The sequence below is a fragment of the Glycine max genome, chromosome 20 (genome assembly GCF_000004515.6).
Source record: "Glycine max cultivar Williams 82 chromosome 20, Glycine_max_v4.0, whole genome shotgun sequence".
In the NCBI taxonomy this organism is placed as follows: Eukaryota; Viridiplantae; Streptophyta; class Magnoliopsida; order Fabales; family Fabaceae; genus Glycine; species Glycine max.
The window spans coordinates 7,885,375-7,957,463 of NC_038256.2; the positions used below are offsets into that span (position 1 = coordinate 7,885,375).

General features: G+C 32.5%; 2 protein-coding genes across 6 annotated transcripts; one reads left to right on the plus strand and one right to left on the minus strand.

Annotated features, from left to right (window-relative positions):
• Positions 1-10,750: 10,750 nt before the first annotated feature.
• On the plus strand, positions 10,751-49,620 carry LOC100791997 (serine carboxypeptidase-like 17). 5 transcript variants are annotated; one of them, XR_005890205.1, is made up of 13 exons: positions 10,751-11,012; positions 11,988-12,133; positions 16,712-16,788; positions 20,704-20,826; positions 20,979-21,081; positions 23,465-23,502; positions 23,600-23,701; positions 23,811-23,897; positions 23,993-24,115; positions 24,215-24,286; positions 24,382-24,500; positions 25,194-25,407; positions 49,379-49,620. XR_005890205.1 is itself a non-coding variant. In XM_014772379.3 (12 exons), exons 1-12 carry the CDS (start codon positions 10,882-10,884, stop codon positions 25,315-25,317), a joined length of 1,245 nt encoding a protein of 414 aa, XP_014627865.1. In that variant the 5' UTR covers positions 10,751-10,881; the 3' UTR covers positions 25,318-30,297. The 5 variants fall into 5 exon arrangements, 1 of the variants encoding a protein (XP_014627865.1); XR_005890206.1 differs by lacking the exon at positions 49,379-49,620 and adding an exon at positions 30,314-31,692 and having other exon boundaries at positions 10,752-11,012; positions 25,353-25,407; XR_005890207.1 differs by lacking the exon at positions 49,379-49,620 and adding an exon at positions 30,344-31,692 and having other exon boundaries at positions 10,752-11,012; positions 25,353-25,407.
• Positions 49,621-66,238: 16,618 nt separating this feature from the next.
• Positions 66,239-67,813, minus strand: LOC102661695 (protein MAIN-LIKE 1-like). Its single transcript, XM_006606654.1, has 5 exons — positions 67,799-67,813; positions 67,155-67,472; positions 66,790-67,041; positions 66,393-66,704; positions 66,239-66,289 (listed from the first exon to the last, which is right to left on the minus strand). Exons 1-5 carry the CDS (start codon positions 67,811-67,813, stop codon positions 66,239-66,241), a joined length of 948 nt encoding a protein of 315 aa, XP_006606717.1.
• Positions 67,814-72,089: the final 4,276 nt, after the last annotated feature.

The following is a 72,089-nucleotide window of genomic DNA, read 5'->3' on the forward strand; positions in this document are numbered from 1 at the left end:
TTATCATTAGTATTTTTATTTGTGTTTAATACAAAATAATTTTTAATTTTATAAAATTATAATAAATATATACCCTTTATATTGTGAAAATATGTCATAATCAAATTTTTTGAAATTAAGAATTTTAAAATGCTAGAAAGTTGACCAACGTGTTCTTAACAAATAAGAACTTTAAAAAGTTTGAAGAAGGACTAGAACTATAGTCTTTGAAGGACGAAACACACTTATTTACACTACACCCAACGACTCATTTGAATGTTTCATACAAAATGTAGTATTAATATAAGTTTTTATACTACATCGAACTACTCATTTGAATGTTTGGTACAAAATATACTACTAATATAAGTTTTAGGCAAAAATAGTTCAAAATTCAAAGTTTATTTTTTAAAATTTATTATATTTTTAGTCTTATATATTATCATTTAAAATATAATATAAAATAAAGCTAATATATGTATACACATTCTATTTTATGTGAAAAATAAAATTTTATCTTGTATATTATATTTTAAAGATAATATATAAGAGTATAAAAATATAATAAATTAAAAAAAATAAAATTTGAATTTTAAACTATTTTGACATAAAACTTATATTAATACTATATTTTGCATCAAATATTCAAATGGCCACATGGTTGTAATGATTAAAGAATGTGTCATTCACTCCAAGGACCATGGTTCTAGTCCTTTCAAGCATTTTTTAAACTTCTTATTCTTTAAGAAAATATTGGTCAAATTTCTAGTGTAGTCAATGTTAAAAACGTGCAGCGTTTAGAAAGGTTATCAATTCTTCTTTTTCCTAGGGTTTCACCTTTTAAATTTCATCTACATTTCATTGCGCAGCGCACACTATACCTTCCTCTCTTCTGTTTTGGGGCTCTTACACAGTAAGTTATTTCATCTTTTTTTGCTTATTCTGTTTTGGGTTTTGAGTTCCCTACTTTTTCCAACACTTTTGCTCCGATTTGGTTATAATTAGAACAATTTCTGCTAACTGAAATATTGATGCTTTATGTTCAAATATATTTTTTTTTCTGATGGAATTTCTTTGCTTTGAATTTTGCGTTGCCAGACCTAGGTTTGTGGAACTTCAATTTTTTTTTTTGCTGGTTGTGTGTTTTGAGTGCTTTGTAGTAGGGATAAGTGATAGAAATTGCATAAAGTGTGTTTCTTTGGATTTGCTATTTTAGTTTTTGATCTCAGTAGAATTCAAACGAGTCTTGGTTCAATATATGCAGTGGCGTGGGAGTAAGAGTTAGTATTTATGAATATTCATTGTGAATTTTTAAATTTATATTCGTATTTTTTTTAGCAATTTGGAAGGAATATTGCTGCTTTATGTTCAAATATGTTTTTTTTTTTTCTGATGGAATTTCTTTGCTCTGAATTGTGATGTTGTTTTATTTAAATTATATAGCTAATTGTGATGCTATTTCAGGTTGTGTAATAAACTAAAACTCTTAATTTGATATGTCCAAGTTACACACGTCATCAAATTTCTAAAAAAATTAATAATCAAATTGGTCCACTAAAATTCTGTTTTTTACCACCTTAGTTATTAAAAAAATTGTTATTAAACTAGTCCTTTAAAATTTTAATTTGTTGTCAACACAAGAACTCTTGCATATATTGATCCACCTATATTTTTTAAATAACTTTTGTGACATTTTTCACCACTTAAGATATCCAATGTCAATGTATAGAGTGGGGAAGTCGGATAGGTGGTCTAAAGTGATGAAGTGTTTTATGAGCATTAGATATGTTAGTTAAATATTCAATGGTTAGGATTGTTTAATTGTTACTGGTTGTTTCAATTTTTAACATTTAATTTTGTTTTGCATATTATTTTTCATACTACTTTACTACCCCTCAAAAGTGATTTCTGGCAAGTACACTTTTTTCTCCTCCCTTCTTCCCCTCTCCTTCTCTTTTTCCCTATCTTTCTTTCCTTCATCATCAACCTTCCATGACCGCACAAGGCCTGGTGCGTTGGCGGCGCCGCCGCACACTGCCTTTTCTCCTCTCCCCACCTTTTGTCTTTCTTTCTCCGATAGCATGTGAATCACACCTTAGAAGACACTAAAGTTGTTGCCTGATGCTTCCTCTGTTTCGATCTTCAAATTTGCTTCACAATTAGATCTAATTTACACTCAAAAGTCAAAACAACAACTCCTAAACACTATTACACGTGCTGGTTCCTCAGGTTTTCAATTACTTTTTAATGAGGGGCTTTAATGTCATTGTCAAGTTTTAAAAAAATATGTATAAAGAGTAAATTGGTTTAACCTCTTATTACCTTATCCTACTTCCCCACCTTAGACATCGTCTCCAAAGATTTTGCTATCCTTAAGGTACTTGTTAGATGGTAGACCGAATCTTTCATAAATGAATTTGATGATAAAATCTTCATAGGATAAATATGATAATAATTTAAATATTTGAAAGACCAATTTCGTAACTATTTTTTTAAGGACTAACGTGTCTAAAGGGTTTTGGTTTTCTCAAAATTGTAATGTAAATGTGTAGTGTCATTTACTGACTTCTCAAATAAAAAGTAATACTAAAACTTTTGTACATGAAAAATGTACAGATGAAAATTGGATGGGCAATAGGGGGAGGGGGTTGCCTAAAAGTCACAACACGAATATCCATACGTTGCCCATTGCTTATTGGTGTGCTTTGAGTGGTGGTAGAAAAAGTGATAAAGAAGCAATACATGTGATGAGAACTATATTTGTGAAAAATGTTCACAAAAATATAATGAAAAGAAAAGTGCAAGAAAATTGTTTTGGACAAGGAAAAAAATGAAAGAAAAGAAAAGGGATCTGCACAAGGAAGATAACGAAAGGAAACCAAAGAAATTGTTGCTTTATGTTCAAATATGTTTTTTTTTTCTAATGGAATTTCTATGCTCTGAATTTTGCGTTGTCAGACCTAGGTTTGTGGAACTTCAATTTTTTTTTGCTGGTTGTGTGTTTTTAGTGCTTTGTAGTAGGGATAAGTGATAGAAATTGCATAAAGTGTGTTTCTTAGGATTTGTTATTTCAGTTTTTGATCTCACTAGAATTCAAACGAGTCTTGGTTCAATATATTCAGTGGCGTGGGAGTAAGAGTTAGTATTTATGAATATTCATTGTGAATTTTTAAATTTATATTTGTATTTTTTTAATCCTTATAATATTTAAATGGATGTATATCAAATATAACCAAATCTATATCCAATTAAATAGATTAGATGTTAAATCTAAATTGGTTTTTTTAAATATAAATATAAATTTAAGATGCAATCCACCGTATCTCTTAGGCTACATAAAAAAAAACATCATCATTCTTATAAATTCTATTCAATTGGCAAACTCACACTCCACCCATGACTTCACCTTCTTGTCACCCTTTCAACTTCATCTTATTCCAAATCCTAGAGTAAAAAATATCAAATCATGCCCACAATTCCCTTATAATGGCTTTAGTCACAGTATAATATAAAAAAAAACCCTGTTGTTTGGTCCATTCCATATGAGATACACACAATTCATTCTGTGACTGACTCTTATGTTATTTAGATGATTCACTTTGTAAATTTTCTGAGTGACAAGTTTTGTAATCTGATTTTTGCTTAACTAGTTTGTATAAAGATTTTTGTTTATAGAGGAAACAAGATACAATTTATTGTGCTTTCGATCTTTGGGTCATGTTCAAATTGATTACACCAAAATGGGCCTCGTAGTAATAATAGTTGTAAGAAAAAAAATGAAAGTTGTAAATAGAAAATCTACTTTTACTTTTATTTATTCCAGTGAGGGAATGGAAATAAGTAGAATAATTAATAATAATATTTGAGACGTAGGATTTCTCAGTATATAGTTGGGGCTCTTACACAGGGGTGCTAATTAATTAAGTATTGTGTTTTTGAAATTTGAACAATTTTAGTGCAAGATGGTTTGATGTGTACATGGGATTGCAAATAGCCGAGGAAATAGCACAGCAGAGGAACTAGCTATAGTGGCCGACACATCTCATTGGACCCCTCTCTTGGTTTGTCTTTTTTGTTCAGTTTAAATTACTGCAGTGTGTCTATTTTATATTTTTTTACGATCACAATTAAATGTAAGTAAATTTATAATTACTTTATTTGAACTAAGCTCTGAACAATAGTTTTATTTTTCTCCACTAGTATAGTACTACAATAATTCATTAATTCCACAGAATAGACACAATTTTATTTTTTTAAAATAAAAAAGACTTATCCAAGCTAGCCCTTAGATCACGGGACACAGATTGATTAAGGAACATGAATGATATTAGAAAAAAGAGCATTGCATGTGTAAGTTTGTACTATTTTTCCCTATTAATTATTAAAAATAAATATAATGTATTTTATTAATTTCGAGCAGGAGTTTTTTCTTCATTGTTTAATTATACCTACATTGAGGTACTTGTAATACACAATATCCATGTTCCATCATCAACCTTACTTTATCTAATGTTTCAAATCAATCATAGTAAATAAACATTAACGTGACTGTTTCAACTTCCATGCAAACACCATAATAGTATGTCTCTTATGTGTTTGCATGAACACACTCCATTGAATACTATGGAATCATTTCATTTGATGATTATATTTTCTTACTTCTTGATGTTTCTTAATGGAGATTTGTTGTTGGTAGTTTGTATCAATGGAGATTCCTGAGAATCGAAGGTGGATGTATCAGAGGTTGGATGGTAATAAATGTTGGACAAATGAGTTTAGAGAAGGAGTGTTTGAATTTGTAAAATTTGTTACTAGTCAGGACATGTTTCAAATGAAAGGAGAACAAACAAGGTGTCCCTGCAAGAAATGAAAATGTAAAGTTTTCAAGTTTGTGGATGATGTGATGAGGGATCTTTATGAGGAAGGGTTCATGCCAAATTATTATTGGTGGATAAACCACGGTGAAGAGTTACCACAATTTCCTCCCATAGTGTTGCAAGGTTCATACTACGAAAGTGGTAGGCAAAGGAAAGAATTGAATCCTTACGAGCAAATGATCATGGATCATGCTGGACCATCAATTGGCCAATACATAGAACAACAGGGTGTAATTGAGATAGAATGCATGGAGGAAAATCCTAATCCTGAAGCTAAAAAGTTCTTTGATATGCTTGTAACTGCTTAAGCACCATTGTGGGAAGGATGCAAGCATCATTCAGAATTGTCAGCTTCTTTGGCCTGTCTTAGCTTGAAATCTGATTATAATATGTCAGAAGGGTGTTTTAATCGTATGGTTCAACTTATGGGCGACACCATGCCAAAAAACAATACTATGGTTAGTAATTTTTATCAAGCTAAGAGGTCAGTGCATAAATTGGGTCTCAGTTGTTTGAAAATTGATTGTTGCACAAATTGATGCATGTTGTATTACAAAGAAAATTCATATAAGAGTATAACTAATTGCTTTTTTTGTAAAAGTGATATGTACTTGACGATTAATAGGAGAGAGATTGAAAAGAAGTCTCCTGTTAAAAAAATGTGGTACTTTCCACTCATTCCAAGACTAAAAAGATTGTACTCTTCAATGACCACTGCATCTCACATGAGATGGCATAATGAAAATCAGAGGGACCCGAATGTCATGTGTCATCCATCTGATGGTGAAGCGTGGAAGCATTTTGATAGCATGCATCCATAATTTAGTCAAGACCCTAGGAATGTCAGATTAGGATTATGTTCAGATGGATTTAGTCCTTTTGGTCAATTTGGGAAAACTTACTCTTGTTGGCCGATTATCTTAACTCCATATAATCTTCCTCCTGGCATGTGCATGAAGAGAGAATTTATGTTTTTAACTGTCTTAATTTTAGGTCCATCAGATCCAAGGCACAAGATTGATGTGTACTTGCAACCACTCATAGATGACTTTTGCACCTTATGGAATGATGGCATACCAACTTTTGATGTGTCATTGAAGCAAAATTTTTTGATGAAGACTGCTTTGATGTGGATAATCAATGACTTCCCAGCTTATGAGATGTTGTCAGGTTGGACAACTGTTGGCAGACTTGGTTGTCCCATATGTGTGGAACGATCAAAGGCATCCACAACTTTAATTTTTCACAAGGTCTGTTATTTTGATTGTCATCGCCAATTTCTTCCGCTTAATCATGCATATAGAAGGAATAAAAAGTCATTCAAGAAGGGTCGTGTTGAGACCTCACCCCCTCCTCCACGTTTGTCTAGTCTTGACGTTTGGAATAGAGTTGCACATTTATCGCTCTGCCTTGAGTCGTAAGAAGAAAAAGATTTTCCTTGTTATGGTGTTGAACATAATTGGAAGAAACAAAGTATATTTTGGTTGTTACCATATTGGAAAACCCAACTTCTGCGTCATAACATTGATGTCATGCACACAAAGCGAAATGTGTTTATGAATGTCTTTAACAATTTGATGGACATCAATGGCAAAAGTAAGGATACACCCAATGCTCGAATGGATTTAGCAGAAGTATGTAATCGAAAGGAGCTTGAGCTGATAGATGTTGGTCGTGGCAAGTTCTTTAAACCAAAGGCAGCTTATGCAATGACCAAATCCGAGAGACTCGTTGTTCTTAAATGGGTCAAAGAACTAAAGTTACCAGATGGCTATGCCTCCAATTTAGGTCGGTGTATGGATCTTAACAAGGAAAAAATTCATGGAATGAAAAGTCATGATTGTCATGTTTTCATGCAACGGTTGCTTCCAATTGCATTTGACTCATTACCAAAACCTATTTGGAAGCCACTTGTTGAACTTAGCCAATTTTTCAGAGAACTAACTTCGACAACTTTAAATGTTGAACAACTAAGAATTATGGAAAATAACATACTTGTGTTGTTGTGTAAGTTAGAACAAATATTCCCACCAAGCTTCTTTGATTCAATGGAGCATCTTCCAGTTTATTTACCTTATGAGGCAAGACTTGGTGGTCCAGTCCAATATCGTTGGATGTATCCTTTCGAGAGGTATAAAATGAGTAATCATTTATACACCATTGTATTATATACATATATTCATTTTTAAAAAATACGTATTCATATTAATTTTAGGTTTTAACACTCCCTCAAAAATAAAGCTAGAGTTGAGGGATCGATTTGTGAAGCGTACTTAGTGGAGGAGACATCTACATTTGCCTCATTTTACTATCCTGATCAAATTGCAACAAGAAGGACTAGGATGCCTCGAAATTTTGATGCAGATGAAGGTTCCTCATCTTCTCCTCCTATATCAATTTTCAATTACCCAGGAAGAGCGAGTGGTAAATCCAAAACATATTTTTTTGGACCAAGTTGATGTTCATGTTGCTCACTTGTACATTCTTCAAAATTGTCCAGAGGTTGAGCCATATTTAGAGTAAGATGATTTTAATACTTTTATAACTCTAATTAATATTTTAATGATGTTATGTTTTTAACGTTGACTAATTGGTTTTCTCTTTTCTAGTATTTATGAGAATTTTTTAAGGGAGTTGAATCCCACTACTTCGGATGCTCAACTTAACCAAGACATTTCTTCCAACTTTCCTACATGGTTCAAGCAATATGTAGGTTAACACCTTATATATTATTGAAATAACATTTCTTCCATAATGATACGATGTTATATATGGTGTTAATTGTTAAATTTTTTAGGTTCTAAATCTAGAAAATAATATTCAAGATTCAATATTGGTTAATTTGGCATGGGGACCTAAGAGAAAAGTTGAATCATGGCCTATCTACATTATAAATGGATACAAATTTCAAACAGTTAGTTGGAATGAAGGCATGAATTCTTCTAATTATGGTGTTCACGTACAGGGAACAGATGGCCAACTAGAATCTGATTTTTATGGAATGTTGTCTGATATTATTCAATTCGAGTATACTGGCATCCCATTGATGAAGTTAGTTCTATTCAAGTGTGATTGGTTTGATAATACTCCTTATATAGGGACACAAGCAGATAAAAAGTATGACATTGTTGAAGTAAGACAATCAAAAAGATATAGTAAGTAAAATTGAGCAAGAGGCTCCATACCAAGATGATGAGCTTGTAGGGCTTCAAGAAGTATTGGAACTTGACCCTGATGTCATTAATGAATCTCTTGCGGATGTTGATGGAGGTGGAGAAGAGATAGATGCAGATTTACTCAAACAACTAGACTTGGTTGAACTAGACGAGGATGAATGCATGTTAAGTGAGAATGATCATGACATTGAGAGTGATTTTGATGATACAGATACTTCTTAGGTAATTCATACATTAAAGTTGATTGCATGTCTTTTACACTTGTAACCCAACACATCTCCCCCTCAAGTGTGAGTCTCTTCCACATGGTAGTCTCCCCCTCGAGCGGAAGTCTTTTATCATCCACGAGTATAGCCATGATCACCTGCAGTACTTGCCTTGCTCGCTAGCCATTCTGGCCATCCCGCTCCACCTACGGGGTACGCTGTGCCGCTAGCCATTCTGGTCACCTGCAGTACTTGCATACTCGTCTTAGCCAGTCACCAACTTGAACCATTGGCTCTGATACCAATTGTTGGGGAGATTCGAGGGGTACACCTGTGGACCACGAGCCACCACATAAAGAGACTTGACACCACACTCTAACCCAAAACCTTAAGGCTCAGATTTATGGGTCTTCTCCTCACGGGTCTTCTCCTCACTTATATGGTGCTCAACCTTTCCACTTCTACCTGATGTGGAACTTCACCTCGTAACCCAACACATCTCCCCCTCAAGTGTGAGTCTCTTTCACATGGTAGTCTCCCCCTCAAGGGGAAGTCTTTTATCATCCACGAGTATAGCCATGGCCACCTGCGGTACTTGCCATGCACGCTAGCCATTCTGGCCACCCCGCTTCACCTGCGGGGCACGCTGTGCCGCTAGCTATTCTGGCCACCTGCGATACTTGCATACTCGTCTGAGCCGGTCACCAACTTGAACCATCGGCTCTGATACCAATTGTTGGAGAGATTCGAGGGATACACTTGTGGACCACGAGCCACCACATAGGGAGACCTGACACCACACTCTAACCCAAAATCTTAAGGCTCAGGTTTATGGGTCTTCTCCTTACTTATATGATGCTCAACCTTTCCACTTCTACCTGATGTAGGACTTCACCTCACACTTGTAACCCAACAAAAAGGTATAGTACAAAGTTCATCATAAGTTCTTATGCAAAGAATTACTTTTGATCCACATTATATGGTTCTCACGCAGAACCAAACACAGGGTAAATCAATTTAACCTAATTCATAAATAATTGAATATTGTTATTCAATTATTAATTTGCACAATTTTTTTCTATTTCAACTAACTGCAATGATTAGGTAATTTAGAAATTAAATCTACTCAATTAAAAACTACAACTTATCCATTGAACTCTTATAGTTTTGAATTGTAATTATTTTACGCAGCTTTCATTTGTTTTTTTTTAATATTAAATATAATGTATATAGTGGTAGAGTTTTCTTCTCTTATGCCTTGTAAGCTTTTATTTTTCCTAATTTAGTATAACATAACAACTTCAAATGAATTATATTTTCAATTACGTGCTTTTTAATATAGAACAATCTTATCATATCCAATATTAAGAGTGGATTAGCTGACGTAAGATAATATCAATTATATTATAATGCATAGTATAGTATTTTATACAATGCAACAGAAACATTGTCTAAATATTATTAAATTTTATACTATATCCTACTTCATCATATCATGTATGACTAAATATACTCTTAACTATTTTTTTGAATCATAATTCAACTCCCTTTCTTGATATTTACCCTTACACCTTTGCTTTAAAATTAAAGGATCTGTGACGGATATTGAAATAGCTTTTGAAAAAGGGTGTACAAACCTTTGGCTTGAAAGTGACTCTCCCCCTTGTACCTTGGAATCTTAGAAGTAGGTGGTTAAACTGTTTAGAGAAAACTCGTAAGATGAGGTTCAGATTCTCACATATTTTTAGAGAAGAGAAATATTATGCTGACAAATTAATTAGCATCTCATGGTTTTCATGTATGAATATGGTAGGACGTTCTTCCAAGTTTTGTTCGGGAGGACTTCTTCCGTAACAGACTTTCTTTAACTTTTTTTATAGGTTCAGATGGTGGTTCTTGGGTCAGGTCCTTGCCCCTCGGATTACAGGTTTTATGGTGCCTTAGCATGCCCTTTTTCTGCTTGAAAATAAAAGATTATCATTTTTAGTAAAAAAAGTAAACAATAATCATTCTGTAAAAAAGATAAATACTGCCTCTTTTTCACATAGTTAGATGTTTTAACCTTAATCTTTTTTAGTCTAAAACAATTGATGTTTTAAAATAATAAAGTCTAATTAATATTTTTTCCCTTATGTATGCATTTATTTAATATATTTATTACTATAGTGGTGTATGCATGACTGTATGTATCAATAATCAATATACTATTAAATAAGGACATTTTTAGTTCAAATATAATAATAATTTATTTTCATTATATTTTCTTTGTACATTAACTTTAAACATAAGATACGAGAAGGAGATAGTTAATTTGATGCATAACTCTTTCCCTTAAAATTAAAGAAATTCATCCAAGGCCTTCCTTTACGGACAAACAATCTAATAAAAATAATGCTGCATGTGCAACTCATTTTAAGGCGTTGACCTTCTTACTTTCTCCAATGGATCAATATAATGAACAGTTATATTAACTAATGGGACAATAATTGAATTCAGGAATATCAAACATTGTAATATATATGATCTGATGCAAACAAGAGGTTTGACTTTCGTGAAGTTCTTTCGTCATTGTTAGTTTAATAAGTATTCTCATTAAGCGTCTTCTTTGTTACTCATTTTTGGTGCCACAAGCATAGTGAGACAATGGTTAAGGTCTGGAAGCCATGGTGTGTTTTGATTTCTGTGCTGCATTTGTTCCTCCACACCACATCTTCTGATTTCATCGTCAAGAATCTACCAGGTTTTGGGGATCTTCCGTTCACATTGAATACTGGGTCAGTTATAGCCTCGTACTTTTGTTTTCTGAATTTGCTTTAAGGTCCCGTTAGCGATGCTTGCCGGTTTCCGATTTTCTTATTTTAAAATGTAATTTCAAATCGAAATCGAGTTCAAAAAAATGAGGTTGAATTGATTTTTTTTTCTTTTCAAAATAGTTTTTATCCCATTTCAAAAACAATAAAAATAGATTTTTGGGTTTCTGTTTTTGGTTTTACTCTTACCCTCTAGCACTTCTCCCTCGAGTTAATCTCTCTCACTTCATTGGTTGCGATCTTCAGTCATCGATCGTCAGTCATGGTTGTTGATAGCCGATCATCAATTGTCTATCGCCAATCGTCGGTGGTCGGAGATGTTAGTCGCACTCGTCAATCGCCAATCATCAATTATCGATCACCGGTCATCGATCGTCGATCACCAATGTAACGATCACAATCATCGTTCATCGGTTGTTGATCCTCAACAACTGTCACGGTCGCCGATTAATGGTTGTGATTGCTGATCAATGATACCGATCACAATCATCAATCGCAGTCGCTGATTGTGGGTGTTTGTCGTCGGCCAATGACCTTTTTTGGGATTACAAAATTTTGATGAAGATATATGGGAGAAATTTGAGAATAATTTTAAAATTGATTATGAAATTCCTTTTCTATTTTGCAACAATTTTCAAAATCAAAGTTAAAATTAAAAATTCAAAACGAAAACTGAATTTAATTTTTAAATATTTCAAAACTAAAAATGGAAAATCACTCCAAGCAGGAACTTATTTTGGACATGTTTGTTTTCATTAGTCTGTATGGAAAAAAAAAATAGAAGAAGAAGAGAAAACCTTGAAATTTATGCTAAAGAGAAAATAAAGAATTATCTTTCAAAAAAATCATCGCTGTAATTGTGTTTTTCTTCATCTGTTGTCCTTGCTTTTTTACAAACATATATCATTTTAAAATATTGTCAGCAACATATATATACAGATACATTGGTGTTGGACAAAGAGAAGAGGTGCAGTTATATTATTACTTTGTTGAATCTCAAAGGAGTCCTTTGAATGATCCTCTTCTACTTTGGCTTGTTGGAGGTCCTGGTTGCTCTGCCCATTCTGCTTTCTTCTATGAAAATGGTAATGTCTTAATATTTGCAGAATAGAGCATTTTAATTTCATTTTTATTTATACTGTTCCAATCTTAATCATTTTCCTATATTTTCTTTCTATTATTTTCTTCATTTTAAAAAATATTAGTTGAAATAAAAATATTAGTTTATCAATAAAATTAGTATGTCATTGTCTTTGAGATCTCATATTAACTCTAATACAATCAAAATAAAGTTTATAAAGAAGTGCAGTGACTACAATTTATTTTTTTTACATTTAACTTATATTTAATTAAAAGTTTTTTTTTAAAAAAATTAAACACTATAATTAACATAGTATTCTATATTAATTATCAACATGTCATTAATCTGAATGACATTGGGTTTGGATTCTTTAAATTAACAAAGTATCAATTAAGGTCTTGTGAATAAAAAAAATATACTTAGATGGAGAAATCTCACTAAAAATTATCACCTATAGGTTACACAACACAAATTACCCATCACAACAAACTAAGTATGTGTATACTTCCTACTAAGGTCATGGTGACAAAATAAATAGTATTCTCTACCAATTAAAATTGATTTTAAATCTTATATTTGTTAATATTATATTATATACAATCATTTAATTCTATAAATTAAAATAACTTAATATTACACTTTTTAATAAATTAAATTAGAGACCCTAAACTTTACTGCTTTGCAAATAGAGATCCTAAACTTTATATAATTTGGTCTCAATTAACCCATAAACTTTACCTCTTTGACACCATGAATTTTAGAATTATTATGATTGATACTTAAATTTTAACTTTTTTTAAATATATAGACACCTTGAACTTTAATTGCAGTTCATTGATATCTAAAATTTATCCTTTTTACAAATAGTTTTTTTTTCCAATCTATTTAAAGTATTAGTCATTAATTAATTTTTTTACAACTCATTTTTTCTTATTTAAAATATAATTAAGAATATGAATTTAGAAAATATATATAAAAAGGAGAGGTAATAGCATTAATAAAATAAACTTTTAATTTTTATTTTTAATTCTAAAATTTATTATGTTTTAATGTTAGGAAAAGTTAATTTTAAAAATAAAACTAATAAATAGTTGAGATTAAATAAATAAACATTTGATTTTTTTTAGTAATTTAACTGTAATTTAATATACGAGATTATTTATGAAAAGGGTAAATTTTAAGAATTAATTGACATGAAATTGAAATTTCGGTGTCTATATGTGCAAAACTGCAAAAGAAAGGTTAACGATTGATTTAAATGAAATTAAAGTTCATGATGCATATTTGCAAAAACAATAAAATTTAGGGATCAATTGAGACAAAATTAAAGTTTAAGGTGTCTATGTAAAAAAAGAGTAAAAGGGGGTTGTATACTTTTTTCCCTTAAAATTAAAGACCCATCCTTGCCCTTGAATTTGACAAGTGATATATTACTTTAGTCCTTAAATTTTAATGACTTAATTAAATTTTTCATAATTGGAATATATGTTATTTTCATATTATTACTTAACATTCATTTTTTTTTCACCCAAGTACCTGAAAAATAATATAATTTTATTTTACTATATGTTTGTCGTTAGTCGTCTTCTATTAAGTGATGACGTGACAGACGGAATACCACGCCTTGTGACTGACACATCATTGAAGGTGATGACATGACACTTTATCTGTCATGTTATCACTTAACGGAAGACAACTAACGACCTGTAGTAAAATGAAACTAAAAAATTTTGTAGATAGTAATATGAAAATGGTCTATTTTTTCCAAGTATGAAAAATTTAATTAAACCAATCTAAAAAATAATTTTTTAGTTAACAAATGATAAGGAGGAGTTTTATCAAAATAAAAAATTTAATTTTAGAAAAAATGATAAATGATATATTTTATTGAAAATAAAAATAAAAATGATAATTTTAAATTTAAGTTATGTTTAAAAACAAATCTTATAAGTCAGTAAGAAAAAATCGTTTCTCAAACACTTTTATTTATTCAAATATTTGTAAACTTGTCAATAAATTAAAAATTAATTAAAATAACTTGATGAACATATATGTAATTTACTTTATCCTATTTATTTTTTAAGATAATTCATCATTCAAAATAAGAAATACATTAAATTAATAAGATATTTTTTTATTGGTAGGAATAAAAAATACTATTTGAAATTTACAATAACTCACCTATCAATTTATTATGTTTGATCAACCAAACTAGCTAGATTAATAAGATAATATTAAAGGTGAAATTAGTTAAGATGCGTATATTTAATATCTAGATAAAGTTAAAAGAGAATCTAGAGAATAATGAAGAAAGAATGAGGGAAAACATAATATGTTATATGTGTACATTAGTTATAGACTGCAAAACACCAATTGTATATGATTTAAATAAGTTTTTCATACCTAAAAAATAGTTTGTTTTCATATTACTACTTAAAAATTCATTTCTTTTCAACCAAGTACCTAAAAAAAATTTCAATTTTATTTTACTGTCTGTGGTTAGTCGCCTTCTATTAAGTAATAACGTGTCAGACGGAGTGTTAAGTCATCATGCTATGAAACTAACACGTCATTGAAGTTAATGACATGACAATGAGGTGTCTGTGACAAGGCGTGATGACGTAGTACTCTGTCTGCCATATCATCACTTAACGGAAGACAACTAACGCAAGTAGTAAAATGAAAAACTTAATAAAACGGACTATATTCCTGGTATGAAAAACTTAATTAAGCAAATTCTGATTATTCAAGTTAGTCTTTTGGTTAAGTCTTTCCTGTTAACTTTAATAAAAACATCTTACATATGGTAGGTTAAGTGGTTGTGTGACCACTACTATAAGAAACACATTCAACATTGTCCCATGTCAATGACAATTTTCAATATATATATATATATATATATATATATATATAACATTGTTAACAAAAAAATACAGTGGTAATTTTGAAATTAAATTAAAGTTGATGACATTGGTTCTTTCAAAACCAATATTGAAATAGTTGTTCAACATTGGTTCTTCATAATACCGTTCTTGTTATTAGATTTTGAAAGACATTTTTATATAACAAATGTTGTTATGAGACTTTCAAAGATGGTTTTTTATAACTAATGTTGTTAAGTATTACTAAACCCCTTAAATGCCCACACTCCCTCTCTCTGCGAACTCCTATCCATCTCGAGCCCTAGAGCTCTGTCACGATCCTTCTACCATGCGATGACATTGTCAACTCTAGTCAGGAAGGTAAATTCTCATGCTCTCTCTTCTGTCTCTCTATGCCTCTCCACCTTTTTGTTCCTTCTCTCACGTCTCTATGTGCCTTCCAAGTCGCATCTCTTTGTTCTACAATACACACAAAAAAAGATTGATGAGACTTCTCAATGAAGATAACATATGAAGAGTATAAAGACTTTCATCAAAGCCCTTTTAGAATTGTTGTTATTAAAAGGTTTTATTGTAGTAGTGGACACACATGACACATTCATACACACTTGACACATTCGTACAGCATGCATCCTATATGGTATTAGGTCACACATTCGTATACACTACTAAAAAAGGCATTATCTACATCGGTTATTCTTAACATACTAGGTTGGTTACGCGACGTTGTTGTAACGCGTGTCGTAAAATGTTAATGGGTCTATGACGACGGTTCAAGACGCACGTCTTAGAATGTACTATATATTCTAAGACGGTCCAAACACCAAGATCGTTTTAGAATGTAGTACATTCTAAGACGGTCGTGTTGCGGAGACTGTCTTAGAATGTAGTACTTTCTAAGACGGTTATCTGTAAAACCGTCTTAGAAAGTTTTTTTTTTTTAAATCTCATTTTTTTAAAATCTCATTTGTTTTTATTGAAGTCAATTTCATTAAGCCTAAATAAAGCTTTTAGAGAAATCAGAAACCTGATTTCACAAGCTTTCACAGTTGTACAAAATTAAAATATTAACACATAAAGCAAAAGACACAACTAAAACAATGAGCATACATTGTTGAAGAGTCCATGTAGAGATAAGAGCAAGAGCATCCACATAAAATCTCCATGCTTTGTCAAAACCTGATGTTTTCATCATTTACAAAAACGCCACTGCTGCATTTTTTAAGATGGCCCTTTACAACCGTCTTAGAATCATCGACGTAAAAGACTCAATTTTTAGTATTGATAGTTAATATATGCAAATATGACTAAGTGGCATACGTACAATAATTATAAGACTTTGTTAATTAATTAAAAGAGAGATATAAAAATAAGTGATATCATGTTTACATACAAGAATTTATATAATATTATTTTTTTAGGTCTATCTCACTTCATCATTATGATATGTAATAAATGACGAGTATAACAAAGATATAATAAAAAATATCGTCTCACAAACTGTAGTATAAAAATTATCATTTGGGGTTTGTATTGGTTATTTAAATGTCATAACATTTGTGAATGATGGATCCCCAGATCAATTGATCTTAAGCTGACTTTTCGTACGTTCCTCACTCTCGTTGGCAATTTATATCGTATATTATTGATAATTTCCTCATTTGTTATATCTAAAATAAATTTGCTTGCTTGAATTGTAGGGCCATTAATGTTTAATTTTCACGATTTTAATGGGAGTTTTCCACAGCTTCTATTGAATCCGCACACTTGGACAAAGGTAAGCAGTTTTGTTTTGTTTTTTAAAATTTATGAGCTTTAGGTCAAATTAGAGTAATTTATGATAATAAAAACTATTAATATTTTATTTTTATTTTTTAGCTTCAATGTCATTTATTAAAATTCTACAATAAAATATTTTAACATTTTATTCTCAATAGATAGTGTAATCAATGCATTCAATTGATCCTAAAAACATAGTTGATTTAAGATAAAATTTAAGAAATTTTAATTTTAAAAAACATTCAATATTTTTACAAGTGCTATAAGTATAATATGGATATGAGATACTTCACACCATAACATGGTTAGAAAAAAAATATATAATATTTGATATAATTTAATATTTCTAAAGGAGTATTAATTTATTTTGATAAAAAAATTCTCAATAATTTTAAATAAATCAAGATAATTAATACTATAAGTCCATTTACATTTTTTAATTAATAAATAACAAGAAAATACTTTTTTTAAAAGAATAAAATATTTAATTAACATTAGAAATAATATATTTGTAATTAAGAAGATTGAAATGGGCATGTTTAGGATTGAAAACTACTCTTACACTAAAAGAAAGTGATTTTCCGATGGTCAAAATCTATTGGAAACATTAAAAATTCATCGTTAATTGAAAATTCCGATGGATTTCCTACGGATAAATATCCGTAAGAAAAAATGGTCGTAAAAAATTTTAACCGATGAGTTTTTTTGTCTGTTGGAAAAATTCTGTCGCAAAATTCCAATAAAAAATTTTCATAGATCATTTCCAATGGATGTCTGTGGGAAATTTTCGACGAATTTTACACAAAAAATTCGTCAGAAAATCTTATTTTATAAATGATTAACTAAATGAGAATAAATTTAAAAAATCTTAATTCATTTTTCAAAATAAAGATATTACAAAAGTCCAAACTTAAAAAAATTATACTATAATTAAAGTATTACATTATATTAAAGGATTATTTTTTAAAAAGGCAAAATTATATTTTTGGCCCCCCATTTTGTCTTCAATTTTGGATTTGGTCTCCCAGTAAATTAATTCACAAACTGTGTCCTCCTATTTTCTAAAATGATGCAATGTTGGTCCCCTAGGCCACAATTGACTGTTAGCAACTATGTGTCACGTTCTTATTGGATGACAACTGTTACGTGTCATGTTCTTATTGGTTAATGAAAATAATAATGCATTTCATCTTTCATGGAATTGACATTCAATCAGAACATGACACATGACAGTTGTCATCCAATAAGAACGTGACACGTGACCGTCAACATCACTTGCTAACGGTCAACGTTCAATTGTGACCTGGAGGACCAACATTGTATGATTTTACAAAATATGAGTACTAAATTCGTTAATTAAATTACTGGGAGACTAAATCCGAAATTGGAGATAAACTGGGGGACCATATTTTTAATTTTTCCTTTTAAAAATATGCATCGTTCCTAAAAAATTATTAATAACACTTGTAACTATAATTATTATTGAAAAAATTAAAAATTAAAATATTTAAATCTTATATAACATTACCTATGTCAAAAATAGGTTAATTAAATTTCTCGTTTTATATAATAAAATAATATATTATAAATATTTACATATTCAATTTTGATAAATATAGAATAAATAAATTAAATAATAATAATTTAAAATTTAAATGTAATTTTCGGCGTTAGGCCTAATAATGGTTGGACTCGGCGGCCCTGATAACATTATACCAAACTTATACACCAGCTGTCGAGCTCTTTCTTTATACTAGATCTAAACAAAGTACTTCCCAGATAAAGCATAATCCGATGCCATGAGTCAGTCATACGGTTGTTTTAGCAAATTGTTTTTATGATAAAACTAACCCACTATGCTGGAGACAAGCTGATAAAAATACAAAATAGTGGAAAAAGAAATGAAAATTGAAATATTGTAGATTACAAAATATATAGATTTCTGTCGGAATGATACACACTGTTCTCTTCCTAGTAATGGTTCCGTCTCCAGTAGTAATCACACTAGGCATTGCATCACTTTCTTGATAGGAATTCAAATGCTTAAGCTTTTTGGTCATTTCCTGCATTGCTCCTGCTTCAGCATAAGATAAGAAGACAAAAGAGCATGTTCGCAACAGAGTAGTTATACATGAGCTAGTTGTTAGTGTAGCATGAGAAACTTTTAATAAAAATCAATAGGAAATTAACCTTGTTTTGTAATCAAGCAGAAGAGTGCGTTTGGATAAAGAATTTTAACTGAGGAAAGTAATTTATCTGAAAATTTGCATTTCTGTAATTTAGAATTCATTATTTGGGTGCTTTATATGAAAATTTTAAAATTTTGGAATTTTAAAAAAAATTTAAACAACTAAAAATCTGGAATTTCAATTTCCTTCTAAAAGGTGAGAAATTGAAATTCTCTTCTTACAGTCTTCGTCAAGAAACACCGTTTGAACTCCTAAAATATCGATCGGGTGTGAGCATAAAGGAACGCGTATAACTAATACATCAATCATATTTTCTCTTTTTCTTTCATTCATTTTTTTCATCCTCATAATTTTAATTTTTTTTATCCAAATACAAAATTTTGAAAATAAAAGAATTTCAATTGAAGTATTTAAAATTCTTAAAATTTTAAATTCCTCAAAATTTTAAATTTCTCCATCCAAACATTTGTCCTCTCTCTGAATCATGTATCTATACTAACCAACCTTTAATGAGACACGTAACTAAATTTTTTAATTTACAAGCAAGAATTTTGTTATGCATGTTTGTCACTGCATGTATATTCCCATCATTCCCATAATTCCTTTGTCACTGCACGTGGGATAAACCAGCTCCTCTATTCATATCCCTATTCTTATAAAACTGAGTAATAGGAGGTCTACTAGATTGTAAATAGAGAAGCAATCACAGTAGAAGATAACAATTTGAAGAAATTATTAGGTAGTTTTTGACTAAGTTGGTATTAATTGTCACATAACATGTATTTTTTTTTTATAAATCAAAAAATTTGAAAACATGTCATGTAGACAGGTTGAGACCATGAACGCATGGTGATCTTGAAACATTTAATGATTTCTAGTCAATTTGATCATGCATGTGGACGCGTTAAATATTTGTCAAGACTCGAGTTCTCTTGTTGGCTTCAGTGTTTGCCTCCTTTCAGTAATTACACTCAGCAGCTTAAGGTTTTCCTATTTCCTACCACCCAGAAAAGGACAGGCCATCATAATGTAAACATTTATTTACATGACTTGATGTAACACTCTCATCAGTAAGTAAATATAACTTCCTCCTAATTTATTATTAGAAATTCAAATTAGCCTGTGGCATCCTTTTCAATTTAACTTATGAAATACAGGACACTAAGTACACATGCTTGATTTGGTTTTTTAACAACACATCAAATAACATTACATAGAGAGTCTTAAAAAGTGTGCACTCACAACATGGTCAACAAACAAATTAAAAGAAAAAGAAAGTTACCCTCATGCCATGCATCCCCACAAGAATTTGCAAATGTCTTGAGACTTATAAATTGAGTGAGGTAGATGCTGAGCACCACCAGCCGGAGACACTGGAAGAGACTTCTCTGCCTCCTTAGGACGGACTGCTCTTCCTTCCTCTTCGGGTCCTCCTTGACTTATCTTTCTCTGGTCGTCCCCTCCTATCATGATCTACTTACTCCCTGTGATATAGCTAATATAATCCTTCAAAAAAATTTATCCAAAATTCCAATATTTGTTAAGGACAGAATTTCTGTCAGAAATATCTTTTTTTTTTTTTTAGTGTTGTTGACATATATAAACTCGGAATTTGACCAAACCTAACAAGGAATGTCATACTAAAATTGAATTTGAGTATTAATAACCAGTAGTTTTTGTTTTTAAACTGATCAACGGTAATTTTGTAATACCTTTTTTTTAAGGTACTCAACATATTATATGTGGATGCACCTGTTGGTACGGGATATTCTTACTCTAAAACACAAGAAGGCTATTATAGCAATGACGAACAATTGGTGGAACACATGTATGATTTTTTCCATAAGGTTTGTATCATTTACATTTTTTTATGGTGCATGTGTTATTAGTTAAATTTGTTATTCCTGCTAATTAATTATTACTATTGTTTTTGTTATCTAAGAGGGATGATATAATTTAAGTCATTCTTTCTCCTTTTTACTTTTTCACACATGACAAGTGGCTGGTGGATCACCCTGAATTCAGATCGAATCCACTTTACATTGGTGGTGGTTCTTATTCTGGCATAGTTGTTCTTCCCCTGGTTCAGAAAGTATACGAAGGTAAGTATTATATACTGATTTTTACAATATATATTCTATTTCCTCTCTTATTTTGAAATATATTTTTCTCTTTTCTTAACAGATGAATGTGAATTACACTTGACTTCTTATATATATATAATTTTGACAGTAATGAATAATGTTGAATGTGTCCTTCAATGATGTTTTGATTTTTTTACATAAAATATCACCCAATTAATTTTAAACTTTAAACTATTGATTTCAAAATTTTAGAAGGTAGAAATGAAGTTTCGAATATGTTGAGTTTAACTCCTAGTGTGCAGGTTTGTTAAATATTTGGAGAGACAATTGTATGGTCTATTGTTGTTATATTCCGCTTGAGCAAGTTTGCGTCAAATAGAGAATACCTGTAATATATATATATATATATATATATATATATATATAATCTTTTTAACTAAAATATTTATTTTACTAAGGTCACAAAATTGATAGTGGGTGATGATGTTAAAAAAAACTGTAAACATTTTCTTAATAAGGTGGTTGTATAATTAAATGATTTAAATATGTTTTTTTATTTCTAACAAATATTCAATTTTACATTTATTTGCTAATAAATTTTTATTTTACCATGAGTCTCTAATAAAAAATAATTTTTTTTATCCTTGACACTTATTTTTAGTCTCTAATAAATTAACAAATTTTATGTTTGCTCCACAATAAATATTTTTCATTTATTATTAATACAGACTAAAACAAAATTTGTTAATTTATTAAGAAACAAACACAATTTTTTAATTTATCAGTGACTAAAAGAAAATATCATGGATAAAAAGTAAAAGTATTATTTTCTTAGGAATTCAACGCAAAACAAAAATTTATTAAGAAACAAACACAAAAATCAAACATTTATTAAAGCTAAAAAATATATTTAAGCCTAATTAAATAAAGAACTATGCTATTTTTCAAAATCTTTTTCGTGGTAAAGGAGCATTACATAACATATTTTCATGAACAGTAAAAGAGAACTTCATAAACAAACTTAATTTGAATTCAAAGAACTTCTTGCACTAAAAAAACCATACAAAAAAATTAAACTAAACATGAAATAAATTGTATAAAATTGAAGACCACAAATCTGAGCTCCAATGTTACATTGTCTTAGAGCCTATATAATGCATACATAATCATGAAACTAGAAAAAAATTGAGACTTAAACCTATCCTTCAACATCTGGGTAAAGTATTTAGCCCAAATACAAACAAGCAAACAAACAATGATTAAGGAACTTGAAAGAAAGATAAAATAAATAGAACACATTTGTATACAATTACATCACACCAACATATCACATATTCAAATTATTCCATATACATAGGCATACATGCAATGTGATATACATTTAACTTATTTACATGCGATATCATTTTCAAAAATACTTTGTGATTGTGATCACATACGTCATTTAGATTGAAGAAATCCTAGATATGAGAAGTTGGCATAGTCAAGGGTTGATCCGAGAGGCACCATGAACCATTACAGGACCTCAAAAAAACACATTTTGGGGTCTCTAGTATGTTGCACGTACACCGGTGCACTTGCCCAAGGTGCAGGGATCCTGTGAAATCCACACATATGTGCAACTTGACTGCACATTCGTGCAGACTTGCGATGTTGCACGATTTTGTTGGTTTGGGGGTTTCCAATGACTCTCAATCACTCCAAACACCAAAAATAGAAAACCTAGGAGTCTAAGATAGATTCTTACATGTTTCAAATCAATTTTAAACACTCAATTATTTCAAATTCATGAATCAATCACCAATTATGCAGTCCAAATCTATTAAATAATATTTAATTATTATAATCTTTTTTCTTTTATTTTAACATTTTAAATGATGTTAAAGGAAAAAAAAATTGTCAATCATGATCATTATGAAAGGGAAAAAAATCTGCGAAAACTTCTTTACATTAAAACAAATTCAAGTGTATATATCGCATTTATCTTTTAACCAAAGGAAGTGTGTGTATTCTGTAAAAAAAAATGTGCATTTTTAAATGAAAGATTGTGTAATTTAAACATCTCTATAATTTATTCAATTCAAATTAATTTACTTCAGTTTTTTTTTACTACAAAAGCCTCAAGGTCTCCTATCATTAATAATTGAAGCATGAATACAATTTGGTATGTTATTGTCACAGAACTGCTGACAAGACAAAAAACTTAGACATCCATGTAAGAGCATGGGCGACGATATTGACTTGTTTACAAACAAACTTTACCACAAAGTTATGAATATTACGAAGTAGCTGTTTGCAACTATATGAAAAATGAGACCGAACTCGTTATTATAATGCTTCGATTACAGAAATATGTTAATTTACTTCAAGTTTTATTAATACATGATTTACTGATTTGCAGATTATGAAACTGGACGCTCACCAATCCTGAACATCCAAGTACAGAAATATGCTTATTTTCTCGTTGTTAGCATTTCATGGATGCCAAATATGTTTTATTCAAATTTTCTTATTTTGTCTCTGAATTTTACAATAGGGCCTTGTGCTTGCAAGTCCAAGACTTGACTCTTTCATGGACAATAACACAAAAGTTGAATTCGCTCACCAACGAACACTTATATCAAATGAACTATACGAGGTTTTTTTTTTATAGAGAAATTCAACTAACTTACTAGCTTTAAAATTAATTTATTTTACAGGAAATTAAATCTTATATATGTATGTTTGGTGCCATTTTGCTTTTACAGTCAATTAAATCTAATTGCAATGGTGATTATGTTAATCTTGATCCTAACAACACAAAATGTATGTCAGATTATGAAGCCTACACTGAGGTGGGAAACCTTCTTCTATATTTTCCATAGCTCTTCACAAAAAATTTGTTTATAATATTCAAATATTTTTTAATATTTTATCATCCATTGTGTAGTTAGTTCGTTACATAAATGAATATCAAATTTTGGAACCAAGTTGTGTGATTGCACCTAAGGAGAATCAAAGAATTCTTTCTCAAGAATTAAATTATATCCACCAAACTAAATTTAGGTGTCGGGTATGTAGACCTCTCTCTCTCTCTCTCTTTGTACACACACAAATTTTATCTCTCTCTCTCTCTTTGTACACACAAATTTTACATTTAATATTGATCTAGGATGACTTATATGCAATTGGAGAATTATGGGCAAATGATCCACATGTTCAGAAGGCTCTTCAAGTTAGAGAGGTAAACAGTAATAATTATTCCTTTAATTAGATGTTAAGAGAGTTAAAAAAGTAAATTAAATTTTGCATGATCAAGAAAATATAATGTCGACACAGGGAACAAAAGATCACTTCCAACGATGCAATCGCAGCGCTGCATATACATGGAACGTTCCTAGTGTGGTTCAATACCTTCATAATCTTACAAACACAAACATGCGATCTCTAATTTATTGGTAAGTTCCTTAAATATTCCCTTTTAACAGTTGCAATTATACGGAAGCACAACTAAAGAACCATGGAAAAATTAAGAAAAATTATTTCATTTTGGCAGACTATATATCTGTGAATAATTGGAATGAAATTTCATTGCCCATGACAAATTATGATAGTCCAACCAACTTAACTTTTTTCTTTTCTTTTATTATTAAATGCATGTTTGGAGTAATACTTTCAGCCAAGCCTCATATTAGCATTTCTTCATAATACATTGGTCATAATTTTATGAATTTAATTTAAATATATTAGTAATATAAAATATTTTATACTATCATTCAAGGATTATAATTGTCATGTATAATAAGATTATTATTGTTAATTAACTTTTATAATAATAACTTTAATTCATACTAAATGTGATGTGGGATTAGTTAATCATTTAAAAATTTATACACCACCGACAGTACATGAATATTAAACCTTAGTTATTTATATTATATTAAAATTAAATTAAATAGTATAAAAATAGCTCTAAATTCTTTTCGTAAACCCGTATTTTTTTTATCAACACAAAAAAAATCCCTTTCGTTGCAAGCTTCATATATTTGCTAACTTTCCAAGTACTACTGGTGTGAGATTTTGCATCATTTACTGCACATAATTAATTTTCAGATTAATTTCTAAGCGATATTTTTCTTTATCATTTACAGCACGGATCTTGACATGTCGATACCGTATCTTAGTTCACTTTCTATTGTCAAGTCACTTAATTTGAAATTTGATATGACTTGGCATCCATGGTTCGTTGATGGTCAAGTGGCAGGGTTAGTTTAATGAATAATGCAATTTTTTAATCAATTTATCCACAGATATGCCGAGGAATACAAAAAAAGTGAGTATCACCTAACTTACGCCATTGTGAAGGTAGGTAACTCATAACCTCGATGTTATTTGCTAATTAACACTGGAAGTCGTTACATATCAGCTATCTTGCAGAACATGTTATTTTAGGCTCATTTAAAACTCTTAATTTTAAGTTTGATTATGAAAACAATTACCATTTTCACAATTTAATTTCCGCATGCGGTCTTACTTCTAATCATCAATCATCATATCTAAAGCATCATTAAGACATGCCATAACATAATGAGTACGTACGATGTCTTATGTTACTACAAAACTAACATTTCTATTGAAAAAAAATAATCTCAAAAGTGTCCCTTAAGAGAATAAATACATCAAGTACCACATAAATATATTATTTCCCTAAGTTAGTCCCCACTATGAAAATTAGGGGGAGAGAGGCACCCGGGTGAGTAGTTATTCGAGTAATAGAAGTTTAAAAACTCATGAGAGGTAAAATTGTCTAAAATTTGTAGATACCAAAATGAGTTATTCTATTTAATTAGTATAGATTGATAGGAAAAAGGAGTGAGGGTCAGTCTCGACCCTAGCCCACCACCATGATCCAACATCAACCAAGAGTAGCATGTTCTCTCATAATTGTATCACTATCCGCTCTCATGTCAAGTGGCACAACCATCAAGACAAAATCAAGGGAAAGCACATTTAAAGAAATAAGTAATAAGGGAGAGAAGTAAAAAGGCATAAGTACAATAAAAAAAAAAGGTTTACAAAACATCACAAGTTTTATCATCATTCGACCAATAAATTTTAATTAGGAATCATATAAATCACTATTACAATGGAAGCCTACTACATCGGTTATTTGTAGGATACAATATCGATTATCAACTGTCGTCATATCAAGCGTCATAGAAAGTATGGACATTTACGACAACGGTTATATTGAACCGTCGTAGTATATATAACATTCTAAGATGAGTTTTTGTCTAGGACTGCTAAGACGGTCTCAAAGACAACTATCTTAGAATGTACTACATTCTAAGACGGTCTAAAAGACAATCGTCTTAGAATGTATTATTATTTTAGAATTAATTTCATTTTTTGTAATCATCTCCATGCTAGTTATAAATAAGATCGTACTAAAAATTTATAATTATACTTGGAAATATACAAATGCATAAAAAATAGCATACATATTGAAAGTATCCTATTGCTTCAAGGTTATCAAATCAAAATTCAAATCGTGAATCGCCAAGATAATTTTTGAACCATAAATCATAATTTGTATTAAAGCATAAAATTCAAAGCAAATGAAAAATAGCTTAAAATATATCTTACTACATGAATATAATCAAATTTAAACCCATCAAAATAATCATTAATCTGTTTATCACTATTCTGTGACATCAGCCTCATCTAGAAATCTATAACACATATGACTTGTCCTAACTACTAGATCTATAATACTCTTCAATGAAAAAGGAGGATAATAAAGCTAGTTTTTGTATCTTTCCAACATAGCAACACATGAAGATGCAAAAAGACACAATAAAGAATATGTGTGTGTGTGGAAGCTGCTAATATACTCCTCACTTAACGAAAATACTACGTATAGAAAATTAATATTTTTAAAATCTTAAACTATTTTTTTTAAGAAAAACATTATTCTCTAGAGCAATTGAGATTATGCTAATGCCATGGGAACTAGTTTGTCTTGATTGTTCTTTCCTTGCTTTCTCTTTAGTTGTTGTTCTTTTCAACTCTCAGCCTAAAAAAAATGAGATTTTGATATTATTAAATAGTACTACTTGGCTACTTATTTTCATTTAATGTCACTGTGGTTTGCGCAGCCCTGCTAGCTAGAACTTAACTAATAATTATTACTATTTACTACAAATCCTACATGGCACTCCATTAATTAAAACATAATTGACTTTTTTTCATCAGCCACCACGTATGACTCTCATCAGTGTGGAAAGAGCAAAATTTAAACATTTAAAATATATTTTTGACTTTTTAAAATTACAAACATTTAAAATATCAGTTGTTTTAATGTACGTTTAAATATTAAAAATTATTTATTTTGAATTTTTCAAATATATTTTTATTTAACTAAAATGTTTTTCATTTTATAATAGCACTTCCTACATCACTTAACAAAAATACTAAAATGTGAAATTAAAATAAAAATTATTATTTTTAAAATCTTAAATTAATTTTAAAAAAAAAAACTATTCTCTAGTGTAACATCCAGGATTTCCTATTTGATTAAACTTTTTTAGTTAGGGATAATAAGAGGAATAGTTATTCCATCAACGATGAGCAAATATCATACAGTAAAAATACTAGAGAGGAATCAATATTTAGACACTTAGAACCAAAATCCTAAAAAAAATAGAAAAAATAGCATAGTACCTTCCACTTAAATATCTGGTTTAGAACATCAGGGCCTCAAACAGCTTCTGCATCCCGAATATTGTGCTCATCCTCTAGTATCCTTAGAGTTGTTCGAACAGCCTGAATACACAAGACAGAATACCTAAGCTCCAAACAAACTCTGAAATAAACACCATAGAGTAATAAATATAGATAGTGATATGTACCTTAACTGAGCCTTCCAATTTCCCCAATGTGATGGTCTTCTCCATAACACTTTTCAACGAGTGAGTATGAGTAGCAGCAAATATGTGCTCTTTTACAACATTCTCCAAAGTAACCGATGAAGTAGCTTCTTTAAACAAAGCAAACAATCTACATCAGAAGAAATCATATCAACAATGTCATCATAAACAACCATTAAAATAGCTTGAGTTTCAAACAAGAATCTAATAGAATTTTACTATTAATGGTAAATACTATAAAAATAACCTTAAAGGAAAAAAAACGGCAACAACAGAAAATAACCAATCCAAAAGTCAGACAAGGAAAAAATTCACCTCTTTGAATCTGCATCTAATGCGGGCAATGTGCTACTCAGCTTTTTAGTAGGCTTAACAACCAGGGTATTGTTGGCTACATCATCAGCCTCATTACTAGAATTAATATGCTCAGAATTATTCTGCATTAAAGCAAATAATTTTGCACCCAATGATTGCCTATTTTCTGCACCGTCAGACTTTTTGGTTTCCTTTGAGATTGTTGACCTCTTATTTTCATTCAAACATCTTGATGCTTTGTTTATTTTCTTCCTTGAAATATTTGATCTAGAAATATTTTCAAACTTCTTGTCACCAACTTTCCCAGAAGACATTTTACCTGGAAGTTTAGAAACCTTAGCAGTAGCTTTTTTGCCAAATAAATTTTTTGAGTCAATATTGTTCTTGTTCAATATAACTCTCTCTATGTCATCAAAAGCAATCTCTCTGATATAAGCAACTTAAGAATCAGCCTTCCGTACATTAGAATAATTAAATGAGTACTATCAACACAGACAAAAAAGAAAGAAAGAACCTTGGCAAACATTTGCGATGATACAACCTGGGGCAACGCCTACAAACAGAAAATTGAAAATCATGTTTCTTCTTGTCTTCCATTTCTTTACATTCACAGCAATAATGAGTAGGACAAGTAAAGGGTCACCCCTTAGCAATTTTTTTCTCATGTTCCTTTGGAGCATCCTCAACTATCCCATGAAGTAACTTTGCAACACAATGTGGATGATAAAAGAAACCACAGGTTGCGGAAGCGCATTTGAAGACCTAAAGGAGAAAAACCAAATGACATTTTTAGTCCCATACAGAACAAAAAAGCTCCATGAAAACCATCATGTTTCTAAAAATTGTTCATTAGTAATAGTAGTGGCATGTCTTAGCACATTCAGTATGCATAAGGATATTTATGTCTTTAGCATAGTTATACCTCAATGAAATGATCAACTAGATCAGCCTATTGTGTTTCACATAGTTATACCTTAGCACCAGAAAATTTATCAGAACAACCTAGTGTGCCACATGCAAAGCACTCATGTTGATTATATTCACAATTCTTACAGTAAAAAATTTGGATCTCCTGCAAAAAATTTTCACAAATAATTAAATTTCTACCTGAGCACACAATGAAAGGGTAAAAAGAAAAAGAAAAGTCAAATAAATATAAAGAGAAATTACTTGAAAGTTAAAAAGAAAATCATTGAGGCCAATAAAACTTATAGAATACTCTATAGAAATTATGTAATAAAACCTAAATACACAATCACAGAGAAATTACACTACATTAAGAAAATTCTTTTTATTGAATTCAAGTTTTGTTCCCCATGAGTCCTGTGTACTATTTCTGAAAAAAACCAGTGTAGCATCCTAACCAAAATGCAAAAAGCAGTTTTTATTGTATGCATCAATGATATATAAGAAATGATACACTTATTCTCCATGGAAGTTCCTCTAGGAGGGAAAAATGTTAGTTTAATCCTAAAATAATGTGAGTACACATTCAATTAAACCTAAACCAACTGGAATCTTGAATTATAGTAGGAAACTAGTTTAAGTACTGTGATGAAAGATTTAGGATTACCCCAGCTACTGTGGGTTTACTGGAGAGCATCCTTGGATCATACAAAGCATCATATTGGAGTAGTGTGCTGTTTTCCTAGACGAAACAACAAAGAATGTGAAAATAAACTGTGAAACAAATGAACACCAATAGAAAAATTGATAAAATATGATACTGAACACTGAAAGCACACACACAAAACAATAAAAAAATTGCTATCATAGAGACTAAGGTCTTCTACAAAGAGTATTCTCTGTCAACAAAGTGCAAATACGACACCTTTACTAATTACATAACCTATTATCAAATATATACTCCAAACTCATAGCTTCCAACAATCATTTTCTATGCATAACTGCCATCATGCAATTTCTAATTCAGAACTTTTGATACAGAATCAATTATTTTCTATCACTTACATTCCTAATAATTAACTACCTCGAATCCATTAATGGATCCTTTCCTAACTAACTAGGGATCTCATAAACTTGTCCCTTTGACATAGACGAAGAAAGAAGCTTGATATAAGAGGCAATGGTATGTATATCAGTACCTGATTTGGCCACATGTAGAGAGGCATGTCAGAACCAGCTACTTGTTGATTTAAAAAGGGAGTTGGAGCAAACTCCTAATTGTTATATGCCTATTTAAAAGAGATTAATAAAAGTGACATTTTTTTTCTTGTTTCCATTTCAAAGAACTCTTCTTTGTATAACTTTTATTAAACTCACTAATTCTAATTAGATTATCATTAGTAGTGACATCGTAATAACTAAACATGTTAGTCTGTCTTCTCATACTCTGCTTGTAGATAATTCTTAAACATATGTAAGAAGGTTTTTCATTCTCTAAATTACTCACAAATTCCCAGCTATTCAAACCCAATTAGAAAGTGAAGTATATGTGTTTACCTCTTCTTATCAATATTCTTTTTAACATGAACTTGCTTTGTGTTAGTAGGTATCGAAGCTGCATACAAACAATTTCTTATTTCTTCAAATCCTAACAACTTAAAGTTATTTCTTTTTAATTTCATTTCACAGCCAAACACAGATTATAGGTCAAGTCTTGAGTTTTTTTCTTGAAATAAGAAAAAATTTATGAAGGATATAGTGTAGTGTGAGCAAATTAGCCAAACCTCACTCGTAAAGTCTCTTCAAATTACACTTTAGGTCCAACCAAGTTTTTCATCAAGGCCAATTTTCTCTCCAATGTAGTTCTCCAAAGTGAAAAGCAAAATAACAATAAACATATTACTATATGCACTCCAACATCTAGCTATGTTTGCTTCGTAAAAAATAAATAAATACTACAACAATATTATTAAGAATTTCCAGAGAAACAAGAAGCAGGGAAGGCCATGTTATGTTAACATTTTGGAAAAGTGAAAGACAAGAGTAACCATAATAATGGGGCGCGATAAAGGCATCCCTGTCGACATAGCTAGGGCTGCTGATGACGATGATGAGGGCGTAACCGTGGATCTCTTTGATTAAATTGAAAACGGCGAGATTGACGCAAACACGAAGCAAGGACAAAAGAGTAATTAATCGCAACTATAGGTTAAGGGGTAGCATTTTGCAGTAGAAGGAAATGGAATCGAAGGGGTTGGTGGCGGCAAGGGTGGAGATGATGGGGTTGAAGGTGGAATCGATAAATTTAGTGTCGAGTGAGTGGAAGAGTTGAAGGGCTTGATGGAGGTTGTTGCTGTGTGCGTGGAGGGAGATTATGGTGTTCCAAATGACGACGTTTCAGTGCCGCGATGAGGTTTGGAGGAAGAGTTGGTGGGCGAAGGGGAAAGAGAGGTGGGTGTCATAGAGGTGGAGGAAGGAGGAGGAGACGAAGGGGTTATGAAGGAAGGAGGACTTGGCGGCGTGGGCGTGGAGCAAGGTGGTGAGGAGGTGAGGGTTGAGAGGGAGGAGGAGTGTATGGATGCTTCGTTCTAGGGCACGGAGGAGCAAAGAAAGAGAATGGAATTATCAGTGTCAAAGTAAAAAGGTGAGAAAAATTCAAAGACGGTTTTATTAAAAACCCGTCTTTGAATATTTTGAATAGTTAATTTTTAGAACGGTTTTCAATGACTGTTGTTGTATAACTTTTATTATTTACAAAATTGTCACCTCGTGATATTCTAAAACGATTTCGTATAACCGTCTTAGAATGTATGTCGTAAAAAATAGTTTTTTTAGTAGTGAATTAATCAACATGGAAATGAAATATGACATGTAATGCATATACCACTCCTCTGAGGATAATTTCACTATTTGAGTGATCAACATAGGCACATCCCTAAACTTAGATTTCATACTCATCCATTAGGGGAGTCTTATAGTTGATCCTATGGAGGATAAACACTTTTGTCAAGAATAAATGGTCATGGGTAATGTCTAACCATGACTTGACTTACATAGACCAAAGTCTTAGAAGGAGTTCATGGCCCCACCTATCCTTTTGATATGATCCTCGCAAGGAGTCATACTATTTTTATGAATCATCCTTGAGTTGGTTATCTTGTAACAAGAATTGAAGACAAAATAAGATAAAAGATGAGGTAAAAGAAGAGAAAGTAGCACAAAACAATAAAACAAGTATATCAATGGCGCCAACAAGAACAAGATGATTGAAAGAAGGAATAAAACAAAAAAGATGAAAAAATAGGAAATAGAAAGGAACACGCCACACTCTAGGAGAATGATAAGCCAAGTGAGGAATCACGATAGATGTATGGAAACATTTGATAAGATTCAAAGGAGAATCTAATCCAAGAACCAAAAAAGAGTCAATACTCTACTCACTCACAATGGAATAAACCTAAAATATTATTCAAATCTAAAAATGAAAAAAATTACATCCTTATTTATAGAATTCCAAGACGACCTGCCTCTTCTAATAATGTTGGTGACTAACCCTAACTTTAGGAAACATGAGCAAAAAGTCCAAACAAGCTTAAGACCCAAATTACAACTTAAATAAAAATAACTTTATTCTAGAATTAAGACCTAGGCTCCTAATTAGCATCAAACCAGCCCATTTATTACAATTATAAATTGCTCTTAAGCACTTAAATAAAATGAAATCAAAACTAGGTTGCAGGCTCATGTTGGTGCATTATTAGGTTGACCTTCTTTTACTTAGATCAAGTGCACCATCATGGACTCTCTTCTCCCATTTTAGGGTTGACCATGTAATGTGTTGACAACTTTTAAATTACCCTTCAGTCTCTTTACTCTTGCTCTGGTGGATCCTTCTTCTTACATATTTCATTTCTTCTTAGGGTTCTTCCTTAACCTCTATCATGTTTAGGCACGTCAATAGTGACTAGAGCTACAACTCTCCAACACTAGGTTAAGACCCCACCATGTAATCCCAATTTAGGTGACTAGTCATATGTAATGACAACTATGCAATATGTATGTATGACAGACATATCATTGCAACTCATAATAAATCAACATACATCAATGGAAGTATTTACCATGATATAAATTCACCATAAGAGTTCATTATTCTTATATTCATCACACTTAAGAATCCATCCAATAGTTCTACAAGCATAACAAAAAATTATCACCATGAATTGATACAACATCAAGATCCTCACTTCGGGTGAATCATATAATATTAAGAACAAATCCAACTTTGATAAAATAGAACATTGATTTTTAAATCATGTGAAAATCCAACAAATGATATATATATATATATATATATACACTAGGTCATCGCTTTCTTAAGGTAGTACTTCTTCTCGCTTAAGCTGAAAGCCTTGCTTAAGCCAGGGCCTATTGGGGATCCACGTGCCTTTCTACTAGAACTACCATTTACTCAGCCAAAAGCCTCACTTAAGCAACGAGTCCATTTGATCTTTACCTCTCTACTCACTCTGCCTTCTCAACTTATGTGCCTATTTCAGATAACTATCCATATTATTTCAAATGATTATTTTTTGAAAAATTCCAACACAATGACCAGGCAACAAGAAATTGTGGATGCTGTCAAGCATAGTGACAATGAAACACAACACTACATGAATAGAAACTCCAAAATAAACAAGCACGACACTTCATGAATAGAAAGCCATAACTTTTACACATTGGGTGTCAAAATAATATGGATAATTATCTTATAAATTTATGCATGCGAGTTTAAGCAAGTTCAATAAGGTAACCTTCCAAAAATAATATTGTATCTGTAATTTTGCCAATATTGTTTACAAAATAAAATCGACAAGTTGGAGTATCTTCTACCCTTCCAAAAAAAAAAATTACATATCTTCCCACTTTCTTTGGAAACCTACTCATTTCTGTTATTTCATTCTGGTTGGTTTGTTAACACAAACCATGATGAGAGTGAAGGGGTGAGGAAACAAAGAATTTATGCCATTTTTTATTTTTCAAGGTGTGCAAATCTAACGTCAAAGGCATCTTGTTATCCACCTTACGTGGAACATAAAAAGATGAAAAGAGAAGGATCCCATAGTGTGTGGGAGGTGACTAAGGTTATCACTTCCAGAATTTAGTTTTCGAAAATGATAAAAAAAATTAACACTTCTAAAATTTAATTTTTGGGAATGTGTAACCCTTCCAAAAATTCATTTCCAATAGTATGTAAAATAGTTTCGAAATAATCATGTGTACAAGGACATGATTGAAATAAAATTTGACAAACAAAAAGTGGGGAGTGCTTAAAAAAGGGATGCGAAAAGAAATTATGATATAAAAACATTTACTTTTTTGAAAACCTTTTTGATTTAAGAAATTGTACGGACAATAAGGAATGTTGGAATTCTATGAGTCGGCAACAATGGAGGTAGGAGATCTAGATAAATGGAAGGTGGAGGGGTGGGTGAGGTTAAGGGAGAACGGTGACGTGGTGAAGCCTACCCATCGACAAGCTTATTGTGGTTGGGTTTTGGAATTAGAGGAAGAGATTTGTGTTTTGTGGTAATGTGGTAGTTTTTTTATAAGATGTGTTTATAACTATTGATAAGTGTTTCAATAAACTATCGTGATTTCTTCAATAAAATCATGAATGAACCTTACAACGTTTTTTTAAAGATGTGCTGTTAAAAATTATACTACACCAAAAGAGAGAAATTTTTAAGTTGTTTTACAATATTGTTTTGCTAATAGTTTAATCCTATGTTTGATAGAGAAAAAAGAAAATGACGGAAGAAAAAAATGAAATTTAAATCAGAATGAAAGTTAAAGGAAAGAAAATTTTAAATTTTTGTTTCTTGAAGTCAATTTTTTTTTAATTTTTCTCTTCCACCAAACAAAGAAAAAGACATTATATATGCATTTTTTTTTGTCAATGTTCTTTCTTTCTACTTTCACTCATTCCAAATAGATTCTAAATAAAATGTTGACATAAATTAAATGATGTTATAATATCAACAATTAATAATTGCAAAACAATTTAAATTACATATAAAGTTCCTTATTGAATTGCTGACAAAATGCTATTTTCTCAACTATTCAAAAACTGAAGACAGGGAGAAATGTTTTTTCTTTAATTATTTACAAACTTAAAAGCGCTAACAAAACGGCATTTTGCCTATAATATTGGTATGCACTTTTTTTATAGAAGTCCTTTTCTAATATCATTTGTTTCTTTTGCAAATGAATATGCATATGACAATTGTACTATACATATTGCAAAAATCAAATTAAACTAACCCTAATCAAATATATAATATTTTATATATTATAATTATAATTGTAAACAATATTGATAAAATTACAGACACAAAGTACATTAATTGATAGTTTTTTTTTATCAGCAAATCATATATATATATGATATATAAGCATATTAAAGAGACAAATGAGAGAGAATCACACACTACCTCCTCATTTCTTTTGATGTTTTAACTTTTTATTTTTTCCCAAAACATTAGATGTTTTAGAATTAAAAGTCTAATTAATATATATTTTTTCAAATATACCCTTATTTAATGCCCATTATAAATTGTGTAAGTATCAAACATCAAGATATTAAATGAGAGCATTTTAATCTAAGTATAATAATTTCAATTTTATTAAATATTTCTTAATTTGCTTGCAATAATCTTAAACATGAGAATAAAATAGCATATATTAATAGGATTAGGTACAAGTCATACCCAACCGTGCGTAGAATTAGAGAGTCAATTGATTTTAAACCCACCAATTGGTTACTGGACATTAAATGAATTGAGCATTAAATGCCCAATAACCAATCCCAACAAAAAGCGTTGATACCCCATGCACATATTACAAACCATAAATTATGCTTGTGAAGGGGTACAATGAACCAACATCCTATCCACATTATCTTCACGCACCCCAACACAACATCCCTACATCTCTGTTCCACACAGATTAGAGTACCCAGTGATATAAGCACCAGGGTTCATGCATCACTGTGTAAAAGAGAAACTGAAATCTTACAACAAACCAAATAGCCAAGACCATGTAGTGTAAATTAGTTTCTGCATTGAATTATCCTTATAGAAGGCTCCATTACTAAAGACACCGAGTTTTTTTTTTTTGGAACAACCAAAGGATTAATATATTAACGAAGACACAAAGTAGAGTCACCAGTAGTGCCAACTACTCTGCAAACGTTTTATTGGAAGTTAAAGGGATAAAGAGAGACCCCGATGGGTTTCTACAAGCCAGATACGGATAAAACAAAATACAAACATACATCCTTCATCTTATTGTAGCATTTATGTGTGTCACCCATACCAGTATAGGTCATCCACAACAGACCCATGCACATTCATGACCACTAAAGCTATCCCAAACATCCTCCCACGTCCACTGTCTAGACGTAAAGAGACCACCATGCTTTGTATCTACATTCATCAAACACAGTTTCAATATCTTTTCTTCCCTCATAGAAAAAATGTCATTTTGGTGCCTCCAAATAGCCCATATCAATATTTCCCACGTGTTGCTAGAAATGGCTTTGCACATCTTGCAGCAATAGTAGCGACACCAAAGTTCATGCGCAAACTGACAAGTGAAGAATAAGTGTTGTTCTGTGTCTCTATTGTCGAGTTGCAAAGGATGCAATTTGTGTCACTACCACCTGGAAAAATGTTTTGTTTGTGCAGATTGGCCTTTGTTTGGATCCTATTGTAGTGTAGTCTCCACACGAAGCCCCTAACCTAACCTTTGATGTAACCTTTACTTTCCACATTTGTATATAGAATTTTCCTTTAACAAAATCAATCTCAACATGCATATTCTCATACACCTCCCTAACAACATAATCATTTGTTTGTCCTTGACCCCATCCCCATTCATCACTTTTAGTTTTAGATGGTAGGATCCATTGTAGGTGACGCCTGAATTGTTGATTGAGATTAGCTTCCCACATAAATCATGATCTGCGCCATGTAAAGGCCAAAGACCATTGGTCACCCGTCCATGCAGCCATTTCGGCCAACTTATTGATTTTTTGTAGTGAATTTGAGAACAATCTCGGGAACTTGGTAGCCAATGTTTCCTCTCCCACCAATTTCCCATACCTAAAACTCACACCCCTCCCATCACCCAAAACTCTCATCACCCCCTTTGAAACCAACCATGTGTATTTATCCATAGCCCCCCATTTTGTATGGGTGAACACACAACATCCCATTTAATCCAAGCTACCTCCCTCTCCCCCTCCCCCCCTCCCTTCCCTTTGGTTAGCCCCCCACAAAAAAAAATCTTTGAATTCTATTTAATATTGAAATGACCTTCCTAGGAATTCTAAAGAAAGAGATATAGTACAAGGGGATAGAGGATAATATTTGATTAAGCTAGTTGTCCCTCTAAAAGACAAGTGCTTCCTCCTCCAATTAGCTAACTTCTTGGTTAGCTTGTCAATAATCGGTTGCCATGTAGATAGTCTCCTAGCATTTGCACCAACTAGAAGACCCAAGTAGGTACAAGGGAGGCACATTCCTTTAGAATTCAAAACTCTTGCATTGGTGATGACTTCATGTGCTCCACATGAATTCCCAAAAGGCTACTCTTGAAGAAATTACTTTTAAGCCTGAAGCCATTTCAAAACACCCTAAGATTGTCTTCAAAGTGATGATGTCTATCATCGATTTTCTAGTGAAGAAAATTGTATCATCCGTAAATTCAAGTAAAGAAATTCGCAAATTTCCTTTACCAATTGGGACCTCCAAAAGTAAACCTTTAGCCTCTGCCTCCCTCACCAAGCCACACAAACCCTCTGCAACATCCAAAAATTAGAAAGGAGTTAAGGGATCACCTAGCCGGAGGCCTTTTTCGGGAAAAACTTCCTCCACTAGGCTTTCATTGACAAGAACAGAGATTGAGGAGGATTGTAAACAATCCCATATCCATTGTATGCACATAGCACAAAGGCCATTCTGAAAAAGGATGTATGCTAAGAAACCCCACCTCACGGAGTCATATGCTTTCTCAAAATTGGCTTTAAAGACAAAACATGGCTTCTTCTTAGACTTTGCTTCATGTACAACCTTGTTGGCTATCAACAGCCCACCCAATATATTCTTACTCCCCATGAAAGTCGATTGTCTAGTGTCTATAATGCTACACACGACTTTGCTAATTCTCTTAGCCAAGATATTTGCAATAATCTTATATAGGCGTCAATTAAGGGAAATGGGTCTATATTCCCCTTGGCCTTGTGGATTCTCTTTCTTTGTGATAAGAGTCAAGAATGAATCATTAGATCCTTTAGGTAACCACTAACTGTCTGTATCCATGGAATTCATTAACAGCGCTCAAGATATCCCCTTTGATCACATCCCAACAAGCTTTAATGAAATTGAAGCTTAGCCCATCTGGCTCAAGGCTCTTGTTACCATCATAATTCCAAACTACCGCTTTGACCTCCTCTTTGGTAAATACCCCCACAAGCATAATATTTTCCTCCTTCGAAATAGAGTTGAACCTCCCCTCTTCCAACAAGAAATCCATCTCACCTTCATCAAATAATTTATTTTTTGAAAGTACCCCTTAATTTATTTTTTTACCAACAAAGGACCCTCACACCAATTCCCCCCACTTACAACCTCTTGATGTTTTTCTTCCTTCTCTTCCAATTGATGATGGTATGGAAGAACTTTGTGTTTTCATCCCTTTCCCTTATCCACTTCACTCTCGAATTTTGGTAAAGAATATATTCATAAATCTTTAAACATTTTCCAAAAGTATTTTAACATTGTTTCTCTTTCACTTGCTTCCTCCAAAGAAATGCCCCCTAGTTCCTCCTTTGAGTTCATGTTGTTTATATTAGACACCAAGGATTCAATAAGTGCTTGTTGACTCCCAAACTTCTCCACACTCCATTTCTTGATATCCTTCTTCAAATGTTTTAGTTTCTCCTTGACAACAAAAGCCCCCCACCCTTGGATATTGTATCATTCATAAGCCTTCTTTACAAAATCAACCAACCTTAGCTCCTTTAACATAAAATTGAAGGCTTTAAAAGGTATAGGCCCCCAATCAATGACTTTTTGTTGCACAATGATCGAGCAATGGTCGGAAATGGATCCATCAATCCCCAATTGGGTTGAGTTTGGCCAAGTGTGTAGTCAGTCCATGGAGACCAAAGCCCTATCCAATCTTGTACTCATACTCCTACTCATCACTCTCACCCAAGTAAACTTCCTCCTTATCCATGGTATTTCAAACAATCCCATATTGTCGATGAAGTTGTTGAACTCATGGATTTCCTTATTCCAATGTTGTGATGCATGTCTTCCCAACCTCTTGTCTTGGGATCTTATGGAATTAAAATTACCAATGACACACCATAATCCATCACTCACCCTCCCTTTGAGCAAATTCAGTTCTTCCCACAAAGTCCTTTTGTCAATTAACACGCATGGTGAATACACATTCACAATTTTAATGATTTCGTCCCACTCAACCCACCTACTTGGATGAAGAGAAAACCAAGCTCTCCTTCCCAAGAGATCACTTGGAATGTTCCTTGCTCCCATAAACACAATAATCCTCCAGAAGAATTCACAGTCAATACTTGTTTCCACTCCACAAGGTCATCACCCCACAAAGCCCTACACAACTTTTTATTTACATTTTCTATGTTTGTTTCTTGTAAGCAAACAAATATTGGATCCTCTCTTGCAATTAGATTCTTAATCGCCTTCCACTTCACCTTGCTCCCATGACCTTCATGGACAATTGCATGTACCCTTTACTTCCTTTCCTTTTTTCTCTCTTATATCTTCCTCTTTGTTCCTTGTCTCCATGTTAATGACTTGGTTCATAGCATCTTGCTTATTGCCTCGACATTTAACCCTTATTTGATCCACCATATCACATATTATAACTGCTTCGGTGATGTCATTTTTGACCCTTGTTACTTTCTTCCCTTTGTCCTCTCCCTCAACTTTGTTACACCTTATATCCTTATAATCGTAAAAAAAAGAGGTAGCTTTTGGACTATGAGGCTCTACTAGGTTCCTCTGTGGCCTTTGTTTTTCAGGTAAGTTGGTTGTTGACCAAAGTAAGTATCCGGTTCGATGCATTAAGCATCAAATCATGCTCCTCCACCCATGACCTTTCTCTGTCTTCACTCCCTTCTTCCTCGGAAAACTCTTACCTCTCCAATCCCACCCAACCGCCCTCCACGAATTCAACTGTTGATTGGTTTCCCTTTCATGACCAATCTCTTTGGCACTCACACCTTCTCCCCTTATTCGTTGAATCTTCCACCAGCCACACCCCAAACATCATCACACCCACCTCGTACTTTTGGAAGAAAGCTATAGGTGTTTGTGTTGACGTTCTAGTAAGGACTCTTGCTTGATTCAACCTTTCCATGTTGCTCATTTCATCTGCTACTACCACTAGGCTCCCCATAAGACTCACTAGTTTTAAAAGGCATCCTTATTCCACAAGTTTAGATCGAGGAATGCCACATACCCTTATCCAAACCAATCTATGCCCCAAAACCATTTGAGGTTGCCATGGTGAAAACAAGGCAAACCATCTCTCCAACCAGCTTTTGTTCTCTATTATTTCCTCTAGATTATGCTCTTCATTCCTAGATAGCAGCATCATCCTATCCCCCAAATGCCTTAGCCTTAATGATGAGAAGCCATGTAAGAAGAAAACTTCCCAAATGCTTATAATTGAATCCTTCTCTATCATCCACCCGATATAGCATCTCTATAACCAAGAGGAGTTCATGTCCCCTATACTAATTCACATATTATTGTATCTATCGACCGATTCCATACATTTTTCCACCCAAAACCGATTATATTTCTAGTATTCCATGTGCACCATACTACAACACTTCACATGATTGATCATCTAGATATCTTAGCTTTGTACTTCAAACAAGTTTGAACATGTAGGAAATGATCTCTAAATGACCTTGGAGACACAATAGAGTATTACTAATGGACATAGTTTCCATATAGTACACAAACAAGTGGTCCAAATTTTCCATATCATCAAGAAAAAAAAAAACACATCAATGAGATTGTAACACCACATTCCTTCTTATAATTAGATTATCACGACATGACATCTTATCAAGAAAGACTCTCTATAGCGAAAACTAAACCTTAGGAGGGACCTCCAATTTCCACACATTTTCTAAGAACACATCATTATGAGAGCCTTCCTCAAATCATGGATTACACTGTAGGATGTGCTTACCAAGTCTAAGCCCGACTTGTCAATAGGTCACACCCACTGATCTCTATGACCCATTTGAACGACATGAGCTCAAGAGATAGTTTATATATATATATATATATATATATATATATATATATATATATATATATATTAAAATAAATTGTACAAATTTTTAGACATGAGTTTTCATGCTTTTCCAACTTCCCTAAATTTCCAAATACTAGTATAAGTGAAATTTATACAATTCCAACTATTATCAAAATTATACAGAAATTTTGAAAGATTTTTTTTTCCGATTGTTTAGCTTCCTCAATATTGTTAAACGCTAATATATGGATTAAATTTACACAATTTAAAGTAGTATATGATTCAAAAATAATAAATAGATAGCATTCCAATTAAGATAATAATACGATTTTATATAGTCATATATATATAATGATAGTATAAATAATTTTACACAATCATTCTATCAGAAAGATGATTATACACTGACAATATAAAAAGTTTTATATAGTCATCTTATCACAACCCATTATGTATGATAAATTTGTTGACTTTTAAAATAATTATCTTAAAGTAATTCAAACAGTGATTTCTGATTGAATGACGATATAAAATTGTTTTACATTGTGAGTGTATGAGTATTAATCTCAAAACACAAATATGTGGACTGAAAAAACTAATACTTACATTATGTAAAGTAAAAGTTAATTAACATACATTCTAAAAAAGATTTAGTTACCCATTTAGCCTTGTAGTTTCCAAATTTATCTCTTTTAATCCTTATAATTAATAAGTGAATTTTTTAATCCATGAAGTTTATATTTTAATTTTCATAAAGTCTCTGCCGTTAAATTTTTTTAACTCCGTTAGTGATAGGGAAGCATATAGCAGCAGGAGACAAAGAGCATGAAACAAGGAAGCTAACCTAGATGGCGCAAATGAAATGCAAAATTGCATATTGTTGGCTGATGGTATTACAAGGGACAGCATAACCATAAATGGAATTAGCCAATGATTTAGAAAATATTCCCTGAGCACGAAAGGACAAATTCTATTATTAGGGAACTAGTATAAATAAAGAAATTGTAAAATGATGAGATATGAACAAAAATATAAGCTTCATTTCCTTCTGTGCCTTCTTCATTTTTCTTCCTTGCATTCTGGAGGTGCTGGCCTCGAATCCAATTTTCTGCTAACATTTTGGTGCTCTCGTTGCACCCTCCCATGGCCACGAGATCCACAACTACTTCTGATCGGCTGGAGGATGCTCTTACCAAGCTCACCACTCAAAAACTATATCTCACTCACACTATTCAACAACTCACTCACAAAATCGATGCGCTCATTCATCATCTGCCGAAATCGGCACCACCCAGCCACTCACCTTCTTCTTTTTTCGCCATCCCCACCTTCCATGGCTGCCTGTCCCTTTACTCCGACCATGCTAGACCACAACACTCACCAGCCCACCCCTTTTCGCCACCTTCCTCTTCCACTATCACTCCATCTTCTTCCTTTGCGAAGGCACTCCTCGCACACACACCCATGCTGACCCCGCCGCCACTTCCGCCGTTGCCTTCGTCACCGCCTCCGTCGTTGCCTCTGTCACTCGAGATGACTCCATCACCCATGCTTACCGCACCCACAACCATGCCGCCTCTGCTAGCCAGGTTGCCTCCGCCGCCACCTCCGCCGTTCGAACCCATACAGTCGCAGCCCACAACCTTGTCGTGGCCCATAACCTTGACGGGTCCAGTTTCCATTATGGTTGTTTCCCTCCTTGCTAACAGCAACCTCCACGTGTCCTCCGACCACCACATGATCACCATTCCTCGAGTCCGCAACGAGCACTTTAGCCGCTGCGAGGAGCTCGACCACTCCTTCTTCCTCAACTTTTACGCTGCAAAATGGCTCTGCTTCCACAACACCAACCTCCATTCACTCATTCCTTCACCCATTTTAATTTGGGATCCTGGATCAAATTTTGAAACCATGGTTTGAAGCCCCAACACCTTGAGGGCAAGGTGTTTTTGATGGGGCAGAGAGTGATAAGGAAGCATACAGCAGCAGGAGACAAAGAGCATGAAACAAGGAAGCTGACCTGGATGGCGCAAATAAAATGCACAATTGCAGATTGTTGGCTGTTGGTACTACAGGGGACAACATAACCATAAATGGAATTAGCCAATGATTTAGAAAATATTCCCTGAGCACAAAAGGACAAATTTTGTTATTAGGGAACTAGTATAAATAAAGCAATTGTAAAATGATGAGATATGAACAAAAATATAAGCTTCCTTTCCTTCTGTGCCTTGTTCTCTTTTCTTCCTTGCATTCTGGAGGTGCTGGCCTCGAATCCAGCTTTTTACTAATAGTTAGTTAAAAGTTTTAATGGTAGAGACCTTTTGGAAATTAAAATATAAGACTAAAAATCCACTTATAAACTATTGGGACTAAAATGAATAAATTTAAAAATTATAAGAATTAAATAGATAATTAAACCTTAAAAAAACTTATTAAATAATTATGCAAACTATTCCAATTTGACCTCATCCAATAATTTATTGGTATAAATGTTGCATTCGTAATCATGGAAACATTGTAGATGAAAACATAAAAAGATATTGTTAAATTTAGAATTGGACTAATAATCACTGGAAAAACTTAATTGCACACTTTCTCTAGAATATTAGTCTCTTCGTGATGCATAATTTTCTTAATGAGTTTCATTATATATCCACACTATATATAATTTGTTTGTCAAAAACACTACTACTACAAAAAATGTCTTTTACGACGGTTAAAAGACCCATTCAACGACGGTTTACAAACTGTCTTTGTATTCAATGTCGTAAAAAAGTTTAACTTTTTACGACGGTTATAAAGGAACCGTTGTAGAAAAGTGTAATTTTCTAAGACGGTCATTAATTAACGGCCGTCTTAGAAAGTGGACATTCTAAGACAGTCATTAGCTAACAACCGTCTTAGAATGTTCATTTTTTAAGACGGTCGTCTAATAACCGTCTTAGAAAATCCACTTTCTAAGATAGTCATTAGTTAACAACCGTCTTAGAAAGTGGACATTCTAAGACGGTCATTAGCTAATAACCGTCTTAGAATCATTTAATTTTCAAAAAATATTTAGAAAACCAGTAAAAATATGTAGTTATTTCTCCAAAATAAGTTGAACCTAGCACACTAAATTACAAGAACTTCTGTGATTAAAATTTAATGTTTGGTTATAGTTTTCTCCTCCAGCTTTGAATTCAAACTATAGCAGACAACAGACAATACCAATTCACAATTGCATATATGATAAGAGTAACTTCAAACATATGAAAGTAAAAATAACAAACTCATGAACAACATAGTTTAAAATATACCCCAAAAACAATAAAGTTGATAACATTTACAATCATCAACTCAGTAATTGTGAACGACTCCAAGCAAGCACTCCCGCTCAACACATTTAAAAACATAAACAAATACAAATCAAGTAACTATTTGGATAAATCCATTATTATAAATAAAGAATAAAAGATCCATTATAACATGAAGAATTAAAAGATTGAAACATAGTGAAAGAATATATAAATACCTGTTATATTATATGTGAACAAAGATGATTAAGATTATGCCTGATAGTCTAGACTTGGTGTTCCAATCTTCCAACCAAAATTTATAATTAAATGTAATTATTTGTTAAAAAATTCTATCTACAGGATGCATAATCAAACATAATAGAAAACTGAAATTTAAGTTTCCTTCAAAATGTTATACGCTATTAGAAGCATCATTATTTAATAAATAAATAAATTATAAATGAATATAATAATTATAACGTTTCCTAGATATTGTTGACTTCAAATATTGATAACATGTGATTAAATATGAATTTGTGGTTTATTTTCTAGCTGGAATCAATATTTAGACATATTTGTTACCAAATTGACCATTGTAAATTAAGAACTACTTTTAAAGCACATGTAAATAAACCAAATAAGCCAAAAAGTTGGAATCAATAAAGCACATGTAAATTAATTACATAATTATATTATCAATTAGTTTTGAGAACTACTTTTAATCTAGTCAATAGTCATTATATTATAATACTTAGCTATTACGTTCATTTCGTTTATCAAGTTTTATACAGACTTAAATTACAAATTACATGTTAATATATATATTGCCTCAAATTAATATAGTTGAAATAAAACTTCCAATTGAAATGAAATTCTTTTAATATTCATATGTTAAACGCGCTTTTATATTAGAATATAAAGTTAATTTTCTGACTGTAACTATTTGAGCTTTATTTTTTAAAATTAATTAATTAAAAATTATGTATGTCACTCTTTCACGATGGTACGTGAAATTAATATTTTTTTTCCAGATCTAATTAATTTTAAGGTACAAGTAAAAGTGATAAATCATATAAGCAACATCAATTAGCTGAAACAATTACTTACTCACTTTCTCTTGATCCCCGTTCACCAATAACTCCTGGGCTTCTTGGTCCACTAACAGCCTTGTTCAACTGAAATAAATAAATAAAAAGCTCAATTTGCATAAAGCAGAATATATGACCATAAAGAGAATGTCATTATTTTCAATACAATAAAACAGAATCATAAAATCAACCACTGACTGAATTCATGCAAGTGTGCATTGGAAAAGATTTAAAAACTAAGATTATGAATTATAGACAAAATTTGTTAATTGTCAAAACATTAAAAATAAATCATAAATGCCAAATATATATTTGCCAAATAGTTGTAGTAATCATCAATGTGAGAGAAAATTTATGACAAGCAAAGCATGGAAACTTCAAAGCAATAATATAGCAGACCCAAATTATTTAAATTGAAAGGTGAGACCAATGCATATTGGACAAAGTCATCAAGACTAGTGCACATGGGGCATAGAGTAGTGCACAGTGAGGCACAATTTTCGTGATACAATCATGTGGGATCTCCACAATTCAAATCCTTCAATGTTTTGAAAAGAAAAATGAAATAAGCAAGAGGGAAGCACAAAAAAAGATTACATGGTGATGTTGAGGTCTTCTCTCTCCTAGGATTACCCGCAGGTCCCACACACCCTCCATTCACGGACTTCTACTCCATTCCCATTTCCCATACCACCCCCAACCAAAAAATTAAAATTAATTAACAACAAACATGAGAAATTTGGGTTGAGAAAAAAAATTGCCAACTTTTAATGGGTCTTTACCTTTCTTCTTTGATGGGTCTTTAGTAGTTTGTGAGCAACCACTGATTTGAGAGAGAGAGAGAGAGAGAAAGTGAGAAGCTAAATAAATAGTGCAAGGAGAAGCTGTGCACTTGGGTTTTGTCAGGCTTTAAAAGCCACAAACCTTTCAGGGGAGTATCTCATAATAGAAAACTAAGAAATTTAAAGCTAGACCAAATCGGATGGGATGTGTGGGAGGTAAATCAACCTCTGCTGCAGTGGTAGCAGACTGCAATAACCAAAACATATTTGGGTTAGGTAGGGGATGAAAGGATAAAGTATTCCAAAGAGAAAACTCCTTTTGAGTAAAAGCTATTCCAAGACTAATTCAAGAAACAAAACAACTCACTTCGAAAGAATAATTGGCAGTAGTATCAATAGATGTTATAGAAAATTGCAAACTTAATGTGCATTGACAAGAAAGAATACGTAAAATTAAAGATATTTATGTGCAGGATGAAGCAACCCACTCTTTCTGGTGGATTCTAAAATTAGTAAAAGTGTAGAAATCATTTACACATTATATATTATTTTCTCAATTAGAACCATTATTTGTGTATTGTCAATGATATGAAGTTTTACAACAGGTTTGAAAGAAAAATGAACTTAACATAACCAACAAACCATGAGATTATTTTGTCTACCAAAACCAAAATGAATAGCAAAAGAATCTTAGATTAATTGCTAATAGGCACTACATATTTGCAATAACCCGGTAAACAACCATCCATAGAATAGAAAGCATCATATATAATGCAAAAACATTAAAACAATATAAAATGCACCTCATATGCTTTCATAGACTGATCAACAGCTTCCTTTTTCTCATTGCCTGACTTAAATTCGGCAAGATAACAATAATAATCTCCTTTCTTGCAAGCAGAACATTTCAACATCCCTTAATTCACTTGCACAAAATAAAAAATAAAAAATATATCACACCATAACAAAACATGTGGCAGAGAATGAGACACAAATCCTCACATCTTATAGTAAAACACAGTGGATTCACCAGCTGCAGCCAAAGGGATAAGGTGCTCATCAATCACTCTCATAACATCATTACAGATGTTCGATAGCTCCAATTCAACCTTCTGCCTATATTCCTTAATCTGCTTCGCATTCAACTCGTTCCCTTAGAGAAAAATAAAACATCAAAAACAAAGAAAAGCAAAAACAAAACATCACAAATCAAGCCTCACATTACAGGAAAAACAAGAATAACCTTGTCGAGTAGTACATATATGAGATGCACTGATATTCAACACCATATTTTGCTTCTCTTGGTCATGAATGAATTTCAAGAGCTTTGCAAGTTCATGAATTATATTTATTCTCTGAAGCCAAATCAAGTGATCTGCCTCAGCAAAGTAATTAAGTAAATCATTTATCTTTGTTTTCTATCATATATCAAGAATTCAAGGACCAAAAATAATTATTGTGAAGAAGCCATCGAAGCGTTCAAAATGCTAAACCCTAACTACCGCAAGAAGAAAAGGGGGGAAATGGGACTCACCGAGGAAGAGTTCTACGCGAAGCAGTTCGAGATCAACAACGACATCCCGGAGCCTCTCATGACTACGTGCACGCCAGCTCCTCCCCCGTCTCCTTGTCCGTACAGAGGAAGGTTATCCCGAACTCGCCGCAGCCCAGCTCGTGGCCCAGCTCATAGCAGACCTTGATCTCACGGTCCGTCGGAGACTTCATAACGGTGAGCTTTGACCCGTTCACGGCGGCGGCGACGTTAAAACCGTAATCTAAATGGTCTTCCTTTTTTCCCTTTTCGCCTCATGCCGCTACACGATTGGCCGCCTCGTGGCAAGCATGGACCAGGAAGAGCTTGCGTTCATTCGCAAGGCGCATAAGGTGCAGGCGAGGAGGGTGATGCTGGAGGAGGTGGAGAGCTTTCAATATTGGATTGGGTAAAGGGAAGAAGAGAGAAGAAAGAAGAAAAACGGACGTGAAATTTTTTCGTGAAATATGAAAGGACGCGAAATTTGTTTTTTTTAATTATTCAAAGACGGTCATTATAATAAGACCGTCTTTGTATCAGCTTGCTTGTTTATTAAAGGCGATTATTTCAATAACCGTTGTTGTCAACTTTTAGAAAATTACAATAATGCCACCGCTATTATTTTTACAACGTGTGATATTCAACCGTTGTAAGTGTGATGTCGTAAAATAACATTATTGTAGTAGTGATATATAAAATCAAATATAAAATTAATTAGCTCAATATGTTAACAATATTTTGTAATAGTTAGTTAAAGTTATGAAATATTTGACTTTGATAACCTTTAATTTGTGTGAGTTAATTCCTTAAAGTCTACACAGTAGGTATACATATTAAAAAAAAGCAAAAATAATAAAAAAATGTAAATATTTTGAATCATCACAATATATATATATATATATATATATATATATATATATATATATATATATATATATATATATATATATATATATATATATATATATATATATATATATATATATATATATATATATATATATATATATATATATATATATATATATATGCGAACACATAGAAAAAAAATACACCAATATAAATTACATCAAATTATACCATGAATAAATTTAAAAAAAAAATGTGATTTTCATTGCAGGGTGCAGGTCATGTGGCGCAAGAGAGTAAGCCTAAGGAGGTATATGAGATGATTGACAGATGGTTGTCATTTTTTTATATATGAATAATGCATTATTTAATATGTATACATAATTTGGGAGTTTTAGTTTTTACTTTCATTTTACTTTGAAATTTAAGGTTATGTTTCAATTTTTTCTTGTTTTATTATATACCAAAAGGATTTTTTTTATGCCAATAAAGAGAACATAATCTTTTTAGAAATTATGATTTAGAGTTTTCTTAATACAATTATATTACTATATATTTAGATAGGATTTATTTTATAATTGTTTTTTCACAAAAAAAATAAATTTACTTGATATATTAAATTACACCTAAAATCCTATTTTTTTAAGGAAAAGAAAATATTATTAAAATTTGAGCAAAAGGTACTCAATCAAACCCGAGTACTACTTAAAAAGCATAATAACACCAAAATCTGTGTTAAGTAAAATTATCTAAATGATATTCTCTTTATTAAAACTAAGCAAAGTGACTTTCTGTGCCTCTTTACATATTTTAAATTAAATAAAAAATAAAAAGAAAAACGATTTAAAAGTTAAAAAAAATAACTAACAACATGAGAACAGTTTATAGTTATTAGGAGAATAATAAAAATTTAAAAGCATTAAAGATAAAATTATCTAAAATTTATATACATCAAAAATAGATATTTCCTTATTAATAGTATAATATCTATCCACCATATGCCACTGATAACTGAAATGAAGCAAAATAGACAATGATCCAAGCTTCATCCACATATTGTTACGTACCGAAACACCTTAGTTCATCTTTTGGCCTGAAAAAAAGTTCTGGAATCTACACTTGAGGGATTCCTCCCTAATTTCAATCTCCTTTTAAAATAATGTGTTGTCCCGCTCCCTTCCCTTCACCATCCACTTTTTTACTTATTCTTTCCAACATTTTTTTTATTACCGATTAAAAATTATTGAAAATTACAAAATTATAAGTGAAACATATTAAATAAAAAGTTATAACCAATGTTTTAAAAATCAGATCTTATGTCACTGGATTGATGGATCATTGATTGAACCAATAGCGTAAGTATACATATTAATTTTATTATAAATTTAATAATTAATCATGATAATCTGATAATAAGTTGATCTACTAAATAAATTTTAAGGTTCTTTGTTTAATTCTTAGATGTATCATATATTTTGTCGTGTTTTTATTAAATTTTGTATTTTAAAAAAAATAATTAATACCGGTTCAAGCATAGAAGTACTAGTCACGTCAAGTGGAGTTAATTCGGATCACAATACCGATTCTCAGTTTGACTGGTCTGTCTCAGTTTTAAAATTAAACTATGGTTAGAATAAAAAAATGTAATTTTCAAATCAAAATGTTTTAATGACAAAAAAATTTTACGAAGCAAATTATAAGTCTTTTAAACTTGTGTTACTAATGGTTTCCCTTAAGTGCTTGTAAGAGACAAGACAATAAAAAAAAAACATGGAGAAATGTGTGAAGCATTAGCTTCTAGTAAAAGAATCTCAAATTGGAAGATTGTTCAACTTCAGCAAGAAATTAAAAGCAAAAGGGTAATCATAAATTCTATGTCAAAATGTATGTATCAAAAGTTACATATCATTAGAATCATGATTATGAAGGTAATTTAAGTCAAAGAATAAATAATAGAAATTACACATAACTTAAGGGTTATTAAAGCTAATCGCGGCAATTCAAACCACCATTATTTGCATTTGACGCTGGTTCAAAAACCACCACAGTTTAAAGCACCGAGAAGTCTTATTGTGGTTGTTATAAAAACCGCTGAAAAGCAAATTGCCACAGTTATAAACTGCCGCCAATCAGGAAATGAATTTTAATAGCGGCAGTTCAATTACGAAACCAATAAATACTATTTAATATCATGGCAGTTTTGAAACTGCCGTTATTTTTTGCCACAAATTTTAATATGGACTCAAAATAACAAAATAGTTTATTAGAAATCTAGAACAAAATTTGATTAAGATCTTAAATATGATTAATCCCAAATAAAAATATGTTGCAGTTTGGAACCACACAATGATGGCCTACATAATTCAACCGTGAGCATGCTTTTCTATTTCACTTCTAAAAGTCTGATAAGCTCAAGGCAAATAATATATATATATATATATAAAAGTCTGATAAGCTCAAGGCAAATAATATATATATATATAACATATATTCCACTAATAATCCTAATATAAGACATATGTAAAGTTATCATATAAGCTCTTCAATTTTACTCTTATCTACTATAAATATAATCTACTATCAATATAATATTCAAACAACAGGCTAGCAGATAAAGATTAATCTAGAGAGAGAGAATGGAGCAACAACCAGGATTCATCAATTCAATACGAGTATTGCGGGCAATGCGAGCTTGAATAATGATTCACCAAATGGTGGTGGTGGTGATCAGCAGATCAAGGTTTCCTTTCTAGACAAGGTTCTTCCAAACCAAGAGAATGCAAAAGGTTGATTTAATTTATTGAAAGACAATATTCTGGCCAAAATAGTGTACGAGGAGGGGAATCCTTTGAAACCAATGGTCATCATAGAAGACTCGGTTTTTGAAGGACTTTGTGCACCTTGGCAAGATGCGCTATTGGTCAAGCTTACTGCTGGTTTTGAAGTGATAGACCTTGGTAATGACTTTTTATGGTCAAATTTGAAATCGAACGAGGAAGACAAAACAAAAGTGATGGAGCAATGCCCATGGAGATGATCTTTGATCACTACTTAACGGCGCAAACATGGACAACAGAGTTTGTATCTCGTAAGGCAACAACCATATATAAATGGATTCGTTTTCCTGATCTGAACCTCTTCTTCTATGACGAAAGCATCCTTTTGGAAAACCTGTGAGGGTGAACTCAAACACCTTAGATATTCGTGATGAAATTTTCAGATGGGTCCACGTTCTTTTTTCACTTTTTTTTTCGTTGCAATTTTTTTCGGAAATTTGTTTTCTGAATCCGATCCATTTTCCTCCCACGTTCAACCTTTATCTCTGTCATGTTCAGTAACAAACTCACATCCTTATCCTCAAACCCACGTTCTAATACAAATTGGTTGAGCTCTGTGATGGACAAACTCTATGAATAGGATAGAGTGCTATCAGTTTTGTATCACCAAACCTACTTCTCTATTCAGAAAAATACATCATCTATTCAGAGTGAGTAAGGGTCTGGAAAAACAAAGCTGCCTTCGAGTTCGTGCTTGCGTCGCTTCGTGTTTGATCTGCAATGGCTGGAGGTACGCTTGTGCATTTTTTTAGCTTCCGCTATTTGATCTGAATATGACATTTAAATTCATTTGCATGTTTAAATCAGTATGTATATATTTTACATTTGGTATCAGAGCCTTAAAATGCCTCTATCTTGCTTATGTTTTGGAATTATATGGAGTAACGCTATTCTGTTCTATTCAATATGGAAAGAAAAGTAGAGAAGAAAGATGAATACACTACTACAAAAAGCAGTTTTAACATCGATTTATTAACATCGGTTTTGGACAAAACCGATGTTAAGTTAAACGCGGTGGCATAACCGATGTTAACATATCATACGTTAACATCGGTTTTCGAAAAACCGATGTTAACTAATGATTTTAACATCGGTTTTTCAAAAAACCGATGTTAATGCATACACGTTAACATCGGTTTTTTGGAAAACCGATGTTAACATATCACGCGTTAAATCGGTTTTTGAAAAAACCGATGTTAATATAAACTTTTTTTTAATTATTTATATATTTAAATAAAAAACATATATTGCGTTATTAATTATATTTTAATTAAAAAAATAATAATTAATAAACAATAATAAATTCAAAAGGTAAACATTTAAAAATTAAACTAAATTTTTAAAATGAATTTTTAAAATGAATTCAAAAAAATCTTCATAAAAAGGTAAATGGAGAATATTGTTTAAAAATTCTATGAAATCCTACTATATTTATGTTATCGTATCATCTTTAAATTAAAAATAAATTAAAATATTTGTATATATTAATTTGATTTATTGAAAATATATGTTACAGTGGTTTAATTTAAATAATTATAGTTATCTCATATATTTGTAGGATTTAAAAAAATGATATTTTCATTATTTCTAAACAAAATTTTCAGAACAAAAATAAAAATATTTTCATGAGACACGAAAATTATGTTTTAAGTCTTTAAATTTAGAGTTAATTATAATCCACATGTAATTTATTTTTATTACATTTGTCATTTTTTTATTATTTTTAACCACATTTGTTAATTATGTGAATTTTTTGTTAATAAATTTAATAAAAAAATCATTTAGGAAAGAAGAAACAAAGAAAAAGAATTATATTTAAATAGTGATGAATTTTTAAAATAGTAATTAATTTAAAAAAAGTTAAAAGTAAATGTTTTAAAATATTTTTTTAGCTGATGAAAGAAAAATTTAAAAATAGTATGTCAAGACTTATTTCGAATACACTTGACAACGCATTGCCCAAAGAAAAATTTAAAAAATCAATTGTTATGTGTTTGTTTGGTGTTATTCTTAATAATGAAGAGTGGGTTATTATTACAGCAACGTTATTATGGTAAATAGTCACGGCAGACTGGTTCAGGGAGACATCACGAGATGGTTGGTGGTATTTGATTATTGGATAGAAATTTGGACTGTTCGAATGCGACGTGGATTATGAGAGGAGGAAGACTCAAGTCAAGAAAGGTTCAGTGCGTCATGGACGTGGCTTGTGTGAGGTGCAGGGTTACTAACAAATATGAAATATATGTCAAGTTCACTAAATAAAACGTTACCCAAAGAAAAGACTTCAAAAAGAAAATATGAAATATTATATTTATTAAAATAATATATAATAAACTTAAATAATATGATAAATGATATATTCATTGTTGGACTTTAATTACATGTATGACTTTTCATTTTTTATAATTTTTTAAAATATTATTATAACATTTAATATATGAAAATATTTATGTTTCTTATTATTATTTAGAAGAAAAAATCATATAAAGTATATGTCGAATAATAAAATTTAAATATATAACTTTTATTACTTAAAGTAACATATACCAAGGACAATATTTTCCCCCAAAACTTTCAGAAATAAACATATAGTTTCAAATGCATAAAAAAATCCCCACAAATAAAAAAAAGGCATTTTGTGGATCATTTATGTGATAAAATATATAGCACTGTCGTGTATCCTTGATTGAATCATTTCCCCATGCTTGATTGAATAATTATAGAAACATTCATATTAAATTAAAGGATCCTTATATATTTTGTCAAAAAAAAAATCCTTTATTACTTAAAAAAATAAAATAACCTATGATTTAGTAAAATTGATGTTTTAGCAAAACTAAAACCCCAAATCTTTTCACGCAATCACGACAGATACCTAAATCCCTAATTCTCCTCTCCTCGCACTCCACCATGACCTCCACGGCTTCTCCACACCTCGCACCCTCGCACTCGCAGTCTCTCTCTCTCATGCTCTCGCCACCACAAAAATGGTGCTTCCTTGAAACTTGGTGAAACCTAGGTAAGTGAAATGCGTTCCATTTCCAACTTAACTACCTGTTCGACTTTAAGACATAATAATCATAACAATAATAACGGTTTTATCTCTTCCTTGTTTTGCTGTGCATTTTCATTTTTCTACCATTCTTATATTGATTTTGTGTTGGAAGCAGCTCGAATTTTGTGAGTGATGGGTAAATAAAATTCATCATAGTAATTTTCTGTATGCGTAATTTTCAATTCCTGTTGTTTCAGTTTGCGTAACTTTCATTGTCACAATATAGGCATAGGATTAGGATTATCTTGTTATACATGGTCACCTTCTAATATAATATTCTTGTTGAAGTGCAATTTGTCTAATATCAAATTAGGAATTAGTTGTTTATGGGGAAAATGTATGAGACCTGCTCTAATGTTACAGAAGTTGCAGGTGTTAGGGTCTAACTTGTCACTTACAAATAAGCTATACCTTCAGGCTTTAGGCCTTGCTTGGCACACCTAGTAAGGCCTGACAGGATGGAATAACCAATTGTTCTGATTTATCTGATGTTTGGAACACATGGACCAATTGCAGAACATTATCCAATTAAGTTTTGTATGACACTAATGCTGCAGTACTGGGGAGCAATAATAAATTTATAATAATTTTTGGGTTGTGATGATTTTACTGTGTTTTTATATGAATTATTTTTAGGAGTTTTATTTACTTATCCGTGGTGTGGAAGGCACTTATTGAGGAAGCCTACAAATATTGCTTTCTCTTTCTTTTTTCTTTTTCTATAGTTGTGACTAATTTTACTAATTTTAAAATACGTGTCTTTTTTATTTATCTATAAAAAAAATAATTTCTAAAAATAAATTTTATTATTTCTTTATTGTGTCTATGAGTTTTAAATTTACATTTTATAATTTATAAAACTAATTTTATTCTTATTTTGGATTTCTAATTTATAAATCAGATTGCTTGAAAATATACAAGGACTTGGTTGGCCTTTGATCGTGGCTCACGATTGCTCTGTAACAATTTTTTTTTTATTTTTTATAGTTATTCCAACGAACAGTAATTGATTAATTAATTAATTAATTAATCATACTTGGTTAAACAGGCTATCTGTTGAGAAGCTAGCTTCCACCGTGCTTTGGAAACTCTCCACTCCATGCAGCTATACTGAAACGGAATCCTAGTATTCCTTCTAATTCACACCAAATTACTAGCTTGATTTTTTTTCCCGCACATTAATGAATATATATATATATATATATATATATATATATATATATATATATATATATATATATATATATATATTTATGGTATTTTATTTTAACTAAGAACTTATTTTATAACTTATAGAACTGGATTTATGGTATTATTATCTGATTTTGGTATAAATCCTATTGTATTTGGTGATCATTTTGGCATTTTGAGTTTATTTAATGAAGAGTTAAACTGAGTTTCCAATGCTTCCTCATTCCATGTTTGGATACTTTGTTTTGAATGGTAAAATAGTTAGGTGCTCTACTAGCTAGGATACTTTGTTTATTTTGTTTGTTCAGTTTGAAATAGACTATCAAAGGATTTTTCATTCTTGGTAGAAAAAGGATTTTGGTGATAAATTTTGCTGGTTTTTAAAGTGGGATAAATGGCTGATACTACTGGAAGGATTCCTCCTCAACTTTTGACTATTGTTTCTTGTGATGTAAGGCCTGAGGTTGTTTCTCTAAGTTAAATGTATATTCTTATTTCTCATAAAAAATAAAAAATTGAAAATTGAAATTCCTTACTAAGTCCATACACAAGTGAAAACAAAATTGATGTAATCCATTAACAAAATATAGCCTGCACAATTATAAACGAACACAAGTTAAAATTATATAGAATGACAAACAAAAGCAAATGGATGGAAATGGATGATCTGCCATAACTTATATTCTATGGATTCAGACTCTCCTTCAGGAACTTGCAGTTCCTCATGCTACACCTCTTGTGCTCTGTGACAATTTAAGTGTTGTTCAATTAGCACACAATCCAGTTCTGCATGCTAGAACCAAACACATGGAGTTGGATGTGTTCTTTGTTAGGGAAAAAGTTCTAACTAAGTAGTTCAGCAAATTCCTGGAACAAATCAATGGGTAGATTTACTTACTAAGCCCTTGTCTCCCACTAGGTTTGCTTATTTGAATTCCAAACTCAATGTTGTTGAGCTTCCTTTGGTTTCTCAGTCCCATTGAGTTTGTAGGGGGGTGTAAGTGTATATGAGTGAATAACTCGGGTTAGTTTAATAAACTATTGTTAGTTGACAGTTTACATTGTTAGATTACTTTGCATTATCTTATATTTATTATTGCATAGAAACTTATGATTCTGATTAATATGAAATTACCTAATGATCAGTAACGGATTGATATGTAATCAATATTGATTATGCTTTCTCCATTATAAATAAAGATGAGATGAGATCATCTAAGTCACAACATTACACAATAAAACATTGTTATATGGTATCAAAGCGTAGGTTATTCTTGGCAAACGAATAACCAAAATCGTGCTCCACTGGAGACCTTTCCACTTGTCGTCCTCCTTCCAGTGACCTATTTCTGCATTCCGATGAGTACTTTTGCTTGCTGCCCTTCTTTCCGGTGATATTTCTCCTTTTTCGGCACATTTTTCAGCAGCAACCACCGTCCATGCGGGAGCTCTAGCGACCTTTCCAGTCAATGACCCCATCACCTGCATCGCCGTCCACTGATCTACAGATGGTGGTAACAGAGACTTCATTGGAGTTTCAACACTCTCTCACGCACCCTTCCTTTGAATGCCAACAGCATTTGAGCACCCCACTGTTCCGACACGTGGGGGATCATCCAGCCATATTTCTGACCTTCATTTTCAATGCTAGGCTCCCTGAACTGAGGCGCACAAAGCCCAATCAGTTTCGGGACATTCCGGGACTGTTTTGTTTGTCAAACCTTACTTTCCGCAATTTGTTTTGTTCGTGTTTCATGTTTCTGTTTTCATTTATCATGGCTTTTATTGATTCTTCCCCTCTTTGCAGTGAACAGTACCATTGGCTCACCTTCAATCATTGTTGCCCATCGCCGAAGACCGACATGCCATCCATGTGTGCAGCCAACTCAAAACACCATTGTGCGCGACCTCATGCAAGGCCCAGGCATGTGAAGTTCATGCACACGACGCGTGACGCATCTTCAGCTAGCGTCACATTGATCTTCTCTCCCTCTGCCTCAAGGCATCCCCGGTGGACCTTTCTCCTTTTTTTTTCACAGGTGAACAGTGCCCATCATCATCACCAAAGACCGCCACAACACAATTACGCAACATTACAATAAAAGCACTATTATTTCTCTCTTCTATCATTTCTACAAATAGTGATTTATTAAAGACCAAATGATAATAAGCATTCGATCTCTTACACATGTCAAAAATGTATTTTAAAGGATATGTATGTGATACAGGATGCATGTTATCTAAAGGTAATGCAAAAGATGATGATATTCAAAGCTTTGAAGGTATCAAAAGAGTTATTATTAAGTGCCTTCAACGAAACTTTTTTTCTCATAAACCTAACTATATACTATCACAATTTATAGTTAAATTCCTTAGCCCAAAGATCCCAACATGAAGTTATTTGCTAAGAGAGAAGCAAACTATATTGAATGCAACAAAGTTGCCAACTTTAATAGAACTATCATAGACACTTAGATCGCACTACTTTTTTCTTTTCTAAGTTCATACAAAATTAAACAATGAGAAGATGGAAAGCAAACAGAACTTATTCATTCCCAAAATATAATAGATAACACCACTCTTGCCTCTTCAATTTGAGACTATGCTTTCAGGTATTATAAGTGGCCAGTTTTTTAGTACATTGCCAAGCAATAACAGATAGCAGAAAAGTGAGGCCACACAAACATTTAGGCAATAACTTAGAAGGTCCATTTTTAAAGTGAATTGAAATGAAAGATTTTGAAAAGAAAATGGTCACCTCTACTGTTAGTAAGAATGACAATGCAGTCAAAACTGCCAAAATGTAAAAGGCATCTGGAGTTGTGAGATCAACAAACCAGTAGGCTCCCCCATGCTTGAATGATGGCATATTTTCAGCCATATTTCTTATCCATTGTTAAACAAAAGAATCAGAATAAACAGAAGTATATAGGTTCCTCAGACTCCTAAAATTAGAGAAAATATCAAATGGAAATTCAGCTTAACGCAAGGAAAAAACTAATAAAGACAGGACCTTGAATAAATAGTCCCTTCAACAGAGTAAATGGACTCACACCATATCTAAATCACCATAACCACAGTGGGAAAGTTAATATCAAGTGAAAGAAAAGATCCATGAGGTTTGAATAGCAAAAGAAAATATCCATGAAGTTTGAATTAGTACTTCAGTAATTAAAACAATAGGGTTCCTGAGAACCGCAGGTCAGTTATGTCACTTTTTAAATATTAGCAATAACTGATCTTCTACATAGCAAAACAATAAAAGAAATTTAAATATATAGTTTATTTGCATATATCTTCAGATACAACATTGATAGATTCAATTGGAAGGAAGAGAAGATGAACAAAACTATGTAACAAGGATTTTATTGATACCCCTCTAATCAATGTAACCAGAAGTAACAGAATACACTCTTCAGGATGATTGGGGAGCTCCTCAAGACCTCAACTACTTACCACTTTTTCACTAACTTATTCCCCCTTCTCTTCCTCCTCTCTTTCTGTTTACAATGTTCTACTCCCTAACAGCCTATAACCAATTTTGTAAGTTGTATACTAATTGTCTAACTGCTTTCCAACCCCCTTACAATATTATAACTTTCCCTCCTCAATCCCCTTTTTATTCCTAGTGACATATACCTTTCTAATAACAGGCATGGCATCAAACATTTTTCATCTAATAAATAAAAAACAAGTAGATGAGGTCATTATACCACTCCATATAGTTAACACCGGGCACTGATTTTTTACTGATTTCAGTTAAGGCTATCACAAGTCAACTCAAAGATTGCTCCACTAATACATTATATCACCCAACAAAGTAATTAAATCAGATTTGGAGGATCAAACATGACTAGCTCCAGTTATAGCCTAAAAAGGCCACAGAAATAATGTCAAGGATATCCTTAAATCCTTTACAAGCAAATTGAAAAACCATTTACTCCTTAAATAGCTTCTACATCCTTTTCTGACCTTCAGCAACAACTATAGGATCCATAGCCTGAAAAATGAATACTTATTGTGAATAGAGAAAATGTTGTTTCTAGTACAACATTTTATATCATACATGTAAGAAAATCCAAAACTTAAAATTTCTCTAACAAGACAGGCAAAGGTATGGGGAATTTCAAAGTAATTATATACATGTTTAGACTGGGAAAATACTAGCAATCCCGACAGGCACAAGGAATGCACAGTCAACAACCAAATAGATTGTTTTTTCTAGAAATACAAATAATGTGTAATAACCGAATAATAAGGTCGCCTATATTTAATAATGTCAAACCTCAACCTTACCAACTAGAAAAAAAAAAGGTATGTTAAGTGTGAAGTATATTACTCAATTTAGCAACACAATAAATTACTCATTTTATATGACATCAGAGCTAGGTTATTCTTGACAGAGGAATAACGAAAGTGGTTCTCCATCGGGGACTAGGTCCCAAGTGGACCTTTCTGCTCGCTGCCCGTCTTCTAGCAACCCTTTCTCCTTTTCCAATGCCTTATCAGTGACCACCGCCACTGCCATCATGCACCATTCTTTTATTTCTTTCTGCGTGCGTTTTTCTGATCGCATGAACTGTAACATGAAGCACTACAGGCTTCCATTCACCACCGCTAAGTCTTCCTTTCTCCAATGCAACCACACCCACAGAATTGCCCCCCTCCAGCAACCAAAACATCGTCTGACCCACAGTCCAACAACCGCAACATTGGGCTTCTCTTCCCTCCGGTGACCCAGACCAGTCCCCTGTTTAGCACTTTTTTCATGGCTTCTGAATTCCAAGATTCCTTCGTACTCCGCTTCCATAATGGCATTCACCAAGGTCCCTCGCACAAATACATTTGTGTGCAAATTTCTTTGTAGGTGAGCAGTACCCGCACATAACCCCATGTAGGGTCCTGGCGCGTGAAGTTCACACACAAGGCGCATAATGCATCTCCGGCCAGTGTCCCACTGATCTTCCCTCCCTCCGCCTCAAGACATTCCCGATGGATCTTTTTTGTTTTTTTTTCACGAGTAAACAGTACCCATCGCCAAAGACCACCACACCGTCCACGTAGGCAACCAACTCAAAATACTGTTGCATTCGGCCCCACGCAAGGCCCTGGCATGTGAAGTTCACACACACGACGCGTGATGAATCTCAGGCGAGCATCACACTGGTCTCCATCATCACTACAGGCCTTCGTTGGCTGCCATTAAGCCATGTTGTTTGGTGCACCACACGACTGGAATCGTCTTTATTATCATTTTTGTAGGCTTTACCACATTTTTAACAAGCTTGATTCATATGGGACATTTTTGTAGGGTTTACCACATTTTTTGTAGGGTTTCTCATTCTGATTTGGTCATCACACACTTCTCTAGGGGATAGAGGTTTAAGAATAATTTTATGGTCATGGTGCTGAAAAGAAATCTTGTTGGTGAAGTCATCATGCACTGCTTTGGTGTCCTCTTCAATGTTGGTCCTCACTAGTGTCATCTCCATCTCCTGGTAGTACTCCTCCATAGTCAAAACCTCTGGAGTTTCTGTCCCATGGTTCTACTATAGCTAGTTGGAACATACCTCTTTCGCATAACGCTTCTCATCTCAGTCAATGTATCTATCTCCCGCCCTTCCTCTCTCTTCATCTCTCTTTGATTTTTCTTCCACCAAACAAGGGCATAGTCTAAGAATTTAGTTGTGGCTAACTTTACCTTCTACTTTTCAGGATAATCATTGCAGGAGAATGCATGCTGAATCTTCATCTCCTAGTCAAGGTAGGCGTTTGGATCACTCCTACCTTTGAAAATGGGTACATTGAGTTTTACTCCCTCAATTATGTCCTGCCCCTCTATTCAGTTCGATCCATCACTAACCCTTTTGTTCCCACCATAAGGTCTCCTAACATTTGGGTTCATTTGGTGCTCTAGTCTTTCTATTTTCGTCTGTAGGGCTCTTCATTGTTACGGTTCAACAATTGTTGCATTTGTGTTGTCATTACGTCCAATAACAAACATTGAGATCCGTCTAGCTGATGATAATTACCACCACCATCACCAGCTCCTGCCATAATAAACAGAGAAAAAAAATATTCTACAGTAATTTAAACAAAGATTACAGGACCTCACCACACTCTACTCATGTGTTTCTCTCTTTGGTGGTAGTTCACTCGTGTTTGATGCTCTCAATATAGGCTTTTGTATGATGTTTTTTTTTCACTCTTTCCTTTTACCACTCACTCCTTCTTAAATTCCTAGATGAATCAAATTAGACGCACAAGGTAATATAACAGGAAAGATAGTTTAGTTATCACAAACTCATTAACAGATTTGGATAACATATTGGGTAACAAATTGGATAACAGATATGATAACAAATAAGATAATAGATAAGATACCAGATAAGATAATAGATAGAATAAAAGATTTGAATAACAGATTTAGATAACAAATTTGGATAACAAATTAGGTAATAGATTGGATAACAGACATGATAGCAAATAAGATTATAGATAGGATAACAGATAGAATAAAAGATTTGAATAACAAATTTAGATAACAGATTGGATAACAAATAAGATAACAGATAGAATAACATATTTGAATAATAGATTTAGATAACAGATTTGAATAACCGATTTAGATAACACATTTGGATAACAGATTTGCCAAAAAAAATGCCTTTAACTGCCTTAAATTTGCATTCAAAGATAAAACGCCCACTTCTTTTTTTTTAACTTTCTATAAAAAATTTTATTCCTTTTTCAAAATTCATCTAGGATAATAGGTCGTTCTTCACTCAATCAATTCCACACTGGTCCAAATTCAATAGGCAATAGGGCAATTCGTTCAATTGTCAAACAAACAAATATGAGATATTCAATGGCCTACTAAATCCTAAACCCCCTAAATTATTCCAGTAAGCCAAATTGTCCCCAAACAGAATTTGTAACAGGTTTTGTTGGTAACAGAATTTGTAACAAACTTTGTAACAAAATTTGATTTTTTTTTGTTGACACAGAATCTAAAAGAAAGAAGAACAAGAACAAGAACGAGAACGAAAACAAGAACGACGCAAACAAGAACGAAACAAGATGAAAACAAGAAATTGAGACACAAATTAAAAAGGAAAAAAATAAAATTGGATAGGCTAGAACCTGTAACAAGAGTTGAAGCTTTGATACTAGATGATGTGATCCTGATTAGGAGTGGATCGCTTGATACAAGCTACAGAGTTTTGGATGATGCCACTTCCAGTGAAGAAAGATAAGTCAGGGTAGATGCCACAAGGATTACCTTGATAAGTCTGATATTGGTTCAACAAGGAACCCAGAGAGAAGCTCTCACCAAAATTTATCAAATGCCAAAAGTTTCTCTATTGAAAACGAAAACCAATACATACAGTGTATATGAACAAAAAGATAGAAATAGATATGGGTCTTCTAAAGAGTTTGGGCCAAAACTACAACTAAACAAATTATAAATAAAAAAGAATTATATCCAGAACCCTGATTGACTGTTAAACATATGACGACATAAATTATATCCAGAGTACAGAGAAAGGAATCTGTTTGAATGCATTCCTTTTCCAGAATAGGCTACAAACCACATTCATCCATCAACTGAGTTCCCAAACATCCTTCTTTGAATTGAATTACTAATGCCTGCTAAAGATGACTTTTCATCAGGGCATTCACATTTCCCTTCATTGCTATGGAGAACATAACTGAAAGATGGGTGGCACTCCCGATTCATGAGGTTCCCTCTTATCAAGAGGCAACACTTGTGAGCCATTGATATTCTTCGAAATTTCTATCAAGCAGCATTAAGTAACCAAATCAGAAGGGCAATCACGGAATCTTATGCCATGTTGAGAAACAACATTTCCAATAAGTTTGGTTGGTCAAAAATCCTGATACTAAATAAAGTTTTCCAAACATAGAAATTCTTAATTTCCCCTATTTTCTATTTTGTACCCTTATTCACTCAGACCCATTGGACCCATAATCAACAAGACACTTTCCTAGGTTGTTGTGGAGGATGAATGCTCTTTCAACTGGATACTCTAAGTTATTGATAGATCCACCTTGAGGAATGCATAATTGCATACACACACACACACATGATGAAGGACACTAATATTCTCCCACATGTTTTTATAAAGCAGTATATTAGCAATAGCAGGTTAAAACTTTAGATCTTAACATACTTTCAGACATATAACATGCTAATATGTTTCTTCTAAGGCCCTGTTTTGATAAGCTTCTTCTTTAGAAGCACTTACAGGAAAAGAAAAAAAAAATGAAATAAGCTTCTCCCATAAGCTAACAAGTTAAAAAAAAAATCAGCTTTAGGGAGAAGTTAAAATCATTTTTAGCTTCTCCAAAAAGTTAATTTTAACTTATGCATAAGCTAATTTTAACTTACAGGGTAAATTTATTTCATTTTTTCCTTCTTATTTTCTTCTCCTATGTGTGTGTGGTGTCATTTTTAACATTTGGGTAGTGCACTGAACAATTACCTTAGAAAATAGTCCCTTTTTTTTCATATTTAGTTTTCAGGATTCTAAACAACCTAAAAAGAAACTCAAAAAAACTGAATACTTTCCCATCAACTTCAGAGTGTTGCTAGGTGCACCCAGCATTATTGTTGGTGCACCCAACATTCTTAAAAAATGGCAAAATTGGCCTTGCTTAGTTTTCCTCCTACGGATCAACTTGATCCGTAAGAGGAAAAATAATTATAATATACTTTAAAATACAACATATTTATTTATAATATAATTAAATATATTTTTTATTTTATTAATTATAATATATTTATAAATATTGATTTATTATAAATAATTAATTTTTTAATATATATTTTTTAAAATAAATTTGTTTAGAAGATGATAAGAGAATTTAAAAATATTAGTACGTTATATAAGATCTTAGATAACGAATAATGTCCATTTTTTGGTTAATTATTTTTTTTACACCCTTTTCAACTTCTTTATTTCAATTATATTTAAAGTTATATTTTAAATTATTTTTTATTAGTTGGTAAACTAAGTTAACTAGACCATTTAAATAACACACGTGTATATAGACACAAATGGAATACACAATCAATGAAAATAAATAAAACTAACATTAGTAATGAAAATAAATAAAACCAACAATACTCATGAAATGAGTTCATGTACAATATCTGTATATACAAGGAATATCAATGTAAAATTTGTACATAAAACTACGCCTGATCAGTGCGCCGCCTGCGTCTATACCTAACGTATACTAGATGGTCCTGTGTCACACTCCTGGCCAATCTGAGACATTCTTTGATCACCTCATGTGTCGATGAGCCAGCATGACCACCCCTAGACTCAGATGGCGCTCCAACCTCTCAGTAATGTCATCACAAACTTCCTGTTACATACAAAACAAACTAATTACACAAATTATTATGCAAATATCGAGGTAAATGACGTAAATTATTAGTATTACTTACCACTGCATGTCTGGGCTCCTCCGCAGATGTTGACGATGCTCCTGGCTCCGGCACGCGAGGGATATCCGTCTGTGGGGCCTGAGGGACGACTCGGGGCTGCGGGGCGTGACCATGAGGTAGAGGATCTAATGCGTGGCCTGGTGTCATGAAAGGATGGGAGATGCGGAAGAACCAGTCGATGTAGTCACTGGAACACGCCCCTGGCACAATGCACACCTCACCTGCAGGTACGATATGATCCTCGTAGTGCATCCACCTGTCGTGTATATCATCATACGAGACCCATGAATCGATAGGAGGAGCAGAAATGGTCTGCGTGTAACCAAACTGCCGCACGACCCTCTCCGGTCGGTAATAAACAGCAACAGGCCCCCAGTGCAAGAGACCAGAATAGCATGATCTGACGTGGAAGTCCCGGACCTCCTGATGCTCCCCATAAGGGATCCAATAGACATCCGGAATCCGGAGTCGGTCCAGGCGCTCCCTATACGACGGCATGCGAATGCTCTTCACGGTCTTCTTCGTCATAATCCACTTGCACGCACGCGGAGAAGCCTCGTCGTAGTCCTAATCAGCGGTGGACTCCGCAACCGAGGGAAAGTGCTCGTAAATCCAGCACTACAGATGTAATATTCAAATTATAAACATTAATAATCAAAGTGTAACAAAATTTAAAGTTGAACATTGTTTAGCCTGAATGAATGAAAAACATATTTGTTACCTGCAGCAGTGTGATGTAACCGCCAAGTTGTCGACTGTGGCTCATAGATGCATCGTTCAGCTGGTCATACATATGAACCAAAGCAGCCACTCCCCAGGCGTACCTCTTTGTCATACTGAGGTCACGAAGGGCCTCCAAGTAGACAACATGGACATTGGTTGCACTCTTGTTAGCAACCCAGTAAGTGAAGAAGATATGCGTGAGCCGCAGCTGTCCAATGACCTGCTTGGCATCGGCGTTGATATATATCACATACCCATTGCAGGCGTACGTACGGTCCGCGACACTAGACTGTCTCAGCCCTAGTAGACTCTGGAGACACCATCAACAAGTCCACCAGCATCTGAACCGCATCGTCCACATGCAAGGACTGAAATGCGTGTAAGTCGCCAATAACGGGAAGATGGATAAGAGAGGAGACGTCGTCCAATGTGATGGTGAGCTCTCCCACCGGGAGATGGAAACTAGACGTCTCCCGGTGCCACCGCTCCACAAACGCAGACAAAAGTCCCCGATCGCCGGTGTCTACCGAACACGCGATCAGAGGACTTAGTCCTGTACCAGCAATAAGTCCCTCAATGGCAGGGACAGACCTGCCTAAACTGTGGACCTTCCTCCCATGAGAGGATAGCTTCAATTCAGGACACTCCTGAATTGAAGTATAAAGGAACGCAAAATTTGTTAAAATTATCATTTAAAGAAAAACTAATTTCAATCATAAAGTATAATTTACAAGTAACTAAAAATAAATAGTATAAATACCTCTCCCGTCCATACGCTGCAAGCAATGTGATCCGCATACGCTGTCAACACAGATGGGTCGCTCTGACCACCCGGAAATCCTTGAGGCTGATCCTCAGCCGCCTCTGCGCCTGTGTTCGCAGAAATGTCCGTAGGAATGTCCTCCACAACAGCTGGTGCCTCCATCGAGTCATCCTGAACATCTGGGTCAGGGATGACTGGCTCATCGACGTGATCCGCAGTCACAGTGACTCGCTGCCTCCGTGCGGATGCAGTAGGACTCCTCTGCCCACACCTTTGCCAGTGACCTGACCTAAGGCACGACCTTATCCTCTGGTCCTAACCATGATCTGCAAATGAGTACCGCAAAATCCATCACTCATTTCATTTTCTCAAATTTCATGCGTCTAACGCATATAGGACATTGATTTGGGACAGCAAAGCACCATCACCCAATGGTTGTTCAAGCAGTTGGTTGACTCAATTCAATTACTCTAAATGCCAACTTGTTGTTTTATCATATGTTTTAGTTATTAGAGAGAAACTTGCTCAGCTTTATGAATCTGAGAAACAATGGTCAACAACATCTCAAATGCTTAGTGGTATTGACCTTGATTCAAGAATCTGAGAAACAGATCATTCCTGTTAACATCAGTATAGTATACCTTAACTCCATGCATGGTTTTGGTTGTGTTCGTCTCATTGATACTAACATCAGTAGAGTATGGACAATTTAATTCAGGCCAGAGAAGGCACAAAATTCAATGGATCAAAGAATTTAGGACTTTGTAGCGAGAATTAAGGGTAAAATTTTCCTTATGAGGATTAAATGGATTGTTTTATAAATGTCTCCATGCATGGTTTTATAAATGTCACAAGAAGCCAAAAAAAAAGTAGCAGCAGTTAGTTCTAAAATAACTTGACATTATGAGGATTAAATGGATTGTTTATCTCTTCATTAAATTTTCCTTTTCCTCTATAAGATTAATTATATTTGTGTATCAAGACTTTGATTGGCCAATGTTGAGCCAATCAGGAAGAGATAATTGACATGTAGAATGATTTATTGCATAGGTGTTGAATGAATTCACACATGGGAAGCAGGAATGGTTCAGGTTATGAAGCTGAAATGGTATCCATATTCTCTCAAATTGAGTCCCCTGACAGATCACTTCATGACCATATAATTGAAGCTCTTGGAAAGCTCACTGTTGAACAAAGAATTCCTTATGTTACCAAAAAAGTCATGAGAAATTAAAACAAGTTTTCATTTGTTGCTAAGAATCTTTATTTTTATACTTTAACCAAGAAACATAAAAATCTCAAACTTGTTTCATTTAATTCCTTCCTCTCTTGGCTTATCATTTTTTTTGGTTTAGGTATTGAGCAACATTGTGGAACCGGCATTGCTATCTCAAGATGGCTCTGATTTGGATAAGCCTGTTTCTCAAGAGACATTTTTGGAGGAATTTAAGATAGTCACAATGAGTGTGGCTAATCGTGTTAATGTAAATTAACCAAAGTGCTAAGCATTATATAAATAAACTAAAATATTGGAAAATAGCATTTGGATATATTTAACTGGTGTAAGGATCAAATTTAGGGATTTGGTGCAATACATGCATGTTGGAATAAGGTGTTTGTAGTTGTTGTTGTTGTTGTAAGGATCAATTACTTTTCACATTCAAATAGTACATGGGTCATATAGTGGTGTAACCTAGAAACACTAAACCATTTATTTTTTCTATTAGAATAAATTACACTCCCCTCCCTTTGAGAGATGCTCAAATAATATTGTTTTCTCTTATATTTTTTAAAATTACACTACCCTCTCCTAATAGATTAAATTGTGCTACACTTGTAGTCTACATCAATGTAAACAAGCTTCTAGGGACAATTTTTCTCTCAACATCCGGGAGGCTAGTTTTGGACCCTTTATCATTGACTTCGAAACTTTATAAAGGAAGACATGAGGATTGCAGAGAATCAATTTATGTTAGGAAGGTTTACAATGTAAGTCATTTATCTTTAATGAGGTTTTGATGGAAAGGTACCTAATTAAAAAAGAGACTTACACAAGTGTCAAGAGAAGTTTTGTGAAAGACTTTGGGGTAAAAAAAATGTCTAAATGGTTGAATGTAACATTGACTATTTACATGTCAATATAATCATAATTCATACTATTTGGATAATCAATATATGTATATATAATCATAATTCATACTAATCAATCAATACTATTTATCTATCTAAATGTCAACATGTCATTATTTACAACCAAATTGTGACTAAGGTCAAAACAAATTGTAACAACAATCTAATAACAATGATCCAAATTACAGCCAATATTTACTATTCTACCAAAGTAATGCTAAACATTGAAAATTTTTTTGTCAAATATATCAAGTACTCACCTTGTTCAAAGTTCAAACGAAGACCTTGTATTAAAGAAATAGCCTTGATGAAGTAAGCTGCAAATTTCAGAATCAAAAACACACAAAATTCAGAGTTAGCAATTTTAAAAATGCAGTTTCAGACAACTTCCGGATCAACATGACCCGTAAGCTGTTTCTACACTACTTACGGATCAAGTTGATCAGGAAGGTTCCCTGTTAACACCCATAGCGGAGACGAAGACGAAGAGGAACTTACCTCGACAATGCCGATGCGAGGACGCAGCAACACCACCGTCAACACCCACACAAGACGAACGAAGCACACGATTGGAAGGTCACGAAGAAGACCAACGAATGTCACGAAGAAGACGCACAAGAAGACGCAGCCAAGCTTTTTCGAGAGGAAGAAGAAGGATGCGAAGGTCACCAATGAAGGTCACGAAGAAGCAACAATGGCGAGGAAGAAGAGGAATGGCGAGGAAGAGGAAGAAGCAACAGAAATCGCGAAGAAGAAGAAATGGCGGAAATGAACCGTTTTTTTTTTTAATTACTTAGCCCAGGGGCACATTTGTATTTTCCTCTTAATTGCTGGGTGCACCAGCATTATTGCTGGGTGCACCTAGCAGCACTCTCAACTTCAACAGCAAAGATAAATGGGCTCGCCCCTTAATACCCAGATCAACAAAAACAACACGTGCGAATGCAGTAATGATATCTTGATTCTGATTTGTGAACGAAGAAACAAAGCACAAATTCTAAGGCAGAAGACAACATAGTAAAAAAAAAAGTCAGAAAACATATACGAGGAACCAAGAAATCGAGTCCGAACGGTGGCGAGTTCTGCTGCAGAATGTTTGTACTTTGTAATGGGAAAAGAAAACCCAGAACCTCTGTTCTGTTCTGTTTGCACCAATATTTAAAATGTTTTTACATTAAAAATTTAAAAGGGACTTAAGATTTTTTTAGGTAAGACCAAGGAGGTGTATTTTCCCTCCTACTAAGCCTAATTTTTGGATAAACTTATATCTTTATTTTAGTTTCAAGCCAAGAATCGAATTTTAAATTTTTACTTAAAGAGACTCAAAATGTCGAATTATCTGTGTCAATAATTTTTTATAAAAAATAAAATTTAATTTGTGTGAATAAAACATTGAATATAATTAGGATTTCAATTTAAATACACTAAAATCATGAATGTTTTTCCACTCTGATTTAGTTATAAAGTTGTCTTGTAAAATAACATTAATATTTTTTTTATAAAAACTACTTTAAAATTTATTTTACAATTGACTATTTACAGAAATTAAACTCATTTAATTACTTTCTCTTTTTATTGTTACTATTGGAAAAAAATCTCAAATTAGGTTACATTTGTCACGATATTTAAACTTGTGTGTAACTTTTTTGTATTCACATGGAGAGTATAAGAAAAAAAAATGCCAAAAACAGATTTGATAGCATTTATTTTAACTAAAAAACATGTTTAAATAAGACTCGGTAAACAAGTTTATTTAATAGATGTAGTGTGTGTTTTTACACTATTTCAAACAACCTTTTGAAAAGGATGTTTATTGTTACGGGTCACTAGTGAATTCAAATTGACCCAAACTGAGTTGGGTTGAGTCATTTATATATTTAGGTAAAAATTGAACCAAATCAATCAAAATCGTTCATGTACATATTGAGTCACGGGGTTAAATGTATAGATCCGATCAAAACTGAATCGAACCAATTAAAATTTGTAGAGTTGTTTGGTTTGACTTTAAATTCAGTAGTACTGGAACAACTCCAAGTATGGGAAGTGTTGGGACCATAGAACTTCTTAAGTTATTATTTTGAGTTACATTATTATTTGTTTTATCTTTTTCATTTTATTTTTTCTGTCATGTTTATAATATTAATTGATCATATTTTGTTCATTTGTTTTTGTTTAGCAAATTTAATTACAAAAAAAAATTTGGTTATAGCAAATCTAGTTGCAACAAAACTTATTATAAGAAATAGTTGTGATTCAGACTATTATATTAAATCTTGTTGAAGAATATTTTGTTTTAATTTATATTAATCTTTTTAGAATATTATGTTGATGGTATTAAATGAATCAATTTTATTATTTTCAGACATTTAATAATATTGTATTAATTGTATTAGATATTTGGATGAATCATGATATCAAATAGTTCTAAGAAAAAAAATCAAATTTAAATGCGTAACTCATTGATATTAACCGAACCAAACTATTCATGAATGAATTGGGTTGGGTTTCAAAAAAAAATGTGAAAACCAAATCCATCAAATTTAATTAAATTGAGTCTTGAATTTTGCTCAAAACCGATCCGAAGGCCATGAGCACCCGTATTTAAAAAGGTTAGTTTCTAACTTTTAGTTTCTTATGCTTTATTTCCCTTTTTTCTTTTTTCTTTTTTACTGCATTTTTCTTTTGTCCTTTAAATATTAATTTTTTTTTTACTTTTTTTTATATAAGGTACGATCTTATTATATTTTTTATTTCTCTTCCCACTCATAAGATGAAATTTATATTTTTTTTTAATTAGGTAAG

What these genes read in the sequence shown, in the direction of transcription:
- LOC100791997 (XM_014772379.3), top strand. Translation starts at nt 10,882, where the DNA reads ATGGTTAAGGTCTGGAAGCCATGGTGTGTTTTGATTTCTGTGCTGCAT. An exon ending in CCGTTCACATTGAATACTGG is followed by an intron (nt 11,013 to 11,987) that starts GTCAGTTATAGC and finishes ATATATATACAG; the next exon opens with ATACATTGGTGTTGGACAAA. An exon ending in TGTATGATTTTTTCCATAAG is followed by an intron (nt 20,827 to 20,978) that starts GTTTGTATCATT and finishes ACACATGACAAG; the next exon opens with TGGCTGGTGGATCACCCTGA.
- LOC102661695 (XM_006606654.1), bottom strand. An exon ending in CCTCTCTTATCCATCTTCCC is followed by an intron (nt 66,705 to 66,789) that starts GTTATTGGCGAC and finishes TGGTGTCTCCAG; the next exon opens with AGTCTACTAGGGCTGAGACA. An exon ending in GTTACATCACACTGCTGCAG is followed by an intron (nt 66,290 to 66,392) that starts GTAACAAATATG and finishes TTACATCTGTAG; the next exon opens with TGCTGGATTTACGAGCACTT.